A 72,089-nucleotide genomic window follows, 5' to 3' on the forward strand; every position below is an offset into this window, starting at 1 on the left:
AACAAAACCAGTTTCAACAGTTTGGATCCATTTTTTGTTTCGGGACAACCGAACCATTTCACTTTGAAACATAATTAGATAATTAGATATTTCATTGATCCAAAAGTGTCGCCAGAAGTTCGCTCGCTAAACTGAGGCCATTTTTCACGACAAGTTCTAGGTGGAGTCACTCTCAGAACTGTCATTGAAAATTCACCAAGAACTTCCTTTATGTGGCAACTAAAAGTTGTGTTTTTGTTACAGATGGCAACGTCGTCCTCGTGGGTCACGCATTTTGTTCCTGGCAGCAGCCACGCACTACTAGGGAAAACCCTAGTAGTAGCGCGGGTTTTGAGGCTATCAGCAGCGCGGGCAGCCGCACTACCAATAAGGCGCTACAGCTAACTGTTAGTAGTAGCGCGGTCTGTACCCGCGCTACTACTATGGACTGTATCAGCAGCGCTTTTCCAGAACGTGCTACTATTAATTAGCTGTAGCGATTTCCTGGCCCCGCGCTACTGCTATATCTTTCATCATCCCCCCCGGCTTCCTACCCCGTTAAGGAAGCTTCAATAAACATCAATTTCCAGATACTAGGTACTACTAGATATCAATTTCATAAAGCATTATAGGTACTAGGTAGTACTCCCTTGGTTCCAAATTACTCGTCGTGGTTTTAGTTCAAATTTGAACTAAAACCACGACGAGTAATTTGGAACGGAGGGAGTACTAGATAATAATTTCATATATACTCAACATGCATCCTCAAGCAGTACAAGGTGATATCGACGACGATCATCATATGTAGTTCTAGATAATATCGACGACGATAATCATATGTAGTTCTACATGATATCGACGATGATCATCATATATATGTAGTTCTAGATGATATAGCCACACACACACACATGTGTAGTTCTAGATGATATCAACGACGATCATCATTCTCAAGCCTGGGCGGTGGGTGTTCCTGATAGTAATTAGGATGGCCTGTCCAACACGAAGATTCTTGCCAACGAGGAATCTCTTCCACCCAACCGAGTTTAAGTGTGTGCGACCGTCTGTGTCCATGCGGTAAGTACAGGTGGTGACGGAGCCCCTTGCGGTAAGGCGTAGTCCAGCTGAGCCTTCTTCATCAGGCTCGATACCACAACTCACAGATAGGTTCTTTGGCATTTTCTGAATAAGAAAAACATATCAATTAATAAATAGCCTTGCACATACTCTTGCAAATATATTTCTATTAAGTCTAGATTTCTACACTGAAGGAGAAGCTGATCATGAATTCTACTAATAAGTATATGTGGATTATCTACACTATTAATAGTTCTTGCATTCTACACTAATAAGAGCATGTGATCAGACTCTACACTAAAGCATATCATCGACTAGATTCCACAAAGCATATCATTGGACTCTGCACTAAGCATATCATCGGATTCACTAAGCATATCATCGAATAATTTGCATTAGTAAGTATAACAATAAAGCATATATATATATATATCATCAAATTACTACACGCAGTAGTATAACATACCATTTCATGCCGATCGACCATGGTACTTGTCAGGCAGGTCATGAATGGCACCCCGACAAAGTCATCACGTGGCGGAATTATGTCCCATAGGTTGCACACCTCCTCCTCGCTCAGCCTCATTCTTTGAGCTATGATGGCTTCATGAAGTGGGTTCTCATCATCTTCATCGCGTGGGTCCTCATTATCTTCATCATCTTCGTCATCTTCCACCATGTTGAGATAAATGACAGCCAGCTTGGGTCTTTCTGCTCTGAAGGAGAAGCTGATCAACTCACCACCAGTAAGACGCATGTGGGCAAGGAAACGGGCCCGTCCATCTCCTCCAATCTGCGAAATATTGTGTCCTTTCTCGACCTCCATAGTGTACGGCCCCCAGGACCCTAAAATGTCACAGTGTCTCCTGTCAGCTTGTTGAATTTCAACCTCACATTGCATGGGACGATCTGTGTAAAAAAAGCAAAATGACACAATGTAGTAATGCCAACACTAAAAATAAAATAGTTGTTACATTTCATCTCATTTCTTACCTCCGCATGACGAAAACTCGGCTGGAAGTAGGTGCCGAACAGCTTGCCAGTTGCAAGGCTGCTGGCGCACCTTGACTTGCATAGTCGACATAGTGGTGGTGGTGGTGGCGCCATTTTCCTAAAGCAATATGAGCAAAGGATTAACGATTCACTTCACAGGAAAGAAAAACAGTAGCATGTGATATTTTTGGTTCTTCCGCGAGAAGCAATTTTATGGACAAAGCATTTCGGTGGCACCTATTGCCGAAAAAACTTTTCACAAATATGTACCAAATAAGGGTACCACCTACCAAGACATTTCATCTCATTTGGCCCCTATTGCCTAAGATAATTGATTAAAAAAACAAGTGGCCAATTTAACTAAATTGGCACCTACTTTTTGCCAAAAAATATCTTATTACGAAAAAACAAAAGCATCTACCTATCCATGTACAGAAAAAAATAACAAAAAAATGGTGCATACTAAATCAACTAAATCAACTAGCCTACTGAATCCACTAGCATACTAAATCAACTAAATCAAAATGTTCTAAATCAACTAAATCAACTAGCCTACAAAATCAACTAAATCAACTAGTCTACTAAATCAACTAAATCAAGATGTTCTAAATCAACTAAATCAACTACATACTAAATAAACTAAATCAAAATATTCTAAATCAACTAAATCAACTAGCCTACTAAATCAACTAGCCTACTAAATCAAAATATAGCAGGGAGGAGGGGTTGTGGATGGAGGAGGGAGGAGGGAGAAGGAGGGGTGACTCGAGGAGGGAGAAGAGAGTCGGACGGAGGAGGAAGACGGAGCGAGGAGGGGCCAGCCGGCGGCGAGTGGAGGGAGGACGGAGGAGGAAGGCGGAGCGAGGAGGGACCGGCCAGCGGCGACTAGAGGGAGGACGGAGGAGGAGGCCGGTACCGAGTGGGGGGTTGAGGGGAGATAGAGTGAGTGTGAGTGTGAGTGGATTGGATTGGTCGGAGAGTGGGGGAGATGGAATGGCTTAGCACTAGCGCGCTATATCAAAAGGCGCTACTGCTAAACGACCTAGCAGTAGCGCCTTTCACAAAGAGCGCGCTACTGCTATGTGTCAGCATGTAAAAATAGACATCAAAAATACATTGATCATCAATGATCTTTTTGTGTACAATCTGATTTGTCAATATGAGTCCTCACCAGTTTAGGAACTGGTGAAGACTCATATTGCGGCCATAAATTCTACACATAGAGTTCAATGAAGACCAAGTGGTTGTGAAAGTTTGAGAAGTAACATATTTAAGGTGGTACAAACTCTCTTCACGAAGCGAGGTGGGACTAAATTTTTTAGTAAACTTAGCAGTAGCGGTTATTGTGTAAATGTGCTACTGCTATGGTACCTAGTGGTAGCGCTCTTCATATTAGCGCGCTGCTGCTAGAACTAGCCTCGCGGCGGCGGCGTGGCAATTATAGCAGTAGCGCGTCTTAGAGTGGGCGCACTACTGATACATTTATTTCAGCAGCGAGGTTTGTGCGCGCGCGCTACTGCTAGTTAGCAGCAATGCCTTATTTTAAAGCGCGCTGCTGGTAAGATTCTGTGTATAGTCTTTTCCCTAGTAGTGACGGGGTGGTAGAAGTGGAATTTCTTGAAATCACTAGTTGAGAAGTACTTGTTACAAAGATCACACACACCTTCCCAGGTTGCGACAAGTGGCACACTGCATGTGCGCCACCTTTCGCAACCTGGGAGTTTTCCTTTTTTCGTAGATCTGTTTATTCAAAACATTTTATCTCTTAAACCGTGCGTCCAAATCTTGAACCGTTTTCACCGTTGGATTCCTCGCGTCGAGATCTTTAAAACTAGATCACATGTTGTTAGGTTTTGACGGGCTTTTTTCACAAGAAAACCGGACGAAAAACTGACCCGGGAGCACGGGGTTTTTTCCCTTTCCAAAAGAGGCACGCCCGTGCCTCTCGAGAAAGCACAACCGTGCCTCTCGAAGAAGGAAAAAACATAAAACGTGTGTTTTTTCGTTTCCGAGAAGCACGGCCGTGACTCTCGCGAAAGCAAAACCATGCCTCTCGCGGAAGCAAAACTGTGACTCTCGTGGAAGAAAATAAAACAAAAACACGTTTTTTTCGTTTCCGAGAGGCACGGCCGTGACTCGTGAATGCACAACCGTGCCTCTCGCGGAAGAAAAAAAAACAAAAAACACATTTTTTCCGTTTCCGAGAGGCACGGCCGTGACTCTCGCGAAAACACAACCGTACCTCTCGCGGAAGTAAAACCGTGCCTCTCGCGGAAGAAAAAAAAAACAAAAAAAGCGTTTTTTTCGTTTCCGAGAGGCACGGCCGTGACTCTCGTGGAAGGAAATAAAAACAGAAAATGCGTTTTTTCCCGTTTCTGAGAGGCACGGCCGTGACTCTCGCGAAAGCACAATTGTGCATTTCGAGGAAACAAAACTGTGACTGTTGTGAAAGAAAAAAAAGAAAACACGTTTATTTCACGTAAAAAAATTATTTTGAAATTTTTTGACCTAAAAGCTAAGTAAGAGTGGTGGAAAACCAAAACGTCGAAAAAAACCCGAAAAAATTGTTCAGAAAGCCGAAAACGTGTGCGGAAAAATAAAAAATAAAATCCGGAGGGAGCGCCCAGAGCGCGACATGTGGCAGGCGGCTGAGAGCGCGCCAAGTGGCGCTGATCGTTGCGAGGCTCCCGAAGGAGTGCTCGTGTAACGCCCCGAGACCGACGCTCCAGAAGCCTTCCATGTTTTTCGTTGTCGTCATGTGTTTTATTTGTTTGTTGCATTTCATCATTGCATCATCCGCATTGCATCGCCACTCGTTGTCGTCATTGTTTTTAAAACTTGCATCCGCTCATAGTTGTCGCGTCCCCCTTGCTATCATTGACCGTTTCGAGACCAACCACACTTGCAACGTTGCTCCTTGTTTTCTCTCTTGTCTTCTCCGGGGCCTTTTGTCAGACACCTTGTCTTTGTCGACCCCTCTCAGACCACCCCTTGCGCGCGTCCGAAATTTGTCCCGAACCCGACCCGGGTTGTTGTTACCGATGGGTCCGGATCATCCCCTAACATCTATAAAACATCACCGTTTTCTTTGTTGGACGCTCTAGCCTACTTATTCTCGACCGCCCGATTATAATCGGACGGACCGGATTAACCCCTACCCTAATCCCCTACCTATATAACTAGACCAACCCTAATCTTTAGGGGACTTGTCCCATCCGCCCAGCCAGCCGCCGCCGCCACTCCACCAAATCTCTCTCGGGATCCATCCCCTCCTTGATTTCACACACCAGCCAACCAAATCCATCTCCTCCTCCATCCAATCGAGCCAGCCAGCCACCACCAAATCCTCCCCCTTGCCTCGCTCAAGCCCACAAGAGAGGAGCTCCTCCTCTGCCCGAGAGCTCCTCTCCACGCCGGCATCCCCGTCCCGACCAGCAGGTCGCCGTCTCCTCGCGCCCCTTCTTCCCTTCCTCTGGTTCCTCCCCTGCTCCTTTTCCCTTCCTTCTTTCTCTCTCTCTTACGCGAGCTCTCTCCTTGTTCTCTTCTTCACAGGGAACCGAGCAGCCATGGCCGCCGTTTGTCCTGGTCGCCACCCTTCGGATCCGCGCCAGATCAGCCTCCTCCACGACCTCCCCTTCTTGCTGGAGTCCCTCGCCGCTGCAACTCCCTCGAACAAGATCGGGGTCGAGCCTCCCGCTCCTGCCGTCCCCGTTGATCCGCGCCCGTCCGCCTCGGAGCCGGCCTCCACCGCCTCCTCCGCATCTGCTTCGCCTCGCCGGAGCTCCGTACGTGTCCCTGCCGTCGTCTTCGTGCCGCAGCCCAAGCGCTGCCCCGAGTCGCACTGCCTCCTTCTGTCGGGAGCAGACAAAGGATGCCGCCCCTGCCGCGTTGACCGCCAAGTCCCACGCCGCCCCGCCTGCTCCTTCAAGTCCGTCGAGGCCGGTCCTCCCCGCTGCACTCTCGCCTGGATCCAGCCACCCCTGCTTCCCGTCGCGCCGCCCGCCACCAAGATCTTCGTCACCAGCCTCTGCTTCCTCTGCAACGAGCAGAAGCTCTGCTCGTCCCGCGCGCCTGGAGATCGAGCAGCTGCGCTCGTTCTCGAGAGCGTTGACCAGGCCCGCAGCCGCAACAGCGTGTGGCCCAGCTCCTCCTGCGCCAGGGCCCAGTGTGAGGAAGCCCATCTTCTATTTGCCCATGTGCACTGTTGGGCCAGTCAGTTTTGTCCCAGTGTTGTTTTTTTTCTCTGTCTGCGATTTTGCCTATTAATGCTGAGAAAAAACAGATTTGCAGAAAAACCCCTATGTTCATGCATATAATAACTTAATAACCATGCATCATTTGTAAAAACATTATATGAAAAGTGCTTAGAATTTCATCTAGTTTCATAATATCCAACTTTCATTCATGTTTAAAATGTTTAAACTTGCTGTTTATTTAATTTGCTTAAAGGCCTTGTTAAAATGATTTATTTCATAACTAATTAACCGTAACTCGGATTTAAATAAACTTTATATGTAAATGGGGTAGAAAAATGCATAGATTAACATGGTGCACCTTGTTTTACCGTTTAACAACAATAAAAATATGGTTTTAGGCAGAACAGTACCAAATCTAAAATATGGACATGAGGATTTTCCGGAATTGTTGTTTGTTGTTCCGGCCTCATTTAAACTTGCCTAGATAGATAGTCTTACTATGCTTCACCTCTTGCCATGTTTAATAACATTTAATATTGTTGGGTACATAAATGAGAGAGAACTAAATAATTGATGTGGTGTTTTGTCAATATGCAACTCGTTGCATATTGAGCTCCACTTAATTTGTAGTATTGTTTGTTGCATTTTACCATGCCATGCCTCATTTAAACCGGACATGCATCATACTTTTTTGTGCATCATGCCATGTTTATGTGATGGTTGTTTTACTATGTTGTTTGTTTCTTTCCGGGTTGCTTCTCTCGTTAGCTTCGGTGTCGTTCAGGAGTTGTGAGGATTCGTTCGACTACATCCGTTTGTCTTCTTCATGGACTCGTTCTTCTTCCTAGCGGGATCTCAGGCAAGATGACCATACCCTCGAAATCACTTCTATCTTTGCTTGCTAGTTGTTCGCTCTATCGCTATGTTGCGCTACCTACCACTTGCTATATCATGCCTCCCATATTGCCATGTCAAGCCTCTAACCCACCTTTCCTAGCAAACCGTTGTTTGGCTATGTTTTCGCTTTTGCTCAGCCCCTCTTATAGCGTTGCTAGTTGCAGGTGAAGATGAAGATTGCTCCATGTTGGATTATGTTTATGTTGGGATATCACAATATCTCTTATATTATTGATGCATCTATATACTTGGTAAAGGGTGGAAGGCTCGGCCTTATGCCTAGTGTTTTGTTCCACTCTTGCCGCCCTAGTTTCCGTCATACCGGTGTTATGTTCCTTGATTTTGCGTTCCTTACGCGGTTGGGTGATCTATGGGACCCCCTTGACAGTTCGCTTTGAATAAAACTCCTCCAGCAAGGCCCAACCTTGGTTTTACCATTTGCTAACATCTATCCCCTTTTCCCTTGGGTTCTGCAGACTCAAGGGTCATCTTTATTTTAGACCCCCCCCCGGGCCAGTGCTCCTCCGAGTGTTGTTCCAAACTAGAGCCCTTTGCAGCGCCACCTCGGGGAAACTTGAGGCCTGGTTTTAGTTGTACGGACTGCTCATCCAGTGTGCCCTGAGAATGAGATATGTGCAGCTCCTATTGGGATTTGTCGGCACATTCGGGTGGTCTTGCTGGACATGTTTTACCATTGTCGAAATGTCTTGTAACCGGGATTCCGAGACTGATCGGGTCTTCCCGGGAGAAGGAATATCCTTCGTTGACCGTGAGAGCTTATAATGGGCTAAGTTGGGACACCCCTGCAGGGTATTATCTTTTGAAAGCCGTGCCTGCGGTTATGAGGCAGATGGGATTTGTTAATATCCGGTTGTAGAGAACTTGACACTTGACTTAATTAAAATACATCAACCGTGTGTGTAGCCGTGATGGTCTCTTCTCGGCGGAGTCCGGGAAGTGAACACGGTTGGAGTTATGCATGAACGTAAGTAGTTTCAGGATCACTTCTTGATCATTCTAGCGTCGCGACCGTTGCGTTGCTTCTCTTCTCGCTCTTATTTGCGTATGTTAGCCACCATATATGCTTAGTGCTTGCTGCAGCTCCACCTCACTACCCTTTCCTTCCTATAAGCTTAAATAGTCTTGATCTAGCGAGTCTGAGATTACTGAGTCCTCGTGACTCACAGATTCCTCCAAACAGTTGCAGGTGCCGATGATACCAGTGCAGGTGATGCAACCGAGCTCAAGTGGGAGTTCGACGAGGAACTTGGTCGTTACTGTGTTTCGTTTCCTGTTGATCAGTAGTGGAGCCCAGTTGGGACGATTAGGGATCTAGCATTTGGGGTTATCTTCTTTTTATTTGGATTTGACCGTAGTCGGTCTATGTGTGTACTCTAAATGATGTATGATTTTATTTATGTATTGTGTGAAGTGGCGATTGTAAGCCAACTCTTTATCCCATTCTTGTTCATTACATGGGATTGTGTGAAGATGACCCTTCTTGTGACAAAACCACAATGCGGTTATGCCTCTAAGTCGTGCCTCGACACGTGGGAGATATAGCCGCATCGTGGGCGTTACAAGTTGGTAATCAGAGCCATCCCCGACTTAGGAGCCCCCTGCTTGATCGAATCGCTAACGTTGTTGAGTCTAGAACAAAAATGTTTTGAGTCTTAGGATTATATATATCGGAGAGTAGGATTCTTTTTACTCCTTAGTCCCTTCGTCGCTCTGGTGAGGCCCCCTGACGTAGATGTTTTGACTTTCCTCTCCTCAAATTTCACAAAAAAAAATTTAGGATCACGCGGGTATCTTGGAATCGTTCCGATGGTTTTGTGACGAGAACATTGTTCTTGGTGCCTCCTGACATTTAGGGGTTGTGGCAGTGTCCCGGGGAGTTGAGCTCCGAGGTGTTGTCGTCACAATTTTATCGTTGCAGTTCTGGAATACCTGAGTTTCGCCGACATCGAAAATCTCTTTTATGCAGTTGTTGGTGAGATCACCTCGACGCCACCCAGTACCGGGGCGGGAGTTCGGGAGTATTGCCATAACTCGTATAACGTTTTTCGAAGGTTGAGGTAAATGATTTCCGAAGGTTTCTTGGTTATGTGTTGAAGGATGGATACAGCTGGATCTAGGTATTGTTAGTTTGGGTGAGATATATTGTGTCCCCTGTATCCCCAACACCTGATTGCATAACCCGAAATTTTTGGGAGTTTATAAGTGGGAATTCAAGTAGCTCCTAGGATATCTTTCCGACAGATGCATGATATGAGATTGGGGTTCGACGTCTAGTGGTCCACCTTTCCACGGTTGGTTTTACAGTGGTCTCGTAGTGTCTTAAAGAGTCCTTGGCTATGCCGACTCGGGGACGCTTCGTATGTCATGTGCACTGCCTTGTACATGATGGTGCTGTACGATCGAGCCCGTGTGGGCCCCACCATGAAAATTTCGGACGAAATCTCTATCATATGTTTGTTCCGGCTTATTTTGCGAGCCAATCCTTTGTTTTGTTTTAATTTGTGGTATTCGAGTTACTTCGGTGTCAAGTGTTGATTCCCTACCTTATTCTAGCTGGTGTTCTCATATTTCTATGGGGATACTAATCCTTCTTGACCATCGAGATTGCCATCTTAATTCCATTTCCAACCGGTGTGCTTCTCTTCAAGTAAATCCGATCATTCCAACATTCGCAAGATCAATTCTAAGCTTTTTCTCAACGGTGTTTATTCCATATGCCCCAAGTTGCCTTTGTTTTTCCCACCCTCCCACCCTTTTTCTTCAACGACTCAGATTTCTTAATCAAGTATCCTTTTTATTGATGCGAAGTCTCTCCATCCTTTTTTTTCAATCAATGTTCTTATCTGGTGTTTTTCCATGAAGATTCTAACGGAGCTTCAAGTGTATTATTCTTCGTTCTTTTTCTTCTCCGATGGACTCAAGTCAAGCTTTCAGTGTTGATCGTATTCTTTTCCTCGTTTCAAATGCTTTCTCATGTCGGTGCATCTCTTAATCATCCACCTTTTTCTATTCATGTTATCTGGAGTGCTGAAGATATCTCAGGAGATTCATGTTTTCATTCCTAATCCGTTCTAACTATTTCGAGGTTGTTACCTCATTCAAGCCATTTAATTCTACCGGCGCAATTTTTCTTTTAAATCAATCCAATGTTGTTTCTTTTGAGTGGGCCCTAACCCACAAGTCTTTTCCCAGGATCTTACCTGACTCTTCTAATTTTGCTGGAGTTATTCCCAAATTCTTTTCGAAATTTGACGTAAGAATGAATTATCATCAGTCAAATGTCTTTCTCCAAGATCTTTCAAATTCTTTCATCGTTGGTTCATCATTTTTATTATCCATTGTTCCGAAGTGCCTCAATAATTCATGGTGGTGTTTCTCATCATGATTCTCAACATTTGAAGACCGAAGAAGGATTTCTCCTAAATCTTGGTCCGCTCTCTTAAAGATTCATAGTTCTAGCTTATGCCATCCTCTCATAATTGTTTTTCAATTGTGAGAATTCTTTTCACCCATCCGGAGCATTTCATGAGTTGTTTCATTTTTTGATCATCCAAAGGCCATCATTTCAGAAGATTTCTTCGTTCTAAGTTTTCAGCTTCATTCTCCAATTATTCTAAATTGATGTCTCTTCGTTCATCTCCTTATTCTTCCGGTGCATCGTTCAAGTATTCTCTAATCAGCTCGTGATCTCTTCGTTCACTTGTATCTAAATTCTCTCAAGTTTATTCGTTCATTTTCTAATTCTTCCCGGTGTTTCTTTATCTTTTCTTCGTTCATTTTAAATACTTACGGTGGTTCGTTCAAGAGTTCTCTTCCTTCGTTATCATATAGATTGATTCGTTCTTTCCAATCCTACCGGTGGTTCATTGAAGACCTTCCCAAGTTTGTGCTATATCTCTCTTAATCCTTTCTACGAGAATAAGTGGTATGCCAAATCTGTTGCTTGTCATCAATTTAAATTGGTGAAGGATATGCATAACTTAATTCTTATTCTTGTTTTACCCAAGTGATTAATTACTTATTCCGGAGATTCATCAAAGTTCTTGTTTTTATTTGTTCATCTTTCTTTCCGGAGTTCCAAGTTTTTCTCGGTTATATCATTTCAAAGCTCCACCCAAATCATTGCAAGGCTTCACCTTTTGTTGTCAACTTCTCTTTCTTTTTATCATCCTTTTATTACCGGAGTTCTTCATGAAGGTTCACATGGTGCTTCATCAAGGATTCCTTTCATTCTTCAATTGTTCGTCAAGATTTCTCACGGAGTTAAGATCCTGTGACACCCAAAATTTCATTTGGATTTTTCAAAAAACTTACTTGACTTGAGGGAGGTGATTTAAAAATTTTCTTCAAAAGAACCCTCCCTTTCAAAATATTTTTTTTATGGCAAGAGTTTTATTTGGATTCACCCAAGACTTGTTTTTGGTCTTGGAAGTTCTTGTTTATTTATTTTGGACTCAAGCCAAAATGCTTTTCACTTCGGAAAAATGTCTTTTGAAAATATCTTTGAAAATGCCCTATAACTTTTGGAATGATCCTTTACCACTTTCAACAAATCTCTCATGCCATGACCTTAGTGCAAATCCACTCTCATAAACCTTTCCTTATCTTTGGATCATGATTTCCTTCAAATCCAGCAAGTTGGACCTATCCATATTTTTATTTTCCACTTATTTCTTATCAAAACAATTTCTACCTTATATCTTGATCATTGGAGGTTTACAAAGGAACTACTCTTTCTGCTTTGATTTTTGCCCCCAAACCTTTTTCCCTTCCTAGTCCTTTGAACCCTCAACCAAGATCCATGAAGATCCACTGGTCTCCAGTTCAAAATTTTCAAACTATACATGCTGCAAGTTTGGACCAGATTTGCCAAATTTGATGAAATTCATTCAAATTCTTCTCCAAAAATTCTGAGTAAAATCAGGCAGCCTCTGGGTGCTTTGAGTGGTCACCTCACCAAGCCCCAGCTCCAGGAAAAAATTTCTTCATACCTAATCATTTCATCGAACACCTTCAGAGCACAGTCAATATCAAGTTCAGTCAAATTCAGTTAACAGTGGTTGTATCACTGTCGTTTTCTTCAGTGTCTGTTGTCGATCTCGCCAGTGCCCGGCGTCGCCGTGTTTCCTGTCCCCTCCCCCTTGTCCTCTGCACCGCACGAGCGCCTGGATGCTTGCAGGCGTCGGCGACGAGCTGGAGGAGGTGCGCCGCCCCGTGACCGACGCCAGCGGCGGCTTTGCGGCCGCCAGAAAGAGGCGCAGCGCAGACGGCGCCACCCAGTGCCGCCCAAGCCACCGGAGAGCGCCGCGTGGTCTTCCACTCCCCAGTGCGCGCTGCCACCCTCGTCGTGAACCGCTGGGCGCGGAGCGCGCTCTCTGCCGCCGTCGTGCCTGTGCGGCCACCCCACCGTGGACCGGCGCCATTACGCCAAGACCGACCAGGATTAGCGGGGAAACGGCACCAGTACACCTCACTGATGCTGCCTGGCCACCTAAACTCCTTGCCAAGCCGCTGCCTCGCCGTAATTGCTTGCCGGAGCAACCCCGTTCACGGCCACCCCCTCGAGCCGCCTATAAATAGAGGCCCCGAGCTCCAGCTAGTACCCACACCACCTCTACACTCCACCAAGACCCTGCCTAGCCACTGGAAGAGCCCCGAGGAAGTCTCCTTCCTCGACTCCGGCCACCGCGACCCGCCACGGGATCCAGCTTGATTCGCTCCCGTGCGTGCACCTCTGCCTGCCATCTCTTGCCACTAGCTCTCTAGTGCATCCCTCCTTCTGACCCGCGCTTCAATTCGAAGTTTGCAGCACACCACCAGAGTTCCCCACCATCGCCCGAGCCGCCATCCGCCGGAGAAAGTCTCGCCGTCGACGTGGTGCTCCCCGACGCCCAAGTCCTCCACCCACCGACGCGGAAGGACACGCTGATACTCTTGGTACACTCCGATCTCCCTGACTCGCCGTGGTTCGACGCCGACGACCACCGCAGCCTTCGGGCGCCGGCGAGGTCTTTCAAACCTGACATGTGGACCCCCCACGTCAGCCTCTCTTTCTTTCCCCGTGAACTGTTTTCTGTTGGCGCCTTCGGGCAGAGTACGTTTTCTCTGTGGGCTTGCGCGTTTCTATTCGAACCGTTTTCTGTTTTCTCAGTTAAACCCCTGGAACTTTTCTGTTTCATTACAGACGAGTCCCTGGACAGAAACCCTTATAACTTTTTAATGAAAAGTGATTTTTGAGTGATTCTTTTTCCGACAGTCTTAAAATTTTGTCTAGTTTTTTATGGGATTTATTTAAAAAAAATTGGAGCAACTTTTATGCACGCGTTGGTTTTCACGTTAGTATGCTTTTTCGATATACCGTAGGTTCCGGAAGAGGTGACGGAGCCGCGAACTTCGCCGAGCTAGACTCCGACTTCTCCGAACCAGGCAAGCATGTTCGAACCATGATATGATGGGTGTTTGCATGATTGCGTGAAAGGTTGTACATGGCATACGAGTATCGGTGAGCACCTCGTTGCATGTAAGGCAACTACCCGTGTGTTCCAAAGTTACGGTGATCTCTGATGAGAGATGGCCTAGTCATGTGGTGACATGAAGGGCAGTAAGGTGGTACTGTTGTAGCATGCCAGCCTTACGTCATCCGTTAAATTCCGACGTTAACGTGGACGGAGTCACGTTATCGTTCCTCCCCCTTCCGTGCTACCACATGTTTTCTGCCAGAATGCGGTTTAGTAAGTTGGTAACCTCTTTCCGTGTACACACCAAACAGAGGGGCCGGGATGATGGTTCCATGGCCCTGGAGAAAGTCTCGCCGTCGACGTGGTGCTCCCCGACGCCCAAGTCCTCCACCCAGTGACGCGGAAGGACACGCTGATACTCTTGGTACACTCCGATTTCCCTGACTCGCCGTGGTTCGACGCCGGCGACCACCGCAGCCTTCGGGCGCCGGCGAGGTCTTTCAAACCTGACATGTGGACCCCCCACGTCAGCCTCTCTTTCTTTCCCCGCGAACCGTTTTCTGTTGGCGCCTTCGGGCAGAGTACGTTTTCTCTGTGGGCTTGCGCGTTTCTATTCGAACCGTTTTCTGTTTTCTCAGTTAAACCCCTGGAACTTTTCTCTTTCATTACAGATGAGTCCCTGGACAGAAACCCTTATAACTTTTTAGTGAAAAGTGATTTTTGAGTGATTCTTTTTCTGACAGTCTTAAATTTTTGTCTAGTTTTTTATGGGATTTATTTGAAAAAAAATTGGAACAACTTTTATGCACGCGTTGGTTTTCACGTTAGTATGCTTTTTCGATATACCGTAGGTTCCGAAAGAGGTGACGGAGCCGCGAACTTCGCCGAGCTAGACTCCGACTTCTCCGAACCAGGCAAGCATGTTCGAACCTTTGATATGATGGGTGTTTGCATGATTGCGTGAAGGGTTGTACATGGCATACGAGTATCGGTGAGCACCTCGTTGCATGTAAGGCAACTACCCGTGTGTTCCAAAGTTATGGTGATCTCTGATGAGAGATGGCCTAGTCATGTGGTGACATGAAGGGCAGTAAGGTGGTACTGTTGTAGCATGCCAGCCTTACGTCATCCGTTAAATTCCGACGTTAACATGGACGGAGTCACGTTATCGTTCCTCCCCTTTCCGTGCTACCACATGTTTTCTGCCAGAATGCGGTTTAGTAAGTTGGTAACCTCTTTCCGTGTACACACCAAACAGAGGGGCCGGGATGATGGTTCCATGGCCCTGGATTAAAGCCAGTCATCCGGTCAGGGGGCATGGGTGTTTCTGGTTGGGACCGAGAGGGGGGCACCCCTTAGAGCGCGCATATAGAAATTTTGATCCCATGCTACGCGAGGTTGTAGCCTCCCCGTCTCAAGGTTTTTCTTGAATGTTGCCGAGGGTGATTCCTGGCTTCGGAATGTTGAATGGGTGTGTACTGGTTAGACGTGTTTCTTCCAAAACACCGTAGACGGAACTAGTCCCCGTGACTACTGAAATCCGTTGCCTGTGGTTAAAGTACAAACTCTGCAGAGTCAAATCCTTCCGAGTCATCGTATCCATGATCAAGTATAGTGATCAGTGTATCCTTATCTACGTCAAGCCCTCGTGGTTTATTCTTCTTTCCGGTAAGCGAGCATGAGTAGTAAACTGGGCTGAACGTTACTCCCGTGGATGGACTAACCCTGTTGTTTATCTCATGCCTGATTATTCCCTGGATATAATTTAAATTCTTGAGCTACTAAGATGTTAAGTTATGAAGCCCTTTATGTGATGTCGCTCAGACGTCCGACTGTGGCATGTTTGTTATTTACTTTCGTATAAGCCCTTTATGTGATGTCGCTCAGACGTCCGACTGTGGCATGTTGGTTATTTACTTTTGATTTAAGCCCTTTCTGCGATGTTGCTCAGACGTCCGACTGTGGCACGCACTATATTTTATTTTCTATGATAAGCCCTTTATGTGGTGTCGCCCTGACGCCCGACTGCGGCATTGTTATTCTTGCATTTTCCTCTCGAGGAGTCATTCAGACCCTCGTTTGGCACCCAGTATTTAATTTGGGATTTCGGGAGGACTACCGCCCGACTTCTCTTTTATTCCCCATGCATTATTGTCTCTATGTCTGAATGCACTTGTTAATCTGTTCATATGCTTCATGTTTACATTTGTTATATCTTATGTCTGAACTGTCTTGCGAGTACTTTCATGGTACTCACCTGGCTTGTTGATTTGGCCAGATGTTGACGAAGGCGATCTCTTGGATGAAGAGTTTGATAGTGCGTCCGACGCCTAGAGGAGTCCCTGTCAGTCCCGTGCGTTCCTGGATATTGGTCACTTGTATTATATACGCTTCCGCCACCCGCAATAAGTCTCCTCGAGCCTCACTCCGACGCTCGAAGAGCTGTAGTTTTCAGGAGTCGTATCACCCAGTTCGCGGTGATATTTCCACCATCGTTGTTATCGTGAGTTAGTAGTTATGCCACCCTATCTGCCATTATGTTTTATCGGCGTTCATGTAATAAATTGTTGAGCAGTCTTCGCTCAACCTTGTATTATATTCAGTACTCCTGGTATTTTTTTTCTTCTGTGACCAAGATATTGTCTACCAGTGAGAAGGAATTCTTCTTTACTGGTCCGTAAAAGGGATTGGTCTCTCAATAATTATTTTATTGAAAAACCGGTCGTGACAAGCTTGGTATCAGAGCCAGGCTGAATGTAGGAAGCCACTAGGTGCGATCGCTAATCGGTTATTAGCGTCTTTTGTGCTTTTTCAGCATTTTGCAATTGTAGCTATTTTCTATTGGTCATCATAAATTTATGACTTGACTACTCAGAATTTTTGCCTACTTTTGTAGATGGCTGGCAGCAACTGCGAGACTCGAGTGTTCACGAACGTGCCCGAGGGGTTTGTCAAACTCCTCGTCTCCATCACCAAGCTCACGATCGGGCCAGCGACTCGTTCGGAGTTCACGCTTTACCAGCACAAGCTCAGTGACGACGTGTCTATGCACCAAGCTATGGTGCAATTCAAGGGAGGACGTTCTGCAACTCGCCACTTCCGTTTTGTGGGAAGGGCCATGCCCACGGAGAGGCATGCCATGCAGATGGCGGCCCGTGAGGCGATAGCTCGTCTTCGGGACATCCTTCCTATGATGAAGACTCGTCGCTACCGCTACCTCCCATGCCATGTGCCATATACCTGTCACTATGCATTTGCCTGCCATCGGGGAGAGCGAGATGAAGCCATCGAGATGGTTGTGGAGTATCTCAAGGCTCTCGAGGAGTCTTTCGACAACCTCGTGGACGATCTTGTGGCTGCCCGCATGGACTTAGTCCGGGGCAGTCCTGCCAGCAGGAAGGAGCTTCTCCTCACAGCACCGCCTCTGACATTCGTCTCGTCTTCAGCCTCTTATGCACCGGCCGTTTTGGCCACTGCTCGCCGTCTGCCTACCACTGAGGAGTTCGACCGAGTCATTGCTCCTACTCCAGTCAGAGCTGCACCGCCTGCCACACCCGCACTACCGCTTGTCGCCCCCGCGCCATCACCGCAGCGCAGTGTTACGCGCCAGGAGCCAGCTAGAGAGGAGGTGGAGGTCGAATCTCCTGCACCGCTGAGTCTTGCCCTCGGCAAGGGAAAGGACATCGTCACCATCTCCGACTGAGTGCGCCGAGTAGTCGCGCATTATGTCTGCTTGTATAGTGTGTTTTATCTGTACGCTAGTTTGTATTAGTGTGTTCGCTGCTTTCCGGAGGAGTATGCTAGTCTAAATAACATGTCAGGAATGTGTATGCACATCCTGAGTGCTGTATCGTGTGTTTGCTTTTCACGTGTAAGATATATGCTAAGCGGTCCTTCTCCGTGCGAAATCGTTTGTGTTTTCTTGAAAAATCTTGAGGCCTTTTAAATTGTTGCCTTTGCAAGATTTTCCTTGTGCCAGACAGTTCTTCTCATGAGTTTTACAAAATAATACCCCAGACTGGAAAAATGTCCCGTCCGTGGACTCGCTCCATGCCCAATCAGCCAGAAGAAGTTTATGGGACACAGACTAGCAACTACTTCACTCAGGGACAGTCCAGTCAACAAGACAGCGAAGCAGCCTTGTCTCAAGTATGCCGTCTCTTCGAACAAAGCCAGCAACAGCACCAAGAGATGATGAATCACGTCATCAATATGGGAAACCACCGTGAACCCTATCAACCACATTCCAAGTTATCTGAGTTACAGAAGACTCGCCCTTCAACTTTTGCTCACACTGATAGGCCGCTGGAAGCCGATGACTGGCTTCGTGATATTGAGAGGAAGCTGATTATTGCTCAGTGCTCAGATAATGAGAAGGTGCTTTATGCACCACACTACCTTACTGGAGCAGCTGCAGCATGGTGGGAGAACTTCTTACACATGCATCCCAGTGAACACAACATCACCTGGGAAGAATTCAAGGAAGGCTTTCGTGGGGCACACATCCCCAGGAGCATCATAAAAATCAAGAAGAGAGAATTTGATGACCTCAAGCAAAGAGGCATGTCAGTGACCGAATACAACGGTCAGTTTACCCAGCTATCTCGTTATGCCTGCGACGAGCACATGACAGAGAACAAGAGGATGGAAAAATTCCTGGACGGCCTGGCACCGGCACTAAAATGCCAACTGGTTGTACACACTTTCCCGGATTTTAAAACTCTGGTTGACAAGGCCATTACCTTGGAGAATGAGCGCCGTAGTCTGGAAGATCTTCGTAAGCGAAAGAGGGACAAGACGACTCTTGCTCGCAACAACCGAAGCAAGACTGAGGTTCCAAGGACAGAAGCAAGGAAATCCACGACTACTGATCTAAGGCCCGTCAGACAGTTTCATGCCAGGGACAAGGAGTTCACGTACCGTCCAGGGGTCACCTGCTATGCTTGTGGTGAAGAAGGGCACTATGCTAAACAGTGCCCAAAGCCGAGGAACTCGGCCCCCAAGCCAAACAATGGTGGGAATAATCCAGCCCCCAAGCGCAACAATTTCAATCCCAACAACAACCACAGGAAGGGTCACCTGAACCATGTGACCAGGGAAGAAGCGCAGAACGCCCCGGACATCATGCTCGGTACGTTCCCTGTCAACACAGTACCCGCCACGGTTTTGTTTGATTCTAGAGCTTCCCATTCGTTCATTTCGAAGAGTTTTGTTTTGCAACATGGTTTTTTGATACTTCCATTGGAAAAATCTATGATCATCAAGTCCCCCGTAAATAAGCAAATCGCTCAGAGTTACTGCCAAGGAGTAATCATTGAGTTCGAAGGACTACAGTTCCAAGCAAATCTCATCATGTTCGAAAATAAAGGACTGGATGTCATTTTAGGGATGGACTGGTTAACCACCAAGAAAGGATTCATTGACTGTTTCAATCGGACCGTGATTCTCACTCACCATCACGGCAAGACTATAAAGGTTACAGCTCAAGAAAGGCCACGCTCACGGCAACCAAAACTGAACAAAGTGGACATTTCAGAACTGAGAAAAGTTCCAGTGGTATGCGAGTTTCCTGACGTATTTCCTGAAGAACTGCCAGGCATGCCTCCAGAACGAGAGATAGAATTCAGCATCGAACTAGCACCTGGCACCGCTCCCATCTATAAGAAACCTTATAGAATGGCACCCTCAGAATTGGTGGAGTTGAAGAAGCAGATAAAGGAATTATTGGACAAAGGATTTATTCGAGCCAGCTCCTCACCATGGGGTTCGCCAGTGTTGTTCGCCAAGAAAAAGGATGGGACACTGAGACTGTGTATAGACTATCGAGCTCTCAATGTGGTCACCATCAAAAACAAATATCCGATGCCAAGCATAAATGATTTGTTTGACCAGCTCGCACAAGCCAAGGTGTTCTCAAAAATTGATTTGAGATCAGGATATCATCAATTGAAAGTACGGACAGAAGATATCCCTAAAACTGCATTCACCTCCAGATACAGATTATATGAATTCACAGTGATGCCTTTTGGTCTAACAAACGCCCCCGCATATTTCGTCCACCTCATGAACAAAGTGTTCATGAAATTCATGGGCAAATTTGTTGTGGTGTTCATCGACGATATTCTGGTATATTCAAGGACACCAGAAGAGCATGCTGAGCATCTCAAAATTGTTTTGGGAGAATTAAGGAAACATCAGTTATACGCCAAATTTAGCAAGTGTGAATTTTGGCTAAGGCAGGTTGGTTTCCTAGGCCATATATTGAACCAAGAAGGCGTGGCCGTAGACCCAGAAAAAGTCAAAGCCATACTTGACTGGAAGCCACCCGCCAACGTTACAGATGTGCGGAGTTTCCTGGGGATGGCCGGATATTACAGAAGATTTATCGAAGGATTCTCCACTGTGGCAAAACCAATAACACAGTTGCTCAAGAAAGACAAGAAATTTGTATGGACGGAAGCATGCGAGAGAAGCTTCCAAGAACTTAAGAAGAAGCTAACAACCGCACCGGTATTAACCGTGACAGACATACACAAGAGTTTTGAAGTATATTGTGACGCGTCCCGAAAAGGCCTCCGATGTGTACTAATGCAGGATGGCAAAGTTGTCGCGTATGCCTCCAGGCAGCTGCGAAAACATGAGGAAAATTCCCAACACATGACTTGGAGCTAGCAGCAGTCATACATGCACTCAAGGAGTGGAGGCACTTTCTGTTGGGAAATCGCTGTGAAATATATACGGACCATAAGAGCCTTAAATATATTTTCACACAACCAGAGCTAAATTTACGCCAACGACGCTGGTTGGAATTGGTCAAGGACTATGATGTCAGCATTCACTACCATCCAGGAAAAGCAAATGTAGTGGCTGATGCCCTTAGTCGAAACCCCAGCCCGGACAACGACGGTCCGCAAAACTTGAGGCCTGAGTTTCAGCAAGAGTTCGCTAGGCTCAACATGGTGTTAGTCTCTGAGGGCACCGTATCAAATCTGGAAATACAACCCACCCTAGTGGAACAAATTAAGAAGGCTCAACAGGGACATCCCAGCATCGAAGGAATAAAGAAGAAAATGAACTTGGGTAAGACTTCAGAGTTCGTCACAGACAGTGAAGGAATATTATGGTACGGAGACAGACTTTGCGTACCTAACATTGAGGAACTCAAGCAACAAATCCTAACCGAAAGCCACACCGCTCCATACTCAATCCACCCTGGGGGAACCAAAATGTACAAAGACATTCAGGAAAGATTTTGGTGGCACGGTATGAAAAGGGATATAGCCGCATTTATTGCTTGTTGCGATTCATGTCAGCGCATCAAGGCCGAGCATCAGAAGCCATCAGGGCTACTCCAGCCAAACAGGATACCGGAGTGGAAATGGGATGAAATAGGAATGGACTTCACCGTCGGACTACCACGATCACAACGCGGAAATGACGCCATATGGGTCATCACAGACCGACTAACCAAGGTTGCTCGTTTCATTCCCGTGAAGACTACCTACTCCACACAAAGGCTGGCCAAGCTTTATCTCTCCCGTATAGTTTGTTTGCATGGAGTCCCAAAAACTATAATATCCGACCGAGGCACCCAATTTGTCTCCAAATTTTGGGATCACCTGCAACAAGCTCTGGGCACGCAACTAGCTTTCAATACAGCATACCATCCTCAGACTGATGGACAAACAGAACGTGTGAACCAAATCCTAGAGGATATGCTAAGAGCCTGTGTGCTCACCTATGGATCCGGTTGGGAAGAGAGTTTACCGTATGCCGAGTTTGCTTACAACAACAGTTATCAATCCAGCTTGCAAATGGCACCCTTTGAAGCATTGTACGGACGGAGGTGTCGTACCCCACTGAATTGGTCAGAAATAGGTGACAGCCGTATCTTCGGCCCAGACATGCTTAAAGAGGCCGAGGAGAAAGTTAAGCAGATCAGGGACAGACTCAAGACAGCGCAGAGCCGACAAAAGAGCTACTATGATCAGAAGCATCGTGAGGTCAGCTTTGAACCCGGTGATTCCGTATACCTACGAGTGTCTCCTATGAGGGGCCTGCAACGATTCAAAATTAAGGGGAAGCTAGCCCCGAGATTTATCGGACCATTCTGTATAGAGGCACGAAGAGGCACAGTGGCCTACAAACTAGACTTACCCAAGGAGCTGTCAGACGTCCATGACGTATTCCACGTCTCACAATTGAGAAAATGTGTGAGTAACCCGGAGAAGCATGTATCTCACGAAGACATTGATATACAACCAGATCTCACCTACAGAGAGCGGCCAGTAAAGATACTGGAAGTGTCTGAACGGAGGACCCGTCAGAAAACGACCAAATTTTTCAGAGTTTAGTGGAGCAACCACACTGAGGATGAAGCTACATGGGAAAGGGAAGATTTTCTTCAGGCAGAATATCCATATCTATTCGAGGATCAGCTGAAATCTCGAGGACGAGATTTTTCCTAAGGGGGTAGATGTTGTGACACCCAAAATTTCATTTGGATTTTTCAAAAAATTTACTTGACTTGAGGGAGGTGATTTAAAAATTTTCTTCAAAAGAACCCTCCCTTTCAAAATATTTTTTTATGGCAAGAGTTTTATTTGGATTCACCCAAGACTTGTTTTTGGTCTTGGAAGTTCTTGTTTTTTTATTTTGGACTCAAGCCAAAATGCTTTTCACTTGGGAAAAATGTCTTTTGAAAATTTCTTTGAAAATGCCCTATAACTTTTGGAATGATCCTTTACCACTTTCAACAAATCTCTCATGCCATGACCTTAGTGTAAATCCACTCTCATAAACCATTCCTTATCTTTGGATCTTGATTTACTTCAAATCCAGCAAGTTGGACCTATCCATATTTTTATTTTCCACTTATTTCTTATCAAAACAATTTCTACCTTATATCTTGATCATTGGAGGTTTACAAAGGAACTACTCTTTCTGCTTTGATTTTTGCCCCCAAACCTTTTTCCCTTCCTAGTCCTTTGAACCCTCAACCAAGATCCATGAAGATCCACTGGTCTCCAGTTCAAAATTTTCAAACTATACATGCTGCAAGTTTGGACCAGATTTGCCAAATTTGATGAAATTCATTCAAATTCTTCTCCAAAAATTCTGAGTAAAATCAGGCAGCCTCTGGGTGCTTTGAGTGGTCACCTCACCAAGCCCCAGCTCCACGAAAAATTTTCTTCATACCTAATCATTTCATCGAACACCTTCAGAGCACTGTCAATATCAAGTTCAGTCAAATTCAGTTAACAGTGGCTGTATCACTGTCGTTTTCTTTAGTGTATGTTGTCGATCTCGCCAGTGCCCGGCGTCGCCGTGTTTCCTGTCCCCTCCCCCTTGTCCTCTGCACCGCACGAGCGCCTGGATGCTTGCGGGCGTCGGCGACGAGCTGGAGGAGGTGCGCCGCCCCGTGACCGACGCCAGCGGCGGCTTTACGGCCGCCAGAAAGAGGCGCAGCTCAGACGGCGCCACCCAGCGCCGCCCAAGCCACTGGAGAGCGCCGCGTGGTCTTCCACTCCCCAGTGCGCGCTGCCACCCTCGTCGTGAACCGCTGGGCGCGGAGCGCGCTCTCTGCCGCCGTCGTGCCCGTGCGGCCACCCCACCATGGACCGGCACCATTACGCCAAGACCGACCAGGATTAGCGGGGAAACGGCACCAGTACACCTCACTGATGCTGCCTGGCCACCTAAACTCCTTGCCAACCCGCTGCCTCGCCGTAATTGCTCGCCGGAGCAACCCCGTTCACGTCCACCCCCTCGAGCCGCCTATAAATAGAGGCCCCGAGCTCCAGCTAGTACCCACACCACCTCTACACTCCACCAAGACCCTGCCTAGCCACTGGAAGAGCCCCGAGGAAGTCTCCTTCCTCGACTCTGGCCGCCGCGACCCGCCACGGGATCCAGCTCGATTCGCTCCCGTGCGTGCACCTCTGCCTCCCATCTCTTGCCAGTAGCTCTCTAGTGCATCCCTCCTTCTGACCCGCGCTTCAATTCAAAGTTTGCAGCACACCACCGGAGTTCCCCACCATCGCCCGAGCCGCCGTCCGCCGGAGAAAGTGTCGCCGTCGACGTGGTGCTCCCCGACGCCCAAGTCCTCCACCCACCGACGCGGAAGGACACGCTGATACTCTTGGTACACTCCGATCTCCCTGACTCGCCGTGGTTCGACGCCGGCGACCACCGCAGCCTTCGGGCGCCGGCGAGGTCTTTCAAACCTGACATGTGGACCCCCACGTCATCCTCTCTTTCTTTCCCCGTGAACCGTTTTCTGTTGGCGCCTTCGGGCAGAGTACGTTTTCTCTGTGGGCTTGCGCGTTTCTATTCGAACCGTTTTCTGTTTTCTCAGTTAAACCCCTGGAACTTTTCTCTTTCATTACAGATGAGTCCCTGGACAGAAACCCTTATAACTTTTTAATGAAAAGTGATTTTTGAGTGATTCTTTTTCTGACAGTCTTAAAATTTTGTCTAGTTTTTTATGGGATTTATTTGAAAAAAAATTGGAACAACTTTTATGCACGCGTTGGTTTTCACGTTAGTATGCTTTTTCGATATACCGTAGGTTCCGAAAGAGGTGACGGAGCCGCGAACTTCGCCGAGCTAGACTCCGACTTCTCCGAACCAGGCAAGCATGTTCGAACCTTTGATATGATGGGTGTTTGCATGATTGCGTGAAAGGTTGTACATGGCATACGAGTATCGGTGAGCACCTCGTTGCATGTAAGGCAACTACCCGTGTGTTCCAAAGTTATGGTGATCTCTGATGAGAGATGGCCTAGTCATGTGGTGACATGAAGGGCAGTAAGGTGGTACTGTTGTAGCATGCCAGCCTTACGTCATCCGTTAAATTCCGACGTTAACGTGGACGGAGTCACGTTATCGTGCCTCCCCCTTCCGTGCTACCACATGTTTTCTGCCAGAATGCGGTTTAGTAAGTTGGTAACCTCTTTCCGTGTACACACCAAACAGAGGGGCCGGGATGATGGTTCCATGGCCCTGGATTAAAGCCAGTCATCCGGTCAGGGGGCATGGGTGTTTCTGGTTGGGACCGAGAGGGGGGCACCCCTTAGAGCGCGCGTATAGAAATTTTGATCCCATGCTACGCGAGGTTGTAGCCTCCCCGTCTCAAGGTTTTTCTTGAACGTTGCCGAGGGTGATTCCTGGCTTCGGAATGTTGAATGGGTGTGTACTGGTTAGACGTGTTTCTTCCAAAACACCGTAGACGGAACTAGTCCCCGTGACTACTGAAATCCGTTGCCTGTGGTTAAAGTACAAACTCTGCAGAGTCAAATCCTTCCGAGTCATCGTATCCATGATCAAGTATAGTGATCAGTGTATCCTTATCTACGTCAAGCCCTCGTGGTTTATTCTTCTTTCCGGTAAGCGAGCATGAGTAGTAAACTGGGCTGAACGTTACTCCCGTGGATGGACTAACCCTGGTGTTTATCTCATGCCTGATTATTCCCTGGATATAATTTAAATTCTTGAGCTACTAAGATGTTAAGTTATGAAGCCCTTTATGTGATGTCGCTCAGACGTCCGACTGTGGCATGTTTGTTATTTACTTTCGTATAAGCCCTTTATGTGATGTCGCTCAGACGTCCGACTGTGGCATGTTGGTTATTTACTTTTGATTTAAGCCCTTTCTGCGATGTTGCTCAGACGTCCGACTGTGGCACGCACTATCTTTTATTTTCTATGATAAGCCGTTTATGTGGTGTCGCCCTGACGCCCGACTGCGGCATTGTTATTCTTGCATTTTCCTCTCGAGGGGTCATTCAGACCCTCGTTTGGCACCCAGTATTTAATTTGGGATTTCGGGAGGACTACCGCCCGACTTCTCTTTTATTCCCCATGCATTATTGTCTCTATGTCTGAATGCACTTGTTAATCTGTTCATATGCTTCATGTTTACATTTGTTATATCTTATGTCCGAACTGTCTTGCGAGTACTTTCATGGTACTCACCTGGCTTGTTGATTTGGCCAGATGTTGACGAAGGCGATCTCTTGGATGAAGAGTTTGATAGTGCGTCCGACGCCTAGAGGAGTCCCAGGCAGTCCCGTGCGATCCTGGATATTGGTCACTTGTATTATATACGCTTCCGCCACCCGCAATAAGTCTCCTCGAGCCTCACTCCGACGCTCGAAGCGCTGTAGTTTTCAGGAGTCATATCACCCACTTCGCGGTGATATTTCCACCATCATTGTCATCGTGAGTTAGTAGTTATGCCACCCTATCCGCCGTTATGTTTTATAGGCGTTCATGTAATAAATTGTTGAGCAGTCTCCGCTCAACCTTGTATTATATTCAGTACTCCTGGTATTTTTTTTCTTCTGTGACCAAGATATTGTCTACCAGTGAGAAGGAATTCTTCTTTACTGGTCCGTAAAAGGGATTGGTCTCTCAATAATTATTTTATTGAAAAACCGGTCGTGACAGATCCGCCAAGCTATACTTTAAAATAAACATGGTGTTCAACACATGTTTTGTTTTGTGGAGTCCAAGCATTCTTCATCTTGCATTCTAAAGTGCAATTCGTTCTACCTTATCATTTGAGGTGGTGTTATGTCATTCTTGACAGTTTGAATTCGCGTTTCATGATTCACATGTTGTCAAGAATGAGATATTTTAAATCCACCAATCTCTTCGTTGGATTTATCTTGTGTCATGTTTCACCTAAAGCTTTCCCTAAGGATTTTTGCTATTTATGGTGCTCATAAATGACCCAAGTTCTTCATTTATCCTCCCGGCGAAATAAGTTTCTCGTCTCCTTGTTCATATCAATCCAATCTATTGTTTTTCCCGTTAGTGGCAGAATTTCACCTCAAGTTTTTGAGATGTTTTCCATAAGCCCACAACAAGCTTGTTCTTTTCGTTGTTGATTTTTCCAACAACTCCGTTCAATCCTACTTCGTAAGGATGCTCTTTAAAATTCATTTATGGTAGGAGATGTTGGTTTCATTCTTCGTTCTATTCACCCCAACTATCTAACTATCATGCATTATTTCCGGAGGCTTTGTGATGTTGCTCTCTTCGACCAATCATCTTGTTTTGTCAAGATCATGTAATTTTTCCTTTCTTATCCGTTTAGCCGGAGTGTCGTGCCCTCTTGTCAAGTTCTTCCCATTCTGTCAAGTTTTGCCTCCCTTCTCAACTGGAGTGCTGTCTGAAATCTTTCTTACACCTTGTGCCATTCTTTCATTAGTTCCGGAGGCAATGTGTTGTTAATTTCATCGAGTATCCTCTCATCTTGTGAAGATCATGTTCAATTCCTTCCATTTACAGTCGGAGTGCAGTCCAAATTATATCACTCTTATTCCTTCTCTATCTTGTTTTAACCGAGTGTTGTCGTAATTGATCTTTATCGTTCCTTGTACATCTCGTTTCAACCGGAGTGCTTGCATGTACTTCTTGTCCATCGTAACCATTTTTGTTTGTCCTTCAACCTACAAGGTTCTTGTAATGTTCCTTGTTCCTCTTGCTGAACGGAGTGTTTTAAATTTTGTTCACCTCTGTCGTGTCATTTCTTCAAGCTTTGCGACCTCTCAAGGTTCATTGGTTTCACTCGTTTGTCAAGAAGCAACTTTGTTCTACCTCTTCCTCTTCCGTTTCTCTCCGGTGCCATCCTAGATCTCGGGACGAGATCCTCTTGTAGTGGTGGAGTGTTGTAACGCCCCGAGACCGATGCTCCAGAAGCCTTCCATGTTTTTCGTTGTCGTCGTGTGTTTTATTTGTTTGTTGCATTTCATCATTGCATCATCCGCATTGCATCGGCACTCGTTGTCGTCATTGTTTTTAAAACTTGCATCCGCTCATAGTTGCCGCGTCCCCCTTGCTATCATTGACCGTTTCGATACCAACCACACTTGCAACGTTGCTCCTCGTTTTCTCTCTTGTCTTCTCCGGGGCCATTTGTCAGACACCTTGTCTTTGTCGACCCCTCTCAGACCACCCCTTGCGCGCATCCGAAATTTGTCCCGAACCCGACCCGGGTTGTTGTTACCGATGGGTCCGGATCATCCCCTAACATCTATAAAACATCACCGTTTTCTTTGTTGGACGCTCTAGCCTACTTATTCTCAACCGCCCTATTATAATCAGACGGACCGGATTAACCCCTACCCTAATCCCCTACCTATATAACTAGACCAACCCTAATCTTTAGGGGACTTGTCCCATCCTCCCAGCCAGCCGCCGCCGCCACTCCACCAAATCTCTCTCGGGATCCATCCCCTCCTCGATTTCACACACCAGCCAACCAAATCCATCTCCTCCTACATCCAATCGAGCCAGCCAGCCACCACCAAATCCTCCCCCTTGCCTCGCTCACGCCCACAAGAGAGGAGCTCCTCCTCTGCCCGAGCGCTCCTCTCCACGCCGGCATCCCCGTCCCGACCAGCAGGTCGCCGTCTCCTCGCGCCCCTTCTTCCCTTTCTCTGGTTCCTCCCCTGCTCCTTTTCCCTTCCTTCTTTCTCTCTCTCTTACGCGAGCTCTCTCCTTGTTCTCTTCTTCACAGGGAACCGAGCAGCCATGGCCGCCGTTTGTCCTCGTCGCCACCCTTCGGATCCACGCCGGATCAGCCACCTCCGCGACCTCCCCTTCTTGCTGGAGTCCCTCCCCGCTGCAACTCCCTCGAACAAGATCGGGGTCGAGCCTCCCGCTCTTGCCGTCCCCGTTGACCCGCGCCCGTCCGCCTCGGAGCCGGCCTCCACCGCCTCCTGCCGTCGTCTTCGTGCCGCAGCCCAAACGCTGCCCCGAGTCGCACTGCCTCCTTCTGTCGGGAGCACACAGCGGAAGCCGCCCCTGCCGCGTTGACTGCCAAGTCCCACGCCGCCCCGCCTGCTCCTTCAAGTCCGTCGAGGCCGGTCCTCCCTGCTGCCCTCTCGCCCGGATCCAGCCACCCCTGCTTCCCGTCGCGCCGCCCGCCACCAAGTCCTTCGTCACCGGCCTCTTCTTCCTCTGCAACGAGCAGAAGCTCTGCTCGTCCCGCGCGCCTGGAGATCGAGCAGCTGCGCTCGTTCTCGAGAGCGTTGACCAGGCCCGCAGCCGCAACAGCGTGTGGCCCAGCTCCTCCTGCGCCAGGGCCCAATGTGAGGAAGCCCATCTTCTATTTGCCCCTGTGCACTGTTGGGCCAGTCAGTTTCGGCCCAGTGTTGTTTTTTTTCTCTGTCTGCGATTTTGCCTATTAATGCTGAGAAAAAACAGATTTGTAGAAAAACCCCTATGTTCATGCATATAATAACTTAATAACCATGCATCATTTGTAAAAACATTATATATGAAAAGTGCTTAGAATTTCATCTAGTTTCGTAATATCCAACTTTCATTCATGTTTAAAATGTTTAAACTTGCTGTTTATTTAATTTGCTTAAAGGCCTTGTTAAAATGATTTATTTCATAACTAATTAACCGTAACTCGGATTTAAATAAACTTTATATGTAAATGGGGTAGAAAAATGCATAGATTAACATGGTGCACCTTGTTTTACCGTTTAACAACAGTAAAATATGGTTGTAGGCAGAACAGTACCAAATCTAAAATATGGACATGAGAATTTTCCGGAATTGTTGTTTGTTGTTCTGGCCTCATTTAACCTTGCCTAGATAGATAGTCTTACTATGCTTCACCTCTTGCCATGTTTAATAACATTTAATATTGTTGGGTACATAAACGAGAGAGAACTAAATAATTGATGTGGTGTTTTGTCAATATGCAACTCGTTGCATATTGAGCTCCACTTAATTTGTAGTATTGTTTGTTGCATTTTACCATGCCATGCCTCATTTAAACCGGACATGCATCATACTTGTTTGTGCATCATGCCATGTTTATGTGATGGTTGTTTTACTATGTTGTTTGTTTCTTTCCGGGTTGCTTCTCTCGTTAGCTTCGGTTTCGTTCGACTACATCCGTTTGTCTTTTTCATGGACTCGTTCTTCTTCCTAGCGGGATCTCAGGCAAGATGACCATACCCTCGAAATCACTTCTATCTTTGCTTGCTAGTTGTTCACTCTATCGCTATGTTGCGCTACCTACCACTTGCTATATCATGCCTCCCATATTGCCATGTCAAGCCTCTAACCCACCTTTCCTAGCAAACCGTTGTTTGGCTATGTTTCCGCTTTTGCTCAGCCCCTCTTATAGCGTTGCTAGTTGCAGGTGAAAATGAAGATTGCTCCATGTTGGATTATGTTTATGTTGGGATATCACAATATCTCTTATATTATTAATGCATCTATATACTTGGTAAAGGGTGGAAGGCTCGGCCTTATGCCTGGTGTTCTGTTCCACTCTTGCCGCCCTAGTTTCCGTCATACTGGTGTTATGTTCCTTGATTTTGCGTTCCTTACGCGGTTGGGTGATTTATGGGACCCCCTTGACAGTTCGCTTTGAATAAAACTCCTCCAGCAAGGCCCAACCTTGGTTTTACCATTTGCTACCACCTATCCCCTTTTCCCTTGGGTTCTGCAGACTCAAGGGTCATCTTTATTTTAGACCCCCCCGGGCAAGTGCTCCTCCGAGTGTTGGTCCAAACTAGAGCCCTTTGCAGCGCCACCTCGGGGAAACTTGAGGCCTGGTTTCAGTTGTACGGACTGCTCATCTGGTGTGCCCTGAGAACGAGATATGTGCAGCTCCTTTCGGGATTTGTCGGCACATTCGGGTGGTCTTGTTGGACTTGTTTTACCATTGTCGAAATGTCTTGTAACCGGGATTCCGAGACTGATCGGGTCTTCCCGGGAGAAGGAATATCCTTCGTTGACCGTGAGAGCTTATAATGGGCTAAGTTGGGACACCCCTGCAGGGTATTATCTTTCGAAAGCCGTGCCCGCGGTTATGAGGCAGATGGGAATTTGTTAATGTCCGGTTGTAGAGAACTTGACACTTGACTTAATTAAAATACATCAACCGTGTGTGTAGCCGTGATGGTCTCTTCTCGGCGGAGTCCGGGAAGTGAACACGGTTGGAGTTATGCATGAACGTAAGTAGTTTCAGGATCACTTCTTGATTATTCTAGCTTCGCGACCGTTGCGTTGCTTCTCTTCTCGCTCTTATTTGCGTAAGTTAGCCACCATATATGCTTAGTGCTTGCTGCAGCTCCACCTCACTACCCTTTCCTTCCTATAAGCTTAAATAGTCTTGATCTCGCGAGTGTGTGAGATTGTTGAGTCCTCGTGACTCACAGATTCCTCCAAACAGTTGCAGGTGCCGATGATACCAGTGCAGGTGATGCAACCGAGTTCAAGTGGGAGTTCGACGAGGAACTTGGTCGTTACTGTGTTTCGTTTCCTGTTGATCATTAGTGGAGCCCAGTTGGGACGATCAGGGATCTACATTTGGGGTTATCTTCTTTTTATTTGGATTTGACCGTAGTCGGTCTATGTGTACTTTGAATGATGTATGATTTTATTTATGTATTGTGTGAAGTGGATCCCATTCTTGTTCATTACATGGGATTGTGTGAAGATGACCCTTTTTGCGACAAAACCACAATGCGGTTATGCCTCTAAGTCGTGCCTCGACACGTGGGAGATATAGCCTCATCGTGGGCGTTACAGCTCGTTTACTAGTTGCTCCCGGAATTTCTGAAATCATGTTTATAGTTTCATGATTTAATAAAAACAATATTTAAGGGAAAAAAAGCGATGAACAGTGTGCGGGCCACTATAAACGTTTTGGAACTGCAAGGCCCATTGAATTCCTACGGTGCAGATCGATGCGACGTTCAGACACGTTAAGCAGAGAGGCCGCAAGAAAACGAAGCAGCAGCACAGCAGCACCAGCGCGACCACGAATGGCGTCGACCTCTAGCTTGGATTTGGGAAAGATTGTGCCGCCGGCCGGCTTCCTCCACTGCCGCGCCGCCGTCCTCAGCGCCCCTGTTCTCTGGGGGAGGAGCGCGAGCGGGCGGTGCAGCCTCGCCGTCTCGGTCTCGTCCTCCAATGGTAGATCTTGGAGTTCAGTTCAACCATAGTAAGATGAGGTTCGAACCTGCGAGGAGCCGAATCTTAGTATTACCGCTCTTACCGATTTCATGGTCCATTCTGAAGCCATAGCGGTTCGGTTGAATCCGGTAAGATTTAATTCCAACTTCTTCGCTAATTATCCTTAGCTGGCAAAATTAGAGATCCAATTGGGCGTTGTTGAGATCAATCAGGTGTTGAATATACATGTCAGGATAGTTTCCTTGTGCAATATTCAGTTACAAACTTGTAATTTCAGAAGTCTATTTCTGATGTTTAAGTTCAGACTGCGCGCTTGGACATACACTGAAGTAACAATGGCTCATATTTAACGGTGTAGGTGCAGCTGGGCTCTCCCCACTGAGTGACTCGGAGAAGAAAGGTCCTGTGGTGATGGAGATCCCGCTGGAAGATATCCGGAGGCCGCTAATGCGAACGCGTGCTAATGATTCTGATAAGGTGCAGGAGCTCATGGACAGCATCCGTGTCATCAGCCTCCAAGTACCTGTGGGCTTCCTTTCCTTTAACATTAATTTTTCCAAAATTATTTTCTTTTAGCTCATAAGATAAATTATGTCAGAACTGGAATTTTCTAATGTGGAATTGAGTACATACAAATAAAGTTATAGAGTAGCTAATACATGGCCGACCACTGCTACTGAATTCAGTGATCTCCACACAGTTGTCTTAGCCTCTGAGGACGTTTGTGCTATGGTTGATTGAGATTCACTTGATTGAGTATGCGTGTCAATATTCAAGTTAGGTTCTTTACATGCATATTCTGCGTACAGCGTCACAAAGTACAGATGCATTTTTTGCCCACGAGATCTGGCACTATTATGTCTAGAATAAGTTTTCCCAAGCTCATTTTGACATGTGAAGTCTATTCACCTGTGCTCCTCTGAATCAGTCTTAGTTCAAAGAAAGTGTGCCCTTTATGCCTGGATCAGCGGCTTTATTATTTCAACAGAGGCTTTGTCATGTCTAAGATTGGATCTAATCTAGGTCTAAACTAGGGCTTTACTTTTGTTATCTTGGCCGTCGAAGTAGAAGGTGCCCCTTTCTGGTTCCGGCACACGGGTATTTATACCCGGTCTTGAGTCGGTTGGACGCTTTCCTTTCCTGGTCTCCTAGTTGTGAACGCCTTGAGCCTCCCAATCTTCATCTCTGAATGGTCGACGTCTCGGCCTCTGTCCCGTGTGACTGGTGAACTCCCTTTTGCCTGAGGCCTTGATTATAAATGTTCTCTTTAGCATAAAAGTTTCCCCCTTTTAGAGGTAACATTAAGGTCTGAGTGACTCTGAACAGGGCCTGGCACGATGCGGTATGGGTAATTTCAACTTCCCGCCAACATAGACCAGGGCCGGTGAGTTGAGATTCCACCCATTAACGACCAACATCACAATGAGACCAAAGCAATGAGTAGCTCCCATCACTCAACCTCACTAGGAGGCACTTTTTGAAAGAAGTAACTGAAATTAGTAGATAACGGTAGACCACAATAAGTCTATAGTTCAGTAAGAAAAAAACTAAACCTGCAAATCTGTATCTATTAATTCATACTGGAACACTTGCTAAAGCACTATACATGACAGAAGCAACACGCATGCATAAAAACAGTGCAAAGACAAAAATAACTAATTGGGGAAAACGACAAGGATGTAACAAATGATTGAGTGTGTCTTTCTTCCTTGGCCTGAAGCACCCGTTTTTGTGGAATTGCTGATTGATGACCGAATCGCTTCTATAGCACCTCCACCTCATTATCTTGGACTAGCGGCATCTCCCACTTCGTCATCTCAGCCTCCTACTCATTCTTCTCAACTGTCCGTACTTCCAATATGTCATTCCATGTCTCCATCAATTACTATACTGATTACAAGACTCCCCATAAATCCTCATGTTACTGGGAGAAAATACGAGAGATTTGAGCCAACGTCCAATCTACAATGCCGCAAATGAACCTCAGGGGGACTGGATCAACTCATGTAGCCAAAAGAAGGAAAGAAAAACACTATCCAATGTTTCTTTATGAAATGACCCATTCTGATAAATGTTCATCTACTAATTTCTTCTTTTGGCCACCCCTGCCATTTCATATATAATCTTCCAAGCCTACGTCCCAACCTAGGTCTCTAGAGCAAGAAGAACGTAACATGAAAATACCTCAATAAATGCCAATCGTGCCCCTGATCTCTTCATTCTCCATTCTTAGAGACACAAATTTAATATTACGGAGAGTGTTGGGATTTAAAATGATGGTGAGGGTAAGATTTTTATAACTGATTGGTTTCTTCGTTTGACCCCCTAGTGACAAACTGTGATCTACAGTAATGGTGAAGTATGAAATCCTTAATTTTAATTTATATCAAATATACAAGTCTATCATCATATTTATATATAGGCATTACATTGCCGCAACGTAGTAACACCACACAATATTTTATTTCTAGGGGCTCTTGGACGAAAAACAGGAAGAGCCAATATGCATGCTTTGGATAAACTAGTGTTAGTATATAGTAGGATCTGACTATCAAGCAGAACGTCTGATTTTCAAGTAATTCGGCAACTGAATCTTATTTGATGTAGTCAACGAATATTTAACCTTTTGCTAAGATTCCTGTGCTTTTTCATGGGGTGATTGCAATCTCGTAATGTAGGCAAATTATGATACAACAGTCAGGGCCATATTATTGAGACAACATCTACGCTTTCGTATGGTAATACAACAAATATATATAGTCTTACAACATAAGGGAGATGACAAACACTTATTTTTAGCATGACAAACATTATTAAGATGATGAGACTATCAAAGGTGAAATATTTTATATATATAGAAACAGAGCTATTTATTCACTTATTAAACACACATGCCGGCTATAATTTCTTGTTGCCATCTTTAGGAGGACAGTCCGTTTATTCATGGGACACATACCTAGCTAGCATTCCAAACATGGCCCAAGCCTACGATCTACTACATCTTGTTCACACATTGCCAAGATAAAAATAAGCTGACCCTTGTTGGCCATCAGGCACATAGTTTCCTACCCCGCCCATTACAGCTGCAGTAGAACCCATCATCTGCTGCTCACGCCACATTGGCTGCTGGCCCACTTGTTGATTATATATGGAAGGCGAGCACTGAGCTAGGTTGTTCATGACTGCGAACGAGCTCGTCGGAGCCTGCAACCTATAGCTTGGGTCATTGTTGAGGCTGGTGAAAGAAAGGGTTTGCCGAGGGGCAGAACTATTATTTGCTGCCAATAGCTCATTGTCATGGAGCCTGACATCATTGATGCTGTAACGCTTTGTCCCTGACGATGCCTTTTTCTCTATTCTCTTGAAAAACTTTTGTGCATGGCTTGAAATTTGGACAGGGGTCTTAGTGGTGACGAAGTGCTTGGATATGTTTTTCCAGTCGCCACGGCCATAGACTTCCAGCCCATAAAGAAATGACCTGTGGACATAATGTTCAAAAGAATTGTTAGGTTAAATTGTTTACTCAAAGATGAATTGTGCGACCGTTTTACTGAAGCAACTAATATAGATTGAAGCAAACTACCAATTTGACAGGTTCGAACCACTACAACAACACGTGCTTACTTTTGTTTATTTACAGGTATTGGATAGAATATATGTATATCAGAAATCCATAAGTGAACGAACATTTTGTAGACAACCAAAACATATTGCAAATTCAAAATTATCATACCTCTACTTTTCTATAGTGAAACGACAATCATTACAGGTTATTGATCTGTTTGATTGCGACAAGACGTACCATATTGGAATTTAATGGCCTATTTAACTGCCTTTCTATTTTTTAATCCAGGTCCAATCACATAAAAAATTTAAGCCAAAAAGAAAAGTAAGAAAGAAAGTTCATCAATATCTAATTTGCAGGGATTAGTATTTATCAAAAATGTAAACTGTAAACGTCCAGATATACATTTGTTAAAGTGCAATATCAATTTAACATACCTGCCTCATAGAATTAATTCGCAGAGCTTAATTATCATATGTTGATTTTAAATAAAGAACAACTAAAACTACATGACAAGGAAGAATATAGGTATCGACTAACTTGTGTTCCTCTTTGGTCCAAAACTTTCGTTGATGTGCGGCAACAGCTGGTCGATCAACAGAAGTATTGTTCTCCAAGACCACCATCTTGTTCTTGTCTACCATCATCGGAGCCTCCTCCGTCTTCCTGATTCTTGTATCCTCCAATGCGCAATGAAATGAAAATCTATTATCATCCATGGCTGTACCCTCATCATCTTGTACCTCAAAGTTTTCATTAACAAGGCCGCCCATGCTGTAAATGGAAATTGACAGTGTCCAGTGTACATTTAGTAAAGTAAAATATCATCACAAACATAAGCTACTGATCTCACATAATAAATATGCACAACATTCTTAATTGGTATATGTTCACTGAAAACAAACAACAATTAAAACTACATGACAAAGGAGAGTATACAACCATGGACGAACCTGTGTTCCTCGTCGGTCCAAAAACCCCATTGATGTGGGGCAACAACTGGTTGGTCTATGGAAATATTGTTCTCCAACACCTTCATCTTGTTATTGTCTGCCATCAGCGGTGCCTCACCCGTCACCGTGATCCCCGTATTCTCCATTGCACAACCAAAGGACAATCCATTATTGTCCACGATTGTTGCCTCCTCTCGTACACCGAAGTTTTCATTCGCATGGTCGCCCATGGTGTAGATACCGTGTGTGCTGCTAGCACCATTCTCCTCCATCGGTAGGAGCTCATAGTTACCGTTGACAGGGTAACAAAAGGTGAAAATGTTTTGCGGGCTACCACTAGTAACATGGGTCCCCTCCCTCCGTTGGCTCATATGCATTTCCACGGCGAGATGAATATAAAGATGTGTTACCTGTTTCATGGTCTTTGAAGGGAACAATGCATGGAGAGAATTCATGATGTAGTTGTGCTTCTTGTTCTTGTCATCGTTATCGTCGTACATGATTTTGTTGGTGTTGAGCCTAGCAATGAGTGATCATGCCTCCTCTACCTCGGATGAGGTCCACCCCTAGTTGACTATTGGATCCATGAGAAAGTGGGTAGTTGAACGCTATAGAATTATGAGGAGTATGAACTATGAAGATGGGTTATAGCTTGGGGATGGAGACTGGGGAGTAAGATAGTGTATTTATAGCCTCTTGTGTGCAGTCCTACTTTCGCTAATTAATTTGGCTCATTTATAGTTTTTCAGTCCATACTAAAGTAGATTGAACAATAGTTAAGATAATTAATTCTTATGATCCTCTGAGGAACATGCCAAACTATTTTAAGTTGACCTCGACATTGTGTCTTTCTTTGAAAAAATATTTTCTTATTTTGCCAATGCAAATAATTGCCACGGGCCTCCAAATATACGCAAGAAGATTGCTAGAAACAACACAAGCAGGCCTATAGAGTATTGATCAATTTCGGTGTAGATAGATAGGACACACATCGTGTGCACATGCGTGACATGTGTTCTCATCTTAGAGTGCAAGACCCAAACCATGGTCTGCCGCACTCAAATATGCAATGCACACATGATCTAATTCGGTTTTGGCTACTAGTGACACATACATCAATGGTGTTTTGCGTACACATTGCAAATAATTGAGATGACAAACACTTATTTTTAGCATGACAAACACTATTAAGATGATGAGACTATCACAGGTGAAATATTATATATATATATATAGAAACAGAGCTATTTATTCACTTATTAAACACACATCCCGGCTATAATGTCTTGTTGCCATCTTTAGGAGGACAGTCCGTTTATTCATGGGACACATGCCTAGCTAGCATTCCAAACATGGCCCAAGCCTACGATCTACTACATCTTGTTCATACATTGCCAAGATAAAAATAAGCTGACCCTTGTTGGCCATCAGGCACATAGTTTCCTACCCCGCCCATTACAGGTGCAGTAGAACCCATCATCTGCTGCTCACGCCACATTGGCTGCTGGCCCACTTGTTGATTATATATGGAAGGGGAGCACTGAGCTAGGTTGTTCATGACTGTGAACGAGCTCGTCGGAGCCTGCAACCTAAAGCTTGGGTCATTGTTGAGGCTGGTGAAAGAAAGGGTTTGCCCAGGGGCAGAACTATTATTTGCTGCCAATAGCTCGTTGTCATGGAGCCTGACATCATTGATGCTGTAACGCTTTGTCCTTGACGATGCCTTTTTCTCTATTCTCTTGAAATACTTTTGTGCATGGCTTGAAACTTGGACAGGGTCTTAGTGGTGACGAAGTGCTTGGATATGTTTTTCCAGTCGCCACGGCCATAGACTTCCAGCCCATAAAGAAATGACCTGTGGACATAATGTTCAAAAGAATTTTTAGGTTAAATTGTTTACTCAAAGATGAATTGTGCGACCGTTTTACTGAAACAACCAAAACATATTACAAATTCAAAAGTATCATACCTCTATTTTTCTATAGTGAAACGACAATCATTACAGGTTATTGATCTCTTTGATTGCGACAAGACATACCATATTGGAATTTAATGGGCTATTTTACTGCCTTTCTATTTTTTAATCAAGATCCAATTACATAAAAAATGTAAGCCAAAAAGAAAAGTAAGAAAGAAAGTTCATCAATATCTAATTTGCAGGGATCAGTATTTATCAAAAATGTAAACTGTAAACGTCCAGATGTACATTTTGTAAAGTGCAATATCAATTTGACATATGTGCCTCATATAATTAATTCGCAAAGCTTAATTATCATATGTTGATTTTAAATAAAGAACAACTAAAACTACATGACAAGGAAGAATATAGGTATCGACTAACTTGTGTTCCTCTTTGGTCCAAAACTTTCGTTGATGTGCGGCAACAGCTGGTCGATCAAAGGAAGTATTGTTCTCCAAGACCCCCATCTTGTTCTTGTCTACCATCATCGGAGCCTCCTCCGTCTTCCTGATTCTAGTATCCTCCAGTGCGCAACGAAATGAAAATCCACTATCATCCATGGTTGTACCCTCATCCTCTCGTACCTCAAAGTTTTCATTAACAAGGCCGCCCATTGTAAATGGAAATTGACAGTGTCCAATGTACATTTAGTAAAGTAAAATATCATCACAAACATAAGCTATTGATGTCACATAATAAATATGCACAACATTCTTAATTGGTATATGTTCACTGAAAACAAACAACAATTAAAACTACATGACAAAGGAGAGTATACAACCATGGACGAACCTGTGTTCCTCGTCGGTCCAAAAACCCCATTGATGTGGGGCAACAACTGGTTGGTCTATGGAAATATTGTTCTCCAACATCTTCATCTTGTTATTGTCTGCCATCAGCGGTGCCTCACCCGTCACCGTTATCCCCGTATTCTCCATTGCACAACCAAAGGACAATCCATTATTGTCCATGATTGTTGCCTCCTCTCATACACCGAAGTTTTCATTCGCATGGTCACCCATGGTGTAGATACCGTGTGTGCTGCTAGCACCATTCTCCTCCATCGGTAGCTCATAGTTACCGTTGACAGGGTCACAAAAGGTGAAAATGTTTTGCGGGCTACCACTAGTAACATGGGTCCCCTCCCTCCGTTGGCTCATATGCATTTCCACGGCGATATCAATATAAAGATTTGTTACCTGTTTCATGGTCTTTGAAGGGAACAATGCATGGAGAGAATTCACGATGTAGTTGTGCTTCTTGTTCTTGTCATCGTTATCGTCATACATGATTTTGTTGGTGTTGAGCCTAGCAATGAGTGAGCATGCCTCCTCTACCTCGGATGAGGTCCACCCCTGGTTGACTATTGGATCCATGAGAAAGTGGGTAGTTGAACGCTATAGAATTATGAGGAGTATGAACAATGAGGATGGGTTATAGCTTGGGGATGGAGAGTGGGGAGTAAGATAGTGTATTTATAGCCCGCTTGTGTGCAGTCCTACTTTCGCTAACTAATTTGGCTCATTTATAGTTTGTCAGTCCATACTAAAGTAGATTGAACTATAGTTAAGATAATTAATTCTTATGATCCTCTGAGGAACATGCCAAACTATTTTAAGTTGACCTCGACATTGTGTCTTTCTTTGAAAAAATCTTTTCTTATTTTGCCAATGCAAATAATTGCCACGGGCCTCCAAATATACGCAAGAAGATTGCTAGAAACAACACAAGCAGGCCTATTGAGTATTGATCAATTTCGGTGTAGATAGATAGGACACACATCGTGTGCGCATGCGTGACATGTGTTCTCATCTTAGAGTGCAAGACCCAAACCATGGTCTGCCGCTCTCAAATATGCAATGCACACAGGATCTAATTCGGTTTTGGCTACTAGTGACACATACATCAATGGTGTTTTGCGTACACATTGCAAATAATTGATTAATATCTCCCCACGATAACTAGGCTACATATACGATCCACACATTACCAGCGAAGGTAAGCATATCTTTTCTCTTAATTTTGGTGACCATTCTTCCCACATCCAATGCACGAAATTCCATCTATAGGCAGATTTCTTGGCTTAGGTCATTTAATGGCACTTCGTGGTAAAAAGATTCAGTACATGGGCCAATCCATTGTGTAGATATCTACATGTCTTTTTATATGTATATATAGAGATACAAATTAATAACCCATGAAGTCAATAAATTTGACACACTTACCTTCCATGTCTCTCTCTCTCTCAAAATAATTTAGAGATTTCTACATGATATACACAAACAAAGAGGTTGCAAAATGGAAATAGGTTTTTTAAGTGCATGATGCATCGTCTAGCTATCATATGGGACCACGTGCATACTCATCCACTCATATGCCATGTTACAGCCATGTTCATAAATGGCTTTTGCTTCATAGTTTTAAACTCAGTTTTAATACTGTGTACAAGTTAATAAACTAGATTATAGAAAAGGCATCAATGCTAATGGGCTTCACAACTGTATTTTTTTCTAGTGAAGGGAAAAGATTAGAACGTACGAGTATTAACTTTCAGCCAATTGTTACACCAGATTACTAACTGATAAAATAATAGGAGGTTAAATTCTAACGGTAGCATTATGAAGCATGCCAACACCAAGTCTACATCACTGGAGCAGGTAGTCCTGATAACTACAGTTGGGAAGTCGCTTGACGTTGCTTGAGATACTAGTGACAACAATTTGAAGCACAGACCTTCAACACGGAGAACAAGGCGAAGGCCAGGCGAGGAGACCCAACCTACCACGTCGATGATATAAGCTCCATACCATGACTTATCGACGAGAGTACCTATACTGGTACAGCGAGGTGCTATACAAACGGTTTTTAACACCTTTCCGCGACGGTATTTGAAACTGTCGCCAAGTGAGTGTAGGCGATAGGGGGTCCTTCCCACACGACCCAGAAACCGTCGGGGATATGCCCTCCTGGCACACACACTCAGCAAAATGAGGTCGTGTGCGACCGGCGAGCGCTCAAATACGGTAATACGTACAATAGATCTAAAAAATACAATTATACATGCGAAATTGTTTCCGGTCGCAAGTACATCCAACACAGTCAGTCCCCGCTAAACGTTTCCGTTCGTATGTATATCTCACATAGTCGCTCCAAGGAAAACGTTTCCGGTCACAGGTACATCACACACAATTTTTCCCATTAAATCGTCTGTGATAGCGTTGCCATTGCACACGATATTAACAATTTTATCGTTTGCGTTATTGAATGCATTACACACGGTGCGTAGAAGAAACCGTGTGGCAAAGGCTCTCCATCAAACACAGTTTTTATGTGGTAACGTTTGTGCAAGGTGGCCTAACGCAAACAGTTTTCAAGAGAAGGTCGTGTGTGATTGTTCATTGATCCAACACGGTTTATTCCTAAAAACTATGTGCGTTGTCTGAGGTCTTCATCCACGGTATTTTCTCAATAACCGTTTCCAATAGCAAAACCTAATTAGCAGGCTAATTCGTCATTAGCAGGCTAATTGACCTATTATTAATAATCCATTTATTAATCTAATTGACATTCATATTAAGCATATAATATATTCAATTTCCATATTAAGGAAGCAGGATTTCATAATTGAAATACATCAGAGTACAACATGATATAGCTTTAGCACTCAGCTACCCCATTACACAACTGCACCAGCACCAAGTTTCACATGCAACATGTAGAACCTTTCAAAATTATCATCATAGACGGTACATAGACAAATGCATCTCATCTGGAAAACTGCTGAAGTGGAAAATGAATATTGAGCCTTCATTCATGTTGAAGGTCTTTGCAACTTTAGGACAGTGCCTGTGGATGATTGACCGTCCGCCCTTCGTCCTCTTCAGGAACACTTCAATATTGAACCGTGGGTGTTGTTAATAGTTAGTACCATCTTGTAGTGAACTGATGTCTTCTTCATTGGAAATGGGGTAAAGGAATAAAAAAAGGCAAGGTATAATAGTTAGTACCATCTTGTAGTGAACTGATGTCTTCTTCATTGTGCAGACAAAGATCTTGTTGTTTTTTTAACAATCTTTCTGAGTTTCTTGACTTGTTTGATATTCATGGACAACTCATTTCCCCATATGCAAAAAGGGTCGAACAGTGGGTCAAAACCTGTGACAGTAGGACCCACATGTGCAAGACCAAATTGTTAAAAACCTAAATATTAGAATGGTTCTTGTAATTGCACAATAATGTGCTATTAGACAACGGACCATGCACGTGCTAACCTCGATTGTAAATCTCCGTCCTTCCCATTGTTTCCTTGCAACACATATAAGGTAGTTAGTCATCAGGTTAAGTAAGGGTTCACATGCTATCAGTAAAATATGTTGATGAAAAATAAGCACATTGCAGATTCATCAGATTAATTCAAGGCACACGGAAAACCAATTTATCCGAACCAAGCATGATTAAGAAATAGGAAATATAACACTTGTATATGTTTCTCATGTATTAAGTGCAGCCAAATTCGATTTATTTCTCACATGCACAACAATACAAAATTCTACCCACAACAATTGGACATCACATTGCAGAAGTGAACCAAGCAGTTAACTAAACACCACAACAAATGAACCAAATATTAACTGAGCACCACATTGCACAATATAACATACTCCTAATAGAAGATCAGATAGTTAACCAAACCAAGCATGCTTAACAACTTGGAAATATAGCAATTGTATTTGTTTCTCATGTATTTAGTATAGCCAAATTCGATTTACTTCTCACATGGTATACAATAACAGAATGCGCCCACAACTAACTAACATCGCATTGCAGAATTGAACCAAACAGTTAACTAAACACCACAACACAAATGAACCAAACGCTAACTAAGCAGCACATTGCATAGTGTATAACCAAACTAAGCATGCTTGACAACTTGGAAATATAGCAATTGTATTCATTTCTCATTTATTTTGTAAAGATAAATTCGATTTATATCTCACATGGAAGACAATACAAAATTGCAGCCTGAAGAATTGAACATCACATTTGCATAATTGAACCAAACAGTTAACTAAACAGTTAATAAGTGAGTACCACACTGCACGACATATAGAACATATACACTAGAGCAACAGATTGCATGGTAAAATTAGATAGCACAATTCACTAGAATTTGTTAAGGAAAGGCAGGAGCAGCACATGCAACGGGTAAACCGAGCATGCTTAACCGACGTAGCTAGCAAATGGCAAGGTACTCCTCCAAGATCTGGGGGTCAGCACGAATGGCAGCCATCGCGACCTCATCCGCGTGTGCGGCCGCGATTTGCTTCTTCGCTGCCAAATGCTCCTTGAGCTCCTGGCTATAATGCGTGCACCATGGCTTAGGGCGATGATTATTTGGTGGAGGGGTCGGTGATTTGGGTGGAAGGTGTCGCGCCGACGGTCGGGGCATGTGGGATGTGGAAGGAGGAGGAGGATGGGGGTCGGGTGTGGATTATCCGCTTGGATAGATGAGGCCGAGCAGCGTGAAGGAGGGTCGCTGGCGAGGAGGCGGCGCTGCAAGCAAGGAGTGAAGGTTTTAACTTGGAAAGGAAGGAAAAAAAGGGGAAATGTGGCTTTTGGTATGGGGGAGGGGGCAGGGAGGTAGATATTTCCGCGAAAGCCGAAAATTTGGAATCGCTTCAGCAAAAAAACTGGCGCGCAAAGTGTCATCAGACACGGTCCCTTATTTAGAACTGTTTACGATATGTGAACATCACAAACGATTCAGATAGCTTAACCCGTGTGTGATGAGTTTGAACGCCAAAAATTTTGGTTCGAATTTCCCTGGTTACAGTGGTCATCCACGTCATTGCATAATTTACGTACACAAAAGAGACTACAGCACACCCATACTTCTTAATTGAGCAAGTTCAAAAATTAAACAGAGCTAGCTGGCCTAAACCTTACTCTAATAAATTAAAGACCGGTGCAATTAATTAAACAAAACAAAGAGTACTACTACGGCTGGTGCTCGTCGATCTCCGCCGCCTCCTCCATGTCCAGCTCGCGCCCGACAGTCTCTTGGGGAAGGGGCTCCATGGCATCCATCGCACCATACTCGGCAAGCATCTCGCCATCCGCGTCCGCCATCTCTTTGGAAAAGGCCGCCATGAGCTGGGCGTGGGCGGCGGCGATCTGGGCTTGGACGGGCTCCGTCGTAGCAAGGTATGCAGCGGAGGAACGGACGGCTGCTCGAACGCTCTCGGTGATTGCCAACTCTTCGACCGTGGGTTGCCAACCCACAAGTATAGGGGATCTATCGTAGTCCTTTCGATAAGTAAGAGTGTCGAACCCAACGAGGAGCAGAAGGAAATGACAAGCGGTTTTAGTAAGGTATTCTCTGCAAGCACTGGAATTATCGGTAACAGATAGTTTTGTGATAAGGTAATTTGTAACGGGTGACAAGTAATGAAAGTAAATAAGGTGCAGCAAGATGACCCAATCCTTTTTGCAGAAAAGGACAAGCCTGGACAAACTCTTATATGAAAGAAAACGCTCCCGAGGACACATGGGAATTATCGTCAAGCTAGTTTTCATCACGATCATATGATTCACGTTTGTTACTTTGATAATTTGGTATGTGGGTGGACCGGTGCTTGGGTACTGCCCTTCCTTGGACAAGCATCCCACTTATGATTAACCCCTATTGCAAGCATCCACAACTACAAAAGAAGTATTAAGGTAAACCTAACCATAGCATGAAACATAAGGATCCAAATCAGCCCCTTACGAAGCAACGCATAAACTAGGGTTTAAGCTTCTGTCACTCTAGCAACCCATCATCTACGTATTACTTCCCAATGCCTTCCTCTAGGCCCAAACAATGGTGAAGTGTCATGTAGTCGACGTTCACATAACACCACTAGAGGAGAGACAACATACATCTCATCAAAATATCGAACGAATACCAAATTCACATGACTACTTATAGCCAGACTTCTCCCATGTCCTCAGGAACAAACGTAACTAATCACAAATCATATTCATGTTCATAATCAGAGGGGTATTAATATGCATTAAGGATCTGAACATATGATCTTCCACCAAATAAACCAACTAGCATCAATTACAAGGAGTAATCAACACTACTAGCAACCCACAGGTACCAATCTGAGGTTTTGGGACAAAGATTGGATACAAGAAATGAACTAGGGTTTTAGAGGAGATGGTGCTGGTGAAGATGTTGATGGAGATTGACCACCTCCCGATGAGAGGATCGTTGGTGATGACGATGGTGATGATTTCCCCCTCCCGGAGGGATGTTTCCCCGGCCGAACAGCTCCGCCGGAGCCCTAGATTGGTTCCGCCTCGTGGCGGCGGTGTTTCGTCCCGAAAGCTTGCTTATGATTTTTTCCAGGGTAAAAGACTTCATATAGTAGAAGATGGGCACCGGAGCCCTGCCAGGGGGCCCACGAGGCAGGGGGCGCGCCCAGGGGGTAGGGCGCACCCCCACCCTCGTGGATGGTGGGTGGCCCCCTCTGGTTGATTCTTTCGCCAGTATTTTTTATTAATTCTAAAAACTTCCTCCGTGAAGTTTCAGGACTTTTGGAGCTGTGCAGAATAGGTCTATAATATTTGCTCCTTTTCCAGCCCAGAATTCCAGCTGCCGGCATTCTCCCTCTTCATGTAAACCTTGTAAAATAAGAGAGAATAGGCATAAGTATTATGACATAACGTGTAATAACAGCCCATAATGCAATAAATATCGATATAAAAGCATGATGCAAAATGTATGTATCAACTCCCCCAATCTTAGACCTCGCTTGTCCTCAAGCGGAAGCTGATAACGAAAAATATGTCCACATGTTTAGAGATAGAGGTGTCGATAAAATAAAATACAGAGATGAGGGCATCATGATCATTCTTATAACAGCAACACACATATATATATATATTGTCATATGATTTCTTATGCTCAAGTAATAATCTGTTCACAATGTCAAGTATGAATCAGAAACTTCACTGAGAACCAACAAACTATAATCTCAGTCATTGAAGCAATTGCAATTTATCATAACATCGGAAAGAGTCAATATAAGAGCTTTTCAGCAAGTCCACATACTCAACCATCATTTAGTCTTTCACAATTGCTAACACTGACGCAACACTTATGGGTACAAAGTTTTAATCGGACACAGAGAAATATATGGGCTTATAGTGTTGCCTCCCAACCTTTTACCTCAAGGGTAATGTCAACAATAATAGTTCATGACAACTTACATCCAATTGGATATATATATCAGGATCTTTCCAACACAAGGTGCTTGCCAAAGGATAAAATGTAAAAAAGGAAAGGTGAAGATCACCGTGACTCTTTGTATAAGGTATAAGACAAGAATAAAAGATAGGCCCTTCGCAGAGGGAAGCAGAGGTTGTCATGTGTTTTTGTGGTTGGATGCACAAAGTCTTAATGCAAAAGAACGTCACTTTATATTGCCACTTGTGATATGGACCTTTATTATGCAGTCTGTCGCTTTTATTGCTTCCATATCACAAGATTGTATAAAGCTTATTTTCTCCACACTAATAAGTCATACATATTTAGAGTGCAATTTTTATTGCATACAACAATGACAACTTACATGAAGGATCTTACTCAATCCATAGGTAGGTATGGTGGACTCTCGTGGCAAAACCGGGTTTAAGGATATTTGGAAGCACAAGTAGTATCTCTACTTGGTGCAAAGAATTTGGCTAGCACGAGGGGGAAAGGCAAGCTCAACATGTTGGATGATCCATGATAATGTACTTTATTTCAGCTATAAGAGAACATAACCCATTACGTTGTCTTCCTTGTCCAACATCAACTTTTTAGCATGTCATACTTTAATGAGTGCTCACAATCATAAAAGATGTCCAAGATAGTATATTTATATGTGAAAACCTCTCTTTCTTTGTTACTTCCTATTAATTGCAATGATAACCAAAACTATGTTTGTCAACTCTCAACAACTTTTATTCATCATACTCTTTATATGTGAAGTCATTAATCTCCATAAGATCAATATGATCTCTTTACTTCTTTTTATTCTTTTTTTTATTCCCTCAAGATCATAGCAAGGTAATCAAGCCCTTGACTCAACACTAATATTTATTATATATAGCTCACGGATTCGATTACATAGAAGGATCATAAAGCAAAACTCAAAACTAGATCATACTAAAACTTTATTCTATTATATCAAGATATTACCAAAAGGATCAAACTAAGAAAAAGGTAAAGATAGGATTATGATGGTGATACGATACCGGGGCACCTCCCCCAAGCTTGGCAGTTGCCAAGGGGAGTGCCCATACTCATATGATTATATCTCTTTCCTCGGGGGTGGTGATGATGGAGGTGTTGATGATGTAGGCTTGCCTTCCATCTTCCAAGGCATAGGCTCACCATCATAGAAGGATGTTCGAGTCTCCGGGATCCTCGCATCTGCAGCCAAACTCATCCTCTTGAATCTATATTCATACTCACAGTTTTGGTTTTGCAGGTCATAGATCTGGGCCTGGAGATGCTCGATTTTCTCGTGAAGCTGGAAGATGGTCTCCCCAATGTTCTTGGCATCCAGCGTGTGGTTGTTGGTGAACTCCGCGATCATCATGTGGTTGGCGTTGAGTCCGCGTTCCACCATTCCCCGGCACTTGAAAACTTGTTGCTCCATTGCTTCGAGCCTTCTCTCCGCGCTTCCTGTCCCCCTTGGTCCCTCAACATCGCGGATGTGCAGCAACCCATCATGCATCTCAATTGTTTGAGGGTGTTGCAGTACCTCCGCGAGGTAGGGATTGATAACCATCTTGAAGAACTTGTCCTTGGGAGCGCTTGAAGACGTCATGATGATCTAGATCTATCAGAAAAACAGCTCGAAATGAAAACAGAGGATATTTGCGTGGTACGGTGGTCAAAATCTTCGGGAGATTATATAATGAATTTTTACCGACCAAAAGAAGTACCGTGCAAGAAAACGGAGTCCAGAGGGCACCCGAGGTGCCCACGAGGCAGGGGGCGCGCCCAGGGGGTAGGGCGCACCCTCCACCATCGTGGATGCCTCGTGTCCCTTTCGGACTACTTCTTAATTTCCTATTTTCTTAACTATTCCAAAACAGCGAAAAATTACCATTAGAACTGTTTTGGAGTCGGTTTACTTACCGTACCACATACCTATTCCTTTTCGGAGTCTGAAACATTCTGGAAAGTGTCCCTTATATATTCCTCCAGGGTTACGGTTTCAATAACATTGGTTTCAACATTTATGGGATTACCTGAGATGTAATGTTTGATTCTTTGACCGTTCACCACCTTTGGATTTGTGCCGTCAAAGTTATTGATTTTTATGGCACCGGAATGATAGACCTCCTCGATAACGTAAGGGCCTTCCCATTTAGAGAGAAGTTTTCCTGCAAAAAATCTTAAATGAGAGTTGAAGAGCAACACATAATCACCTACATTAAACTCATGCTTTTGTATCCTTTTGTCATGCCATCTTTTAACCTTTTCTTTAAACAGTTTGGCATTCTCATAGGCCTGGGTTCTCCATTCATCAAGTGAGCTTATGTCAAATAACCTCTTCTAACCGGCAAGTTTGAAATCATAATTGAGCTCTTTAATGGCCCAATATGCCTTATGTTCTAGTTTGAGAGGTAAGTGACATGCTTTTCCATAAACCATTTTATACGGAGACATACCCATTGGGTTTTTATATGCAGTTCTATAGGCCCACAATGCATCGTTAAGTTTCCTAGACCAATTCTTTCTAGATCTATTAACAGTCTTTTGCAAAATTAACTTGATCTCTCTATTACTCAATTCTACTTGACCACTAGACTGTGGGTGGTATGGAGATGCAATTCTATGATTAACATCATACTTAGCAAGCATCTTACGAAAAGCACCATCAATAAAATGTGAACTACCATCAGTCATTAAATATCTAGGGACTCCAAACCTCGGAAAAATAACTTTTTAAGCATCTTAATAGAGGTGTTATGATCAGCACTACTAGTTGGAATAGCTTCTACCCACTTACTAACTTAATCAACAACAACTAAAATATGTGTATACCCGTTAGATGAAAGAAATGGTCCCATATAATCAAAGCCCCAAACATCAAATGGTTCAATAACAAGTGAATAATTCATAGGCATTTCTTGACGTCTACTAATATTACCAATTCTTTAACATTCATCACAAGACAAGACAAACTTACGGGCATCTTTGAAGAGAGTAGGCCAATAAAAACTGGACTGCAATACCTTATGCGCAGTTCTATCTCCACCGTGGTGTCCTCCATAAGCTTCGGAGTGACACTTGTGTAGGATATGTTCCTGTTCATGCCCAGGTTCACAACGTCTAATGACACCATGTACTCCTTCTTTATAAAGGTGTGGGTCATCCCAGAAGTAATGTCTTAAATCATAGAAAAACTTTTTTTCTGCTGGTATGTGAAACTGGGTGGTATAAATTTAGCAACAATGTAATTAGCATAATCAGCATACCATGGAGCAGTACGAGAAGCATTTATGACAGCTAATTGTTCATCAGGAAAGCTATCATCAATAGGTAGTGGGTCATCAAGAACATTCTCTAACCTAGACAAGTTGTCTGCAACGGGGTTCTCGGCTCCCTTACTATCAATAATATGCAAATCAAATTCTTGTAGTAGGATAACCCATTAATAAGTCTAGGTTTAGCATCTTTCTTTTCCATAAGATATTTAATAGCAGCATGATCAGTGTGAACAGTTACTTTAGAATCAACAATATAATGTCTGAACTTATCACAAGCAAATACAACTACTAAAAATTCTTTTTCACTAGTAGCATAATTTCTCTGGGCACTGTCTAGAGTTTTACTAGCATATTGGATAACATTTAATTTCTTATGAACTCTTTGTCCTAGAACAACACCTACAGCATAATCACTAGCATCACACATAATTTCAAAGGGTAAATTCCAATCAGGAGGCTGAACAATAGGTGCAGAAATGAGAGCCTTCTTAAGTATTTCAAATGCTTCTACACAATCATCATCAAAGACAAAGAGGAACATCTTTTTGTAAGTGATTAGTCAAAGGCCTAGAAATTTTAGAGAAGTCCTTAATGAACCTCCTATAAAAACCGGCATGACCAAGGGAACTTCTTATACCTTTAATGTCCTTAGGACACGACATCTTTTCAATAGCATCAACTTTAGCTTTATCAACTTCAATACCTCTTTCAGAAATTTTATGCCCCAAGACAATACCTTCATTAACCATAAAGTGGCACTTCTCCCAATTCAAGACAAGATTAGTTTCTTCACATCTCTGCAAAACTCAATCAAGGTTGATTAAGCAATCATCAAAAGAAGTTCCATAAACGGAGAAATCATCCATGAAAACCTCAACAATCTTTTCACAAAAGTCAGAGAATATAGCAGTCATACATCTTTGAAAGGTAGCAGGTGCATTACATCAACCAAAAGGCATACGTCTATAAGAAAAGGTACCGAAAGGGCAAGTAAAAGTGGTCTTTTCTTGATCCTCTTTTGACATAGGTATTTGAGAGAAACCGGAATAACCATCTAGAAAGCAAAAATGTGTATGTTTGGATAATCTTTCTAGCATTTTATCAATAAAAGGTAAAGGGTAATGATCCTTTTTAGTAGCTTTATTTAATTTGCGGAAATCAATCACCATTCTATAACCTGTAATAATTCTTTGCGGGATCAATTCATCTTTATCATTACGAACAACAGTAATACCTCCCTTCTTAGGGACACAATGGACAGGACTTACCCACTGACTATCAGCAACGGGATAAATTATACCTGCCTCCAGAAGCTTTAGTATTTCTTTTCTTACCACTTCTTTCATCTTAGGATTTAACCGTCGTTGGTGGTCAACAACTGGTTTAGCGTCTTTCTCATATTTTATTGTGTGCTGACATAGAGTGGGACTAATGACCTTAAGATCATCAAGAGTATATCCAATAGCAGCACGGTGCTTCTTCAGAGTTTTCGATGATTTCTTTTCTTCCTGCTCTGAAAGGTTAGCACTAATAATAACAGGATATATCTTCTTTTCATCAAGATAAGCATATTTAAGAGTATCAGGTAATGGTTTAAGCTCAAACACGGGATCACCCTTGGGTGGAGGAGGATCCCCTAGCATTTCAACAGGCAAGCTGTGTTTCAAAATAGGTCCCTGTTTAAAGAATACTTCATCTATTTCTCTTCATTCATTCATAAACATATCATTTTCATGGTCGAGCAAATATTGTTCTAAAGGATCATTAGGAGGCACGGCAATAGAAGCAAGACCAATAATTTCATCTTTACTAGGAAATTCTTTATCATGGGGTTGTCTATGAAATTTAGCAAAATTAAACTCATGAGACATATCCCCCAAACCAATAGTAACAACATCCTTTTTGCAATCTATCCTAGCATTAATAGTATTCAAGAAGGGTCTACCAAATATGATGGGACAAAAGTTATCTTGTGGGGAACCAAGAACAAGAAAATCAATAGGATATTTAACTTTCCCACACAAGACTTCAACATCTCTAACAATCCCAACTCGTGAAATAGTGTCTCTATTGGCAAGTTTAATTGTAACATCAATTTCCTCTATCTCAGCAGGTGCAATATCATGCATGATTTCTTTGTATAAGGAATGACGTATTGCACTTGCACTAGCACCCACATCACATAAGCCATGATAGAAATGATCTCCTATTGTAACATAAATAACAAGCATGCCTACAACAGGTCTATGCTTATTTTTATTATCAGGTCTAGCAATTCTAGCAGCTTCATCACAGAAGTAAATAACATGCCCATCAATATTATCAACCAAGAGATCTTTAACCATAGCAACACTACATTCAACTTTAATTTGCTCAGGGGGTGTAGGTGTTCTAGTGTTACTCTTACGAACCAGAGCTGAAGCTTTAGCATGATCCTTTATTCTAACAGGGAAAGGTGGTTTCTCAATATAAGCAGTAGGAACAATAGGATCAACATTATAAGTGATAGTCTTTTCTTCAACTTTAATAGGTGCAATAACTTTTACTTCAATGGGAGGATTATATTTAAACCACTTCTCCTTAGGGATATCAACATGAGTAGCAAAGGATTCACAGAAAGAAGATACTATCTCAGAGTCAAGTCCATATTTAGTGCTAAATTCACGGAAAACATCGGTGTCCATTAAAGGTTTAACACAATCAAACTTAGGTGTTATACCTGACTCCTTACCTTCGTCGAGATCCCAATCTTCAGAGTTGCGTTTAATTCTTTCCAATAAATCCCATTTGAATTCAATAGTCTTCATCATAAAAGAGCCAGTACAAGAAGTATCGAGCATGGAGCGATTGTTGAGAGAAAGCCGAGCATAAAATTTTTGAATAATAATTTCTCTTGAGAGCTCATGATTGGGGCATGAATATAACATTGACTTAAGCCTCCCCCAAGCTTGAGCGATGCTTTCTCCTTTGCGAGGCCAAAAATTATATATATAATTGCGATCACGATGAACAAGATGCATAGTATAAAACTTCTGATGAAATTCCAATTTCAATCGGTTGTAGTTCCATGATCCCATATCATCACATAGCCTAAACCATGTCAATGCCTTTCCCTTCAAAGATAAAGGGAATACCTTCTTCTTGATAACATCCTCGGGCATACCTGCAAGCTTAAATAATCCACAAACTTCATCCACATTGATTAGGTGCAAATCGGGATGCAATGTTCCATCTCCTGTAAAAGGATTAGCCAGCAGTTTCTCTATCTTACCTGAAGGAATTTCGAAGTAAACATTTTCAGTAGGTTCAGTAAGTTGAGGAGCAACTCTTTGCTCTATTGGTCAGGGTGAAGATTCCCCGAACAAGCCCCTCAAAGGATTATGTTCCATAGTAACAAGTGACAGTAAATTTCAGCACACTACATAAATTTTTCCTTACCAAATTCCACCTACCAAAGGCGCTTCACTCCCCGGCAACGGCGCCAAAAAAGAGTCTTGATGACCCACAAGTATAGGGGATCTATCATAGTCCTTTCGATAAGTAAGAGTGTCGAACCCAACGAGGAGCAGGAGGAAATGACAAGCGGTTTTCAGTAAGGTATTCTCTGCAAGCACTGAAATTATCGGTAACAGATAGTTTTGTGATAAGGTAATTTGTAACGGGTGACAAGTAATGGAAGTAAATAAGGTGCAGCAAGATGGCCCAATCCTTTTTGTATCAAAGGACAAGCCTGGACAAACTCTTATATGAAGGAAAACGCTCCCGAGGACACATGGGAATTATCATCAAGCTAGTTTTCATCACGCTCATCTGATTCGCGTTCGTTACTTTGATAATTTGATATGTGGGTGGACTGGTGCTTGGGTACTGCCCTTCCTTGGACAAGCATCCCACTTATGACTAACCCCTATTGCAAGCATCCGCAACTACAAAATAAGTATTAAGGTAAACCTAACCATAGCATGAAACATATGGATCCAAATCAGCCCCTTACACTACAAAAAAAGACACATCCGTGACATATTGGGCCGAACGAAATTTTTTTGTGTCATACTTATGACACTTCTATGACTATAATTGTGACAAAACCCAGTATCATCATAGATGTGGTGGGCTCCAACTTCTATGGCAAAAAATCATGATAGAAAATGGGGTTTTCGTCCTGGGCGGGCCGGAGACGCAGCTGCATGACATTCTTTGGGCCGTCCATGACGGAAAAAACCGTGGTAGAAGCGAGGGTGAGGAAAATATCGGGGTGTTCCCGGTTACGGTGGGTGGTCGGGGCCGAGCGATGCGCGTTTCTCTCGTACACGCACGCGCGTGGGTGTGAGGCGTTGGGCTCTAACTGAACCCGAGCGAGGTGTTGGGCTCAAACTGAACCCGAGCGATTGCACTGCAGGCTACGCGTTACTGAACCCGAGCGATTGCACAGCAGGCTACGCGTTACTGAACTCGAGCGATTGATCGATGGCTGTTAACTGAACCCGATCGAGCGATTCCTTCGCTACTGCTGCTACATGAAGCCGGTCGATGCTGCCTCTGGATGAACAGTGAGCGTTGCTGGGGGGGTTTGGATGAACAGTTCCAGTGGGGGTGGATGAACAGGACCCCGTGGTGTTGCCTCTGGATGAACAGGACCCCGATCGATCGAGCCGGTTGGGGCTGGATGAACATGACCCCGTGGAGGGCTGGATGAACAGGACCACCCCGTGGAGGGCAGGATGAACAGTAGACTGTGGAGGGCTGGATGAACAGGAGCCCGTGGAGGGGTGGTTGAACAGGAGCCCGTGGAGAGGGCTGGTTGAACAGTAGCCGGTGGAGTAGCGCGCAGTGGAGGCTAGATGAACAGGAGCCCATGGAGGAACAGTCGTAGGTGGAGGCTCGAGGAGGTCGACGGTGGATGAACAGTAGCCCGTGGAGGCTGGAGGGGGTCGACGGTGGAGATGAGCAGTATCCCGTGGAGTCCAGTTTTGCGGTGCGCCACACCCCTCCCGACGAACAGGACCCCCGTTTCGACCATAGCGCTCCAACACAAGTCCGTTTCCTCCGTTTTGCGGTACGCCACACCCCTTCGGATCAACAGGACCCCCGTTTCGACCGTAGGAGCTCCGTTTCCTCCGTTTTGTGGTACGCCAGACCCCTCCCGATGAACAGGATCCCGTTTCGAACGTGGCCGGTCGAACACAAGGCCGTTTCCTCCGTTCTGCAGTACGCCAGGCCTCATTTCCATCGGCTATTCCGTCCAAGCTGGTTGGTTCCCACGCATTCCGTTGCCTCCCGATGAACACGATGCATTCCGTTGCCTTCCCATGAACACGACGACGAGGCAGTTTCTCCGTTCCGACCTAGCCATGTACACGAGCCCTGGCGCGAGTAGGCGTTCGAGACCCCGCCCGTATGTACGTACGTGGCCGTATTTACTTTCTTGCACCCTGGCCGCTGAAGGTACGTGTACATGCTATGTGCGTGCATCTAGTACGACACATGCGCGCCTCTACATCGACCAGTATGTACGTACACGTTCGCGACCAGAATGACAACGCTACGTACGCTTCGACCAGGTGGGTCCCGACTGTCAGGCACTTCCTTGCGTGCGAAGATGTAGCTGGTGGGTCCCGGCAGTCAGGGGGCGAATCGTTTTTTTTGCCTGGACGCACTTCCTTACGTGTGAAGATGTAGCTGGTGGGTCCCAGCGGTCAGGTGGAAACGTTTTTTTCATGAAATACGGTGGCCCGTCCGGTGGGTTCCCGCTGTCAGGTGGAGGAATAATTATTTTGCACGTAATAAGGAGGCACTTCTTTGCTGCGGCCATGGACCCAGCTGTCAGCCTCTCCACGTATAGTACTCTTCTGATGGAAGTCGGTCGTTGACCACATTGACCACGCTGCGCCGAGAGCATCACGGCGGTGGACGACGGTTCGGCCTAGGAAGGGGACGACGCGGAGCCGGGGAAGACGCGGCAGTGGATACCCACGCGGAGAGGAGTATGAGGGTTGACTGGTTCGGCTGCGGTGTGTGGCTGCCGTCGTCGCAGAATAACAGGGGGTGTGGGTGAGTGGAGGGATGGCCTGGCCAGCGGTGGGAGTAGTAGGGGGCGGTGAGGCCTCCGCGGCAGCACAACCGGCCACGAGAGGCAGGAGCAGGCGACACGACCGATGCTGCTTTGGGCGGTTGGAGCAAGAAGACCAGAGGTTGAAGAAGCACGACGCTCGTTGGATGGACATCGTACGGTCACTGCAGCTAGAATCGTTTATATTGACTAAGTTGACAAAGTCATTGGTACGCATCAACTTAGTAGGCCCACAGGTCAGCTTCCGAAATGGTGGGCCCCAGATGTCGGGGGAGGGGGGGAGGAATCATCTTTTGGGCGGGTGAAGCTAGAATATCCGAGATTGAAGAAGAAGCACGGCATCCGTTGGATGGACATCCAACGGCCACTGCTGCTAGAACCGTGTGTTGACTATAAGTTGACAAAGCCTTGCATACGCGTCAACTTTTTTTTTGAGGGGACGCGTCAACTTAGTAAGGCCACAAGTGTGTGGCAGAGAACTTATAGCCCATTTGAGATTTGCAAGAATGTGCAGCCAATTTTTGAATTCTAATGGAATTTACTACAGCAAATTTACAGTTTGTTAAAAGTATAGCCCATTTCAACCAACAGTTCAAAACAGAATTCAATAAAATTTCCCACATTTTGACGGGATCCGAAATATTTTTATCCCAAAATTTCTAGTCAGATTAAATACAATTTCAATATAAATTTATATTACGTAAAAATCCAACGAAACATTGCGCTCGCCACAATTAATGAAATTAAAATTTTCAATATCCAAAAATAATATTTTATAAAGTAATTACGTGTTTGGTGCATTTTTTTATAGTTACTACCCAATTTTTATAATTACATCCCATTTATTATTTCTTAAAGCCCATTTTCTTGTTAAGCCTAATGCATCCCTCCTAGGAAAGATTTGCAGCCAAGTGGGGCGGAGAATAACAACTTGACCTTGCCTGGGTATTCCTAAAAAAAAGTATAGCTGGGCTAGCCATTTTCCGGTTTAAAAAATAATATCTGGCTGGATATCTAGCCTGGGCTAGACGGGCCACAGCCCACCTAGTTAATAGCTGCAGCGATGTTTTCATTGTTGTTCAGAGGAGAAAAATTAATATCTGGGCTAAACATCGCTCAAGAAAAACTCTGCAGTGCTCACACCTCAAAAACACAAATACTGCTCGAGCTGCTTGGTCCCAGCTGTCGGCCGCTTCTTGTGCAATTCTCTCGTTTATTGACTACACAGGTTGACAATGGTGTGGGACTGTGATGTGAGGAAACCAATAGCAAGCAAAAAAAATTATATTTTTATATACTAATAAGGAGGCACTTGCGTACGTGCGGCTATGGCCCTGGTGGGTCCCCACTGTCATCCTCTCCAAGTAAAGTCATCTCCTCATCCTCATGTCCATTGACCATGTTGACAACGCGAGACGGCGGCGCCACGGCGAGCGCAACAACTCGAAGGACGACGGAGAGGGCCTCGCAGGCCCTACGGATGGCCTGATACAGCGCCCGCTGCTCATTCGGGAAGCCAGGATCATTGGGCCACATGTCCGCGATGGCATTGTCGTTCGCTTGTTCACCGGTTCTCGTTGAGGAGACGGAGGTTGCAGCACAGGTCCTCCTGCGCTGGTAGCTCTTCCGCCATTAGGGCGTCGAAGTGCGGCCACACCTGCTCTATGGTAAACACGGCATGAACCGGCTTGGACAGTGGCGCCGGCTCCTGGTCGGAAGCTACGTCCATCGTCTGATTGTCATCACTCAGCTCGGCGAGGTAGCAGGCGAGCCAGCATGTCCGGCTTCTGGACCGACCCGCTGCCAAGCATGAGTCTGACTGCCCTGGCCCACCCAGACCGCCTCCCTCGCCCGCGCGCGCTTTCCGCCCGAAACGGTCAGCGCCGCCCGCCCCGCTTCCCGGTGCATGCGATTGCTCCGCCTTCAAACGTCACAAGTGCCGTCCGTTCGTCCTTCTACCGCCCACATTAATGATACGCGGTTGCCGAGGCGGCTACTCTGGCGCCACACGTCCGTCCCTCCGCCGCCCACCATTGCTATATAAACTGTTGCGCCGGCCATAGCCGCAGTCATTCGCATCCGTTCCTATTCTCCTGTCCACACCACTACTGCCCACCATGGCTTCCTCGTGCTCCAGCGCTCTTCGGGATGGGCGGACGGCGGACCTCAAGGAAATGGTAGCCATTGCTGCCGACTGGCTGGCCGGCAGGCAGCCGGAGGACGACGATGTCCCAATGGAGAACATGGTAGTCGACAATCCGGCGCCAACCCCCTCCTCCGCGCCATCCTCGCCGGTGCATTGCACCATGACCATCGGCGAGGCCCGTGCCCAATATATGGACACGGTGAGGCAGACGCCGCCTACAACCACCATCTCCTCCAGGAGCACCTGCAGGCGGAGGAGTAGATCATCGTAGAGTGGGCGGAGCAGGAGGCGCTGCTCGACTCATACCGCTCCGCCCGCGAGGGCCGCCTCGAGCGCTGGCGGTACCGCATGCGGGTGGCGGAGGCTGCGGCCGCCTACAAAGAGGGCGATGAAGCGGGCGAGGCGCTGTTTGGCAAGACCGAGGACAAGGCAGAGGACAATGCCGGCTCCGACGAGTCCCCGCTCCGCTGGCGTCGACGAGGCCCTGCTCCACCGAGGCCCCGTGGCGCCAACAACGAGGTAGAGGACACCGCCGGCTCCGCTGAGGCCCCACCTTGCCGGCAACGAGGGGGAGGATTTCCCCCGCTCCGCCGAGGCGCCGCCCGCCGGCAACGATATAGAGGACATCGCCGGCTCCGCCGAGGCCCCGCCCCGCTGCTAACGAGGCCACTCCACATAGAAAACGAGGAAGAGTAGAACACGGTAGGTCGTCGCCGCTCGGGTCCAAGTAAGGCCACCGCTGCCACCCTCCGGTTGCTGGCACTGAGATGTACATCATGGAGCAATTCTATGATTACAGGATGATTGAAGAGCGCTCCATGGTTGAGCAAGCTCATGAGATATAGTCATTTGCTAGAGAACTTGAGCACTTCAGTTGTATGCTACCGGACAAGTTTTGCCGGAGGTATCATCACTAAGCTTCCTCCTTCGTGGATCTCATTGGCACTCTTGATGTGGAAGAAAAGGCGAGAGCAAAGGACACACTTGCTTGAGGAATTGAGGGAGGATCTAGTGCCAATCTGGTATAGAAGAAGAACTTCCAGCCCCACAAGTTCAAGAACAAGGGCAAGTTTGATGGTAAAGCAAAGTTTGATGGGAAGAACAAGGTTGTGCAACACACGAACTTCAAGAAGAAGAATGACAAGAAGAAAGGTGTTTGTCATGTGGGGATCCTGGTTAGGCGGGTTGACCACTAACGGCCGGTTAGCTTCTTGGCGGCGACGTGGAGTCGGAGAGCTATGTTGGAGAAGGACACTGCTTCTACTTAACTGCTGGTGCAGTTGGCTGACTGACACGTGGGCCCAATAGGCATCTGGGCCACATGTTAGTTACGCAACTGCACCTGCAGTTAAGTCACTGAAGCTTCTGTTCGGCTCAGCCGAACACAGGTGGGTAGCTTCGGTTAATTAATTATACCTCCAGCGCACCCTTTTTAGTTGAAGAATGTATGAAATGTAATGAAATCCGGCATGTTTATATGAAATCCGACCGTGTATGAATGAATTTATTTCGATTAGTTTGAATTCTTGTATCACTGGCATTCGATGAACATGCAAAACAATACGTACTAGCATTATTACCAGGGTGATCACCTCGTTTGCAGCAGTTTCACATGTACTCCCCCCGGTCCTTCTAGTCTGCATACAAGTTTTGTCTGCAGTCAAAGTATCTCTACTTTGACCAATCTTATAGAAAAAAGTATGCACTTTCACAATGTGCGAAGTAAAAAGGAACAGAAGGAGTACAAAGAGTTTGAGCAGCTTTTTAGCGTTCCTGTACATTGCAATCAAACACACAGGCCTGGCAATTCATAGAGAACATTCAAAACAATCGATGATTATGCATCTCAGCGATTCACATGTCAGAGCCAATATTTACTTCACAACTAAAGAATAAAGAAAAAATGGATCGACGCTGCTGACAGCAAAGGGCGTCCCATTCGAAAATATCAAACGCATGTCTTCTTGCTAAAATCAATGAGCAAAATTTGACAAGGTTTTCCCATTCCAAAATATCAAATGCCTACGATTGTGGAATGGGCAGGGTTTGCCATCAGTTCGGACATTGACATGGCACCTCGTGCTAAATAAACCAGCTGTTCTTTTTGTGCAGTTCCACCAAAATCAACCAAATTCGCGCGTAGCTTGTATGATTTCGCCCTTATATGTTGCAACGCCTTGAACTTATCGGCACCTCCTTTCTTGTGGTGGAAATGAATGATTCGATGTATTCATGAACATTTTGTGCAGTTCCCATTGAAATCAAGCTGAGCACCCCTGTTTGCACAAATACAAAAAAAGTGATTAGTATAAAGCAAACTGTACTATGAATTGACAGTTTAAACAGGCACCTACATGGTCCATGTAGAGCACACTTTTAGAAAAATGGAACTCACCGGAAAGAATCCTAGAACAACATTGTACTCGCGCATCACAGCAAGAAAATGGAGATTTGTCAGTCCTTCTGAGCTGAAGTTAGTTTGGTCTTGTGGGGGGTAATGTAACCATCCTTCAACTGCTCCTTCTGATGAGAAGATAGACAGGGCTTCTTCATCCTGGCATAATCGGAACTAGTCACTTCACGTACTCCATATTCTTCTTCAGAGGAGGATGATCCTGTTGTGCAAAGACAAGAGGATAACTAAATGCTAGCATCCCTGTTTGCTCGAAAAAAGGAAAGGAAATATTTAAAACAACACAGATGAAGCACTTCTCAAGGACAATACCACTTTTTGATGACAGTATCTAAACAGTAGCACAACACCAATAGAGATGACAAAGCTCAATCATATGGATGAAATCAGTGGGCGAGTACCAACCTTTGTCAGGAGGCTTATTGTGTAGAGCATACAGATGAAGCACTTCTCCGGAACCATCTGTTGCTATCTACTGTGGTGGCCATGCTTACTATATACTCCTCGATTAGATTAATGTTTCCAACATCTTCTTGTGCAGTTCCACTAAAATATATGGTATCTTCAAAGAAGATCCCTGTTTGCACAAGTAGAGATAATTACGTATTACATTAAGAGTGGCATCAAATCAGTGGCAAAACAATTGCTCGTTCCAGCCATAGCAATAAATTAAGATGCAAAACTATATCATTACTTGTGTCATCACAGTTCCAGTGCTTCATTACAGCACCAGGAGTTGATTTTTGTTTTTCTTCCGCTTGTTCTTCCCCTTCATCACTTGGTTCAATAACAGACAAGCTTCGCCTTCAATGTAAGATTTGGCATGTCAATTAGGTTGCACAAGTATAGCACTAAACAATGACATTAATTTTCTGATGAAAGTGGCAAAATACAGGCCAACAGTTGTGAAATATCCTTATCTTACCTCAATGGGATATTGCGGTGCACATACAGATTGGAAGTCTTGTCTCCATTTGTGCAGTTCACTAAAATCAAGCAACATTACCGTACAAGTAGCACAACATATGAAAGCACACTGCAGAATCATGTGAAAGAAGGCTAGTACTGACCTCTCATGACGCGGAATTCAAACAACTCACAAGAAGAAGATCTGAACCAAATTTGCCAACACGGATAGGAAGTAAGATCTCCTCTTGTGCAGTTCCACTAAGATCAAGCAATCAAGCAACGTTGTCGGTGTGACATTTTGGTTGAACTGCACAAAACACTTTTAAAACATAAATGTTTTGTGCAGTGCAACAAAAGGTCACAATGGCAACGAGGTGAAGTAGATAACCCTGTTTATACAAAGGTGCAAAGGAAACAACCAGTGGTCAATAACGGTGGATGACACAGAAGCCAACAAAAAGAAGCATCTACCTTATCTAAATGGGAAAGAAAGCAAGACAGTAGCATTTCTCAAACGGTGGCATTGATTAATATTAATAGAGAGATTATATTAACAATAAAATTCGTTAAACATGTAATTTGCTTTTAACTGTGGCATTGCATCAATTTTCCAGCGGCAACATTAGAGGGTGTTTGTTTACAGGGACAGTTTGGTGCAGGGACTAAAAAAACTCCATGTCAGTCTCATCTAAACTAAACAGGAGGGACTTTTAGGGACTAAAAGTGGGCATTTGGAACTAAAGAAAGAAGACCCCGAAGGAGAGTCTTTTTGGGACTTTTTCCAACAGTTGCCCCTGCCACGCATCGCACCTTGTCTCTATTAGTTCATTACTAGGGGTAACATGGTCTTTTAGCATGTCATTTAATAACCTCTAGTCCATGTTTAGTCCCTGGAACCAAACAGCTAAAGAGTTGCACGGGACAGTGGACGCACCAGCACCATGTGCATCTACCGATGTACTGGGGTGATGCACAGTCTGTTGCAACAAAGAACAAACAACCAAGGAGCATATTTGTGTTGGTCCCAGTTTTGTTATCTTTATACACCTTTCCCTATGTGAGCACAGCAAATCTAGTCCTGCTCAAACTCTACAGCCTTGTACCCCAAAACAAAAGATCAGTTCATTACAGATGTGCATACTGCGTTTGTCATTGTTTTCCCTTTTCGACCAAAGTAGATGCTGGATATCCATTCTGTACTAGTACTTTCCCCACTTCCTTTCCTCTGTGAACCACGTCCTAGATTTATGCTATACAACTTTCCCCCATTCCTGCCTCTTTGAACCACGTCTTAGATTCATGCGATACAACATTCCCCCTTCCTTTCCTTTCTGAACCACGTCCTAGATTCATGCTATACAACTTTTCTCACTACTTTCCCCCATTCCTTTCCTCTTTGAACCACGTCCTAGATTCATGGTATACAACTTTCCCCACTACTTTCCTGTTTGATCCAACACCTAGATTCGAGTGCAGAAGCGGAAAGAGCCCACATGCAGCTAGAGCAATGCATGTGGAATAAGTAGATTATACCTTAAGGTTCTTGGGGTGTGGTTCGGTGGGTGACCGGAGGCCGTGCGACCCACACTATGTACGGCGGCGAAGAAGAAGGGGTCGGAGGCCCTCCCGCGCCGCCGCTGGGTGAAAGTGAATAGCTGCGCCGGTAGTGGATTCCCTCCCTTGCCGACGGCGACAGCATTAAGCCTCCTTCCCTTCCCGGCGGACGGATCCTGCCGGCTCTTTGACCAGCTGTGAGGGGAGAGAGAGGCCAATGAAGTCTTGTTTAGATCTGGAGAGGGTGAGATAGTGTGAAGAGAGCAACTACAAGCAGACCAGCAGTGAGGGGAGAGAGCGAGGCCAACGAAGTCTTGTTTAGATCTGGAGAGGGTGAGAGAGTGTGAAGAGAGCAACTACAAGCGCTGAGGCTCCAGCGTGTATATATATACTGGAGAGAGTGTGAAGAGTGCAAACCCTAGAAAACAAGCGCCGAGGCTGCAGCTTATACGTGATGAGGTGATTATACGGTCACTACGAGATCGTATAGCTCCGTATCCATCCATTTTGACCAGTCAAAGAATCCTCCTGGCACGAATTATGCTCAAGTGTAGTTATCGAACCCGAGACCTCAAGTTTGATGAGCGAACAGGCTAACCAGCTACACAACCCTCCCGTTATGTTCAACGAGAGGAAAATAACCTTTTATACATTCCTGCATTCGTGTGACAAGCATGCCGTGTTTTTTGTGTGTGTGGGAGTCATTGGGATTTAAATCATAATCGTGTCATGTGGCTTTGGTGGTAAGACTATCCACAGTGGTGCAGAAATAATGCAGCCTTAGTCACCTTACCTCTCTCCACGTAGTACGTTGGGTCCCACCAGTCAGAGGGTGAAACAAACAAATTAATAAGAAAAATTAAAAGCGCCAGCGGTGTATCTTACCTCACACATCTCGCTACTGCTCGGGAACACTGTCCAATTGATCCCTCTGTTCGCTCACGTACTATTTTAAGTGAATCCTTATTATAACATGCACACAATTTTGGGCACTTGTATTCGACCTAAGTCAGTGTGCCACCGTATCTCGTACGACTCCCTCCGTCTAGGTGTAATAAGTCACGTTAGAAGGTGCAGCGGGACCAAGGTGCAAGCAGATTGGAGGAGAAGGAGAAACTTGACCGGTCATTCCTCCAATCAAAGCCCTGATTTCTGTCTCTAAACGCAACAATTAATCCAAACAACTAAGAGATGCCGTTTTAGCTACCATGCAGGGCCACGTATTAACTCGCATGCAAGCCGACTTTGATTTCTTGACTGATCAACGCGTAGTTGCGCTCCATGCATTGGGTTTCCGGGGGAGATAACAAGGCAGAGTAAGGAGCGTTTGGTTACATTGCTTAGGCTGGTCATAGTGGTGAGTAACTTGGACTAGTAACATGCATATGTTACTAGTCTATGTTACTACTACGCGAAGTTTGCCGTCGGAAGCGAGCCGATCTGGCTCTCCTGAGCTAGCAAGGTTTTTCTAGCCCACCCAAGCTAGCTGGCCCACAAAAGCTAACATATTTTAACAGTTCCAAACGCCTAACCTTGCCCGGCTATGCTATAAGCTGTTCTTGCTAAGGATCCAAACGCTCCCTAAGTAACAACGCTCGCTAGCAACGAGGCCAGGAGGGGATTGAGATGCGAAGTTAATGGACGACGCCTAAACATTTTGGGAATATCTGATTTCCGTAGGATGACTTAACACCTAGACGGAGGGAGTACTACTCCTCAGTCCAGGTTTGATGGAATATTCGTCACCTCTTCTCTTCTTGTACGTACTCCATTTGTATCTCACTTCCTGTGGCTTCGCACTCGCACGATTTTCCTATTCTATGAACCTGTGTGTGCGTGTGCGTGTGTGTGTGTTTAACAGCATGTGTGTGTTAGAGAGAGCGACAGATCGACCTACTCCTACAGAGAGATGGTGTGTAGTGTACGATTTTAGCCGCGAGAGTCGGTGCATCCTCTCGTTTCCGGGCGTCCGGTAGGGACAGGCGGACAGCTGCCACGCCCGCTCCTGACCAGCCTGGCCCACCCAAAGCCCCTCCATCGCCCGCGCGCGCTTCCCGCCCGAAACGGTCAGCGCCGCTCCAAAGAATCGGTGCCGCATTCATGCCCGGGCAGAGCGGACGCGACCTCTCACTGGCGCCTGCGTTGAAGGGAGAAGCGGATTCAAGAGTGATGGTTGCTTCGTCCGTCCAACTTACTGCTGGGTCTATGTGATTTGACGGCTCATTGGTCATTATTACTGAGGTGGTAGGACTGCTGGATGTCCCACGCTTTCGGCGAAAGGAGGTACTACTAGATTACAATTTTCTCCATTCTTACGGCGGAGGAGTGCAAGAGCAGTGAAAACACGCAGGCTCAGTGATTACATGGCCCACCTCACACTATCACCATATTTTCTGGACACCGTGCGACACCTAACTCTTTACATAGTACTCCCTCCGTTCCTAAATATAAGTCTTTGTAGAGATTCCACTAGGTGGACTACATACGGAACAAAATGAATGAATCTACACTTAAAATGCATCTATATACATCCGTATGTGGTTCATGGTGAAATCTCTACAAAGACTTATATTTAGGAACGGAGGAAGTACTTGTATAGTACGTACTGTAATTTATCAGCGAGATAGTACAATGCTATGAAGCTTCCAGCTTCTGTTACATGTATCTTGCGTCCAAGGTTGCCCGTTGCAACATTTCATCAAATACAAAGGAGACTAACATGCATGCTATTGCATCTCAATGATTGACAGATCATAGCAAATATGTACTCCCTCCGTTCCAAAATAAGTGTCTCAACTTTATGCTACATACGGAGCAAAATGAGTGAATCTACACTCTAAAATACGTCTATATACATCAGTGTTTGGAGTATGTACTAGTAGTTCATATTGAAATCTACTAAAGGACATATATATTCCAAACAATATGATAATCTCTCTAACCAAGGTAGTAGGGACGAGGAGTAAACGGAGGGAGTAGTAAAATTTTCTCCTCGTCCTGCGAGCCACCGCGCGCGTGGGCGAGGGAGCGGGCGTAAGGCGTACAGTACTACTACTAGTAAGCAAGCTTCACCTCATCCTGCGAGCCACCGCGCCCGTGGGCGGGGGAGACGGCGTACTAAGCAAGCTTCTCCTCGTTCTGCGAGTTGACGGGACACATCAAAAGTACTCCAGTGTATAGAGCCTTGCCTCTAAGGTAGGCCCCACATGGTTTGCCTCTTTTTTAACATAACGCGTCAAGTCGCAATTTGTTTGTTCACCCGTGGTAGACGATCCTCCCTCCATCTAGTGGACAACCAGTACACGTGTCAAATTACCACGTGGGCTGCCTTTTCGTACAGAAATGAGCTCCACCGTGTACCCGCGCGGGTGTGGTTGGGAAAGAGACGGGAGTACGTGCGCCGTGCGTGCACCTCTTCTCTTCGTGCACGTCCCCCACCTACGTGGGTGTGTGTGAGAGATACAAACCTAGACAAATGGCTTGTGCGTTCGTGAGTGTTTTTTGTTTTGGGGGGGAGGTTGATTTCGTGAATGTATTTGTGGGAATATGTGTCGATGACATCTCAAACAAAATTTTGCATGCAATGTGTGTGAAATGGAGGCCTATCCATATCATATATAGAGGGTCGGGCGATCCACGAGAAGAGAGGGAGGGGTCATAGATATCGATAGAGTCGAAGAGAGGATCAAGTGGGTGGGTGCGAGATCGATGAAGAGAGCCATCGAAATTGTGTGTGTGTGCAAGTCAAAGATATAGGGCGACTGACCTAGCTACCGGAACGTCAGAGGGCACAGGTCAAGTTTGTGTGTGGCAGGGAGACATGACTAGAGCGCTCGATGTATCGGTGTGTGTGTGTGGGAGGGGGTGGGGGAGGGGTAGGCAGAGGCCTAACTATAGAGGTAGAACGACTCGTATATGTGTTGAGAAGGAGAGACCCAGCTATGTCTTGAGGGAGATCGGTCGACATCCATACATAACTGAAGGACGGGAAATAGGATGGGACAGAGAGAGAGAGAGAGAGAGAGAGGGAGGGAGAGGGGTAGAGTGCTGGATGGGTGATGGAGTTGCTTCTCGAAGATGGTGGGAGAGGCCTACTAGACAAACTGAGGGTGGAACTGCAATATTATCAATAAGAGTGGGGATGTGTTTCTGTGTGTGCCTGTGCGTGATAGATCTGTCGGGACACATCCATGGATGATGAAGGGGAACCATGTGTTTGGTAAGCAAACCTAACTAGATCGGTAGATCAATTGTTGTTTGTCGGAGGAAGGGAGAGACATAACTAATGAGGTAGATCGATCGACGCGTGGGGAAAAACGAGTTATAAGGACCTAGCTAGCTATATGTATAGCGGGAGATCGGTCGGTGTACGTCCATTTGTTAGAGGCAAATAAGGCCCGGCGAGACGGATAGACAGAGAGAATGGAGCTAGGAGGTGGTGCGAGAGGCCCAGCTACTAGCTAGATAGGGGGAGGAGTGTGCGGTTGTGAGATCGATGAAAAGAGGGGCGAGAGTTTACACGTGTGTGGGACCGTATGAGAGACACGAGGCAAGGACACATAAAGGAGGAGATTGAAGGTGCGTGTGTATGTTGTAGGCAGACATCGCTGGAGAGGTTTATCGATCGGTGTGTGTCGGAAAGGAGTTGTGGAGACTGTGGGAGAACGACCTAAAGAAAAAAATGAATGTGCGCGATGGATAGAATGCTGAGGGAGGGGGAGGGCGAGGAGGGCGTGTGCATGCACGAGAGAAAGTTAGTGGTAGCTACAAAGGTTAGAGGATTGTGTGGGTGTAAGAGACTAACAAAGATCATAATTTGATATGAAAGTGGATTCATATATTTGAATAGGAGATCATAGTGTTTTAAACATATGCATGCATGAATATAGCGGTGATACGCGTGTTGTGGTTTTGCACATGTTATACCATAATGTGATAATGCATGGCGTTTGCAACTCACAGCTAAATGTCGAACAATCTAAACCATACTATACATCGAACAATCTCACATTTTATTTGAATTTGTGATAATGTGTGGCGTTTGCAGCTTACAACTAAATATCGAACAATCTAAACAATACTATATATCGAACATTCTCACATTTTATTTGAATTTGTGGTAATGTGTGGTGTTTGCAACTCACATCTAAATACTTGTAGGCGTAGGGGGCGGGGCACCATACATAATGTGATAAACACATTATACATATGAGACATGGTTTAGTTTGTGAAGATCTAGCTAGAGCTTGAAATGTACTATGATTTGAAATCAACATAAAGTGGATTCAAAAAATCGAGTTCGAGTTCATATAGTACACATAGTTCATATGTAACTCGAGACTAATCATGTGGTGTGCTGTGAAGATAATACACAAACGATGGTTTAACTTGACAATAATGACGATTGTAGATCTTATTAAAACAGAGAAACGAATTCAAATGCTTTGACTTCACAACAATCATTATTGTAGATCTTATTCAAATAGAGAAACGAATTCAAATTTAGTTCATATTGAAGCGGTAGTATATACGTTTGGAATGCACTAAAACGTTCATTTGAGTACTAGGTTGCATGCATTATACACGTAGCGAAATATTTTAATTGAACATAACATGAATTCAAAGTTTTGAATGACATTTGTAGTGCGAATTGATTTGGTACAGTACACGTTAGGCTTGTCCGGAAATTTCAACCCGCGCCTTGTTAGCCCGAAATATTTAAGATATATCTTTGTCTCGTTGTGCTCCGACAACTCCCTCCATCTCAACCCGCGCCTTGCTATTCCAAAATTACAACGCGCGCGAAAACTCCCACCTCCTGTGAAATCCCGACACGCGAAATGCCCGTGATACCCCTGAACCGAAAGAACCGCCTCAAATCGGTGGGGGTACTTTCGTAACTTACCCCACATTTCGGACAAGCGCGTCCCTAAGCCATGGTTCCCCACTCCCATCCCATCCGCCCACCCATTCGTACACCGAGGCCGGGAAAACCCGCGAAGCCCCACACCCTCCTCCGTCCGCCACCCAGCCGGAGCCTCTTCCCCGACGACGTCGTCCACAGCAACACCTCGACGTCCCTCATCCACCGTACCGGATGAGGATCCGTCGTCGATCTGGTCGTCCCGCCGGTTCAGCCACCCCGTCCTCCACCTCCAAGGAGCTGCCCCGACGTTCCCCTCGTCTTTCGCGCCACCTCCATTCCCACACCGCCGTCTTCACCTGCACCACCGGAAGAGCATCATCATCACCGTTTCCTCGGATGAAGCTGCGGCCTAATCGGCGCCACCAAAGAGGTTGTACACTAATCGCCGCATTTTCTTCTTGATTCGATCTCACGGTGCTGCCGGCGCTCGGTCCCGAGCCGACACGGCGCGGCTCCATCCACGGCGGCGTCGCCGGCCACTTCCTCCACGGCGTCGCTCCCTCGGCGGCGACGTCCACATCAGTAGGAGCTGCTGCTGCTTTAGCTCTCGCTCGCGCTGCTGCTCTGCTCTTGCTCTCGGTCCCCTGCCTGGTCTGCTCTTGCTCGCGCTGCTGCTCTCGCTCTTGCTCTTGCTTGCGATGCTGCTCCGATTTAGCTACACTTCAGTCGACTGAATCGACTTTTGGGTCAGTCGATTTTCAGGGGGTGGGGGGGCTCGCCGGAGTTAAGGAAGAACCAGCCGCAGCGGGGAGGGGGGCTCGCCGGAGAGGTACCCCACTATCTATCTTAGGGTTCAGGGTGGGGCGGTGGTCGCCGGCGGTGGTGGGGCGGTGGCGTGGGGATCGCCGGAGAAAAAGCTCGGCACGGGGGGGCCTAGAGGGATGGCCGGGGCGGCGGCGGACCGGCGGTGGGGAGTGTTTTCGGGGCGGGCGGGGCGGCGCACCGCCGGCCGCGGGCGGCGGGGGCGGCTGTTTGGCCGGTGGTGGCTGGCGGCTCAGGGGGGTGGAGGTTGAAGATGAACTGCAGGCCCTTGATTTCGTATCCAACGGCTGCAAAATCGACTGACCAGAGATGAAAAAGTCAGTCGACTGACGTGTAGCCTCACCTCTAGTGCGTTCAGTTTCGACAGTAAAATTCAGTTTCGACAGCAAAATTCAGTTTCGACAGTTAAGTTCAGTTTCGACAGTTAAATTCAGTTTCGACAGTTAAGTTCAGAGATGAGCGGCTGATGTATACATCTAGCACTTTGTGGTTATGTATTTTACGTCATCTATTGGAGATGCTATTAGAATTCCACTCAGGTTAACGTTGTCTCTCTTGTCCTGCTTCAGCCTCGGCGTCGTACAACTCACCGGAGCTGCTCCAACGACGAAACCCTCCATCACAGCGGAGCAGTACCTCGGGCTCCATCTCCAGACGCCTAAGATCTTCTTCCCCTCCTCCGACAGCCAAGTCAGCCGGAGCATCCTCACCGGCCAACCCAATCACGCTGAGATCGACATGGCTTCGCCAAAGAGGTTGTACACTTCTTGTGGTTTGACTTAATCTCACCATGCTTCTTTGCATCCTGTGATCTTCCAATTCTTGTGAACCAAACACCCAGATTGGCAGAAATCCTGTGTTTTTAAATTCTCTGTTTTGCACGTGCATTCCTATCCTATTCCTGTCTATTTCCTATCCCTGCATTGTTAGAATCCTCAAATTCAAACAAGCCCTTACACAATTACTTCTGTTACAGATATGTGTCAAAGAAAACCTTGTGTGGTTTGTCCTGCTCCTGCGGTGCTGTGTTCCACCCCAGCTCAGCTGCTCCAACGACGGAAGGGTTCACCACAGCAGGGATCCGCTCTCCAGACTGTCTTTCGCCGCCTCAGATCTTCTTCCCCGCCGCCGGCAGCCACGACAACTGCATTACCATCATCAACTGAGCAGATGACCTTGAGGACTACACGGGTCCGCAAGAGAGGTCGCACTCTTCCGTGTCTGCTTACGTTATGCATCGCTTAATATGATGACATGCTACTTTATCGTCGTGTTCACCTATTAGACTCCGACTCAGGTCCAAACTTATGCTGAAACTTGAGTTTTTAAATGGTTGTGGGGTACATATTGGGGCAGCAATCAGTACTATCTGTCTACTATCTGGTTAATCTCGGGTGTCTACTATGAGTTTCATGTTGGGTGCAAACAAACATTAAAGGAGCCATTATCTGTATTTTTTAACTAAAGCTATTATCTGCCTGCTATCATTGGTTTTGGGTCTATCCACAGTTTGCTACCTTCACTCTGGATTTGTGCATGCACTCCTTACATAATCTCACTATGTTTTATTCCTATGCATGTCAGTTATTGTACACAATGGAACTGAACATGTAGAGCAAAAGAGACGAGCCTTGCGTGGCAATAAAATTTCATGCAGACGTCGCTCCATGGTGGGCGCAAAGGCAGCCCCCCTCCACCCATTTCGGATCGTAATCAAGAGGAAGATAACTGTTCTGAGGGGGATTCAGAAGCAGAAGACCACTCCTATTTACCCCATGAGGTCTTCGCTCTAACTTGGCATGCTGATGTTGGTAATATCATGCATATGGTGCCTTGCATTGCTTACTGTATACATCAAAGATGTCATCTGCTTAGTTTAGACATGCTTTGTGTCAATGCCATCTGTTTAGTTTCTTTATCGTATATGTGAATCATGCAATGCCATCTTGTTTAGCCAGGCATCATATATGTGAATTTTGCAATGCCACCCTGGTTAGCCAGTCATCTTATATGTGAATTATATCATGACATCATTTTTTATTACGTGTTAAATTTGTCAACAATTTTAGTACATTCAATTACTCTTCCTGTGCATCAGCCATTCGGCACGGTCATGGAAAAATCTGGAGTGGAAACAAGGTCTTCAGAGCAGACAATGCTATCTGACGAAGCGCATGTCTTGCTGGTTACAGATAGCTCCTCAGAGGAGGATTCAGAGACAGATGACCAGTCCTATCCCCCCCCCCCGAGGTGCATGCTCTAACTTGGCAGGGTTATGTTGCTCATATCGTGCGTATGGTATCTTGCATTGCTATGTCATTTGCTTAGTTTAGACATGATTTGTGTGAATGCCACCTGTTTAGTGTCTAATTACCATATATGTGAATTATGCAATGCCATCTTGTTGCAAGACATTATATATGTGAATTATGCAATGCTATCTTGTTGCAAGGCATTATATATGTGAATTATGCAATGCCATGCTGTTTAGCCAAGCGTCATATATGTGAATTATATCATGCCGTCCTTTTTTTGTATTTCTCATTGCTTTTGTCGACAATGTTTGTATATTCAACTGCTCTTCCTGTGCATCAGCCATTTGAATTGGTGATGGAGAAATCTGGAGTGAAAACAAGGTCTTCAGAGCAGACAATGCTACCTGCTGAAGCAGATATCTTGCTGGTTACAGATAGCTCTTCAGAGGAGGATTCAGAGGC

General features: G+C 45.2%; 2 protein-coding genes and 1 pseudogene across 2 annotated transcripts; 1 reads left to right on the forward strand and 2 right to left on the reverse strand.

Annotated features, from left to right (window-relative positions):
• The first annotated feature begins 31,425 nt into the window (after positions 1-31,425).
• LOC123164497 (sulfiredoxin, chloroplastic/mitochondrial-like) lies at positions 31,426-32,154 on the forward strand. Its single transcript, XM_044582006.1, has 2 exons — positions 31,426-31,576; positions 31,935-32,154. Exons 1-2 carry the CDS (start codon positions 31,426-31,428, stop codon positions 32,150-32,152), a joined length of 369 nt encoding a protein of 122 aa, XP_044437941.1. The 3' UTR covers positions 32,153-32,154.
• A 2,428-nt stretch (positions 32,155-34,582) lies between these two features.
• LOC123164216 (uncharacterized) lies at positions 34,583-36,682 on the reverse strand. Its single transcript, XM_044581629.1, has 3 exons — positions 36,095-36,682; positions 35,682-35,915; positions 34,583-35,054 (listed from the first exon to the last, which is right to left on the reverse strand). Exons 1-3 carry the CDS (start codon positions 36,592-36,594, stop codon positions 34,583-34,585), a joined length of 1,206 nt encoding a protein of 401 aa, XP_044437564.1. The 5' UTR covers positions 36,595-36,682.
• A 794-nt stretch (positions 36,683-37,476) lies between these two features.
• On the reverse strand, positions 37,477-39,430 carry LOC123170868 (transcription factor MYBS3-like; annotated as a pseudogene).
• Positions 39,431-72,089: the final 32,659 nt, after the last annotated feature.

The sequence above is a fragment of the Triticum aestivum genome, chromosome 7D, assembly GCF_018294505.1.
Source record: "Triticum aestivum cultivar Chinese Spring chromosome 7D, IWGSC CS RefSeq v2.1, whole genome shotgun sequence".
Taxonomy (NCBI): domain Eukaryota; kingdom Viridiplantae; phylum Streptophyta; class Magnoliopsida; order Poales; family Poaceae; genus Triticum; species Triticum aestivum.

Bases quoted from the DNA above. Each gene is read 5' to 3' on its own strand.
- LOC123164497 (XM_044582006.1), top strand. From the start codon at position 31,426: ATGGCGTCGACCTCTAGCTTGGATTTGGGAAAGATTGTGCCGCCGGCC. The intron at 31,577-31,934 runs GTAGATCTTGGA...TTAACGGTGTAG, and splicing joins CTCGGTCTCGTCCTCCAATG to GTGCAGCTGGGCTCTCCCCA.
- LOC123164216 (XM_044581629.1), bottom strand. From the start codon at position 36,594: ATGTACGACGATAACGATGACAAGAACAAGAAGCACAACTACATCATG. The intron at 35,916-36,094 runs GTTCGTCCATGG...TTCCATTTACAG, and splicing joins TGGACCGACGAGGAACACAG to CATGGGCGGCCTTGTTAATG. The intron at 35,055-35,681 runs GTTAGTCGATAC...TTATGTCCACAG, and splicing joins TGGACCAAAGAGGAACACAA to GTCATTTCTTTATGGGCTGG.